Here is a 72,089-nt window from a genome sequence, read left to right on the forward strand (position 1 = left end):
TTGAACTGCAATCCTCAGATCTCATCCTCCTGAGTACCTAGGATTACAGGTGTGAGTCACCAGAGCCCAGCTGGTTTTTAAATTAGGTACAGTTTCATTCACAATTTACTTAGCACAAATTTATTGAATACATTATATCTGCCAGACATGCTAAATTACAGCCATCAGAGAACAAATCATCTCTAAATGTTGCCCTGATAAATATGGGTTTTTTTTAGTAAAGAAACTGATTCAAAATAATTGAGAGTTTAAATCTTCATATCAATTTTTTTCTAGGAATTCCTCCATTTCTTCCAGGTTCTCAGATTTGTTGGCATAAAGGTTTGCAAAATATTCCCTTATTTTGTTCTGAATCTTGGTTGTTTCTGTGGTGCTGTTACCTGTTTCATCTCTGATCTTGTTTATTTGGGTGTGCAGCCTTCATTTTTTAGTCAGATTTGCTAGGGGTCTGTCTATCTTTTTAATTTTTTCAAAGAACCAACTCTTCATTTCATTGATTCTTTCTATGCTTTTTTTCTTCTAAGTCATTTAATTCTGATGTAATTTAATTATTTGCTTCTGTCTATTGACAGCACAACAATGTTCATCACAGGACAATTTGTCATTGCTAAAATATGGAACCAAACCAGATGTCCCTCAGTAGATGAATGGATCAGGAAAATGTGATACATATACACAGTGGAATTTTATGCCTCTGTCAGAAAGAATGACATGGCCCCATTTGTAAGGAAATGGAAGGTCTTGGAAAAAATTATACTAAGTGAAGTGCGCCAGACCCAAAGAAACATGGACTCTATGGTTTCCCTCATAGGGAATAATTAGTACAGGTTTAGGCTAGTCACAGCAGAGGATCACAGAGCCCTCTAGCTTTGCCCTTATGAACACATAAGATGATGCTAAGTGAAATGAACTCCATGTTACGGAAGCGAGTGTTATATTACTGTTGTAATTATTTTGTGGTTGATGATCCTCTTGTATCCCCTTCCTGAGATTGTCCCTGCACTATCACTGTATCTCATCTAAGTACCCTGGATACTGTATATACTTATATTAGAATTAGGGAAGGGAAAGGAGATATCAAATTTGAGAGCAAAGGATAAAAAGACAAACAACTCCAAAAGCAATACTTAGAAAAACATTTGGTGTAGGCTGGGGATATAGCCTAGTGGCAAGAGTGCCTGCCTCGGATACACGAGGCCCTAGGTTCGATTCCCCAGCACCACATATACAGAAAACGGCCAGAAGCGGCGCTGTGGCTCAAGTGGCAGAGTGCTAGCCTTGAGCGGGAAGAAGCCAGGGACAGTGCTCAGGCCCTGAGTCCAAGGCCCAGGACTGGCCAAAAAAAAAAAAAAAAGAAAGAAAAACATTTGGTGTAAACCAACTGAACGGCTCATGGAGGGGATGGGAAGGGGGTGGGGGAAGGAGAAATGAGGGAGCTGGTAACAAATTGTATAAGAAATGTACCCACTGTCTAACATATGAAACTGCAACCCCTCTGTACATCACTTTGACAATAAATAAATAATTATTCAGAAAAAAGAAATACAAATAGATAGATAAAGAAGTTAAAAAAATTGAATGTCTACCAATAATAATTGTGATAAGTAAGAAAATGTCTACTACAGAAGACCTAACCAAAGGGGAATATGAGAAAGTGACAATATTAGGGTATGAGAGAGAGAGAGAGAGAGAGAGAGAGAGAGAGAGAGAGAGAGAGAGAGAGAGAGAGAGTGAGAGAGAGAGAGAAAGAGAGAGAGAGACAGAGAGACAGAGAGAGACATGGAGACAGAGAGGGAGAGAGAATCACACAGAGAGACTGGAGAATGATAGAGAGAAAATAAAAATAAGTCTTCTGATTGGTTAATTTTATGAGGAGATATTTCTGTTCATTGAGTTTAGGCATCTATAATTCTATACACAGAGAATAGCTCTTCATTTTTTTTCAAATTTTTATTATCAAACTGATGTACAGAGATTACAGTTTCATACGTTAGGCATTGGATCCATTTTTTACAAATACATTTTAACTTGGAAATTTTATTGTAAAGAAAGTTCTTCAAATACCTATGTTTCCTTAATTCATCTAAGGAACTATATCCCCAATTTTTCTACACATTGTTAAGATGAACTATCTAAATTTCACAGCCTAAGACAACAACTAGTATTAATTGAGATTATTTAAGTGCTGGCAAGTTGGGAGACTTTCAGTTGAATCTAAATTTAAATGATTTACATTGTAATTTAAAATTTAGAATTCAGAGACAATTATGCTTTTTGTTGTTGTTGTTGACATTCAATTGGATTTTCACTTAAGGTGATACTAAAACTCTGTCCATACTCTTTTGTAAGTCAAACTGAAGTGTTAAGGAATAAGCAGTTCATTTAATACAAGAAGACCTGAGCATCCCTGTTTTTATGTTTCAAGCTGTGTTGGATACCTCCCTGTTTCTACTTCTTATTCTCTCAAATTCCCCTTGAGTTCGCTAAGGCAGAAAACTTTGCAAAGATTTCAGCTCAACTTGATGCTGTGCTTCCTGTGTTCTGTTGCAGATTCCTCTGAAAATACACCGGGGGTGGGGGGGGTGGATGTCCTAAGAGGTCTGTTCAGCTGTCACACACAAATGATCCAGTACATGCCCAGTGGTGAAGCCCTGCAGCCATGGGAGATGAGAATGGGGGGTAGGCACTCTCATTCCATCACTCAAGAACAGAATTCTAAGTCAGTACTGGGAAGGATTTTTTTTTTCCTCCATAGTAATGACCAACTTGATCATGTGTCCTAGGGTTGGGTTTTAGTGTGTGTAGATTCAGCTCAATAGTATTCAGCTAGCTGGAGTCTTAACAGCCATCAATGACTCTAGTTAGTTTTCCCATGTTGTTTTCCACCGAACCATCCATAGGTAAAAGCATTACAGCAGTAGATGGAACTTACAACCAGTGTATGGTACTAAATATTAGCAAAAATAAACCAGGGATATTCTGACTGATAAAATCACTTCTGTACTAATAATTATATATCTAACCCTCCCTTCATTCAGGCATTTGATGCTACCCAGATCTACTTTACTGCCCAGGTATCTCGCAATGAATTTTTCTCTGTACACTCCTGGATTTAGCTGCATCTTTTCTGCAGTCTTACCCTATGAGTAGTTTGCCTGTACTAGGGCTAGGCTGTTTTGGCACATTTTTCTCTTTTTGATTTCCTCAGAAAAATTTATCCAGATTTTCTTTTTAAAATATTATACCTGTATCCAAGCTCTGTTTTCGGACCCTGCTTTCAGGGGAGACCCTATACTACTGCAATTGCATCTCCAGTGGTCATAACAATCATACCTTCAGTATAGAACATTGTGATAACAACATTTGATGATCACAGATGAAGGCCCTGCAGTGAACATTGTAGTGAAATGACCCTCCAAAGATCTAGGTCTTGAAGCTTGATCCACAAGGTTAGAAAGTACAGTGGACCTTTAGGGGGTAATGATTTATGTGATATTCTTAGGTCATTGTAGCAGTGACTTTGAAGGGTACTGTAGGATGTTGGTCCCTTCTTCCTCTTTTGGTCATTTCTATGAGATAAAGAGTTTGTTCAAGCATGGTCACATTATGGCTACCCAAGTCACTCACCAAAAGCCTAAAGTAATAGGTCCACCTAATCTCGGGTTGTAATTAAAAAAAAAAAGTGAGTCCTAGCAGAAGATCACAATAGCTCAGTAGCTATGTACATATGATCACATAAGATGCTGCTAAGTGAAATGAAGTCCAAGTTATGGAAATAAATGGTTCATTGTTGTTGTTATGTTCAATGTACCATGTGAAATTATGTCATTTTCTTTTGTCTTTCTTTTCCATGGTTTTACCCCTGATGTCACTGTAACTGATTTTGGTATCCCGGGTATTGTATATATGTTTATCAGAAGTAGGGAAGGGAAGGGGAACATCAAAATGAAGACACAAAGGGTAAAGGTGAACCAATGCAACAGTAATACTTACAATACTATATGCTGTAAACCAATTGTACAACTCGGTGGGAGGGGGGATTGGAGAGGGAGGAAGGTGGGAAAAAATGAGGGAGGAGATAACACGTTTGATAAGAAATGTACTCAGTGTCTTACATATGTAACTGTAACCCCTCTGTATATCACTTTGGCAATAAATAACTCAATAAAAAGTGAGCCAAAATAAACTTTTCCTCTTCATAAAGTAATTATCCTATAAGAAGAGTGATCTGCCAACTTTTAGATCATGAATTTTAGCTATAAGTAAAGTATTATTGAGGGAAAGAAATTACAGAAGAAACTAGATCATGAGATTGGAGCCCTCATAAAACAGATTATTGCTCTTGTTAAAAATATATGAGAGTTTAAGTCTCTGCTCCCCAATTATGAGGATGCAGTTTTTACATGACCATCTGTAAACCATGAAGAGAGCCTTCACCAAGAACTGTTACCCAACATAGTACCAGATTCCAGAACTGTGAGAAATAAATCATGGTTATTGAATCCATCCAGGTTTTAGTAACCCAGATTGTCTAAGGTAGGCTCACACTGGGCATATATTGGTAGGTGTTTTTAATGAGCTACCCATGCCCCATTTGCATGCCAATTGCAGCAGAATGTGAATGTAGTGCCTGTTGAAGGAGACCCACTGATATCAATAGAGGATATCTTCATCACATCTAGTATGGGATATTCTCTAAAAAGAACCATCACATGGAAGCCAAGTGTGGTGGCAGACACTTGTGATCCCAGCACTCTGGGAGACTGGGGTAATAGGATCTTGGATTGGAGCCCAGCCTAAGCTATGTAGAAGGAGGTAACAAACAGTACAAGAAATATATTCAATGCCTAACGTATGAAACTGTAACTTCTCTGTACAACACTTTGACAATAAATAAGAAAAAAAAAGAATTTTGAGTGAAATAAGTTGCAATATGTATATGATGATATTATCCTGATCTCATATACATTACACTTATTCTTATATATGTATAACTTAATTCTGAAAATGTATATAAGAAATTAGAAATACTGGCTGCCTTAGGAAAAATAGAACTATGGGAGAAATCGATTGTGAGGAAATACTGTTTTATTGTTATTTTTACTCTATTTGTATATGCAATATATTAACATAAAATTAAAATTACAAAACCTGTGCAGAAAAAAAACAACTAAAACATTTTATTTTACTTTTAGGAAAATATTTTGTTTATGTAATCAAAAGGGCCACAAGAATCTATCATGATATGAAACTGTGAATTGAAGGATATAACAAAAACTTCTTAGAGCAGGCATGAGTAGCATGAGTAGTTGAATGAGAAGACATGAAAAGATCAGGAAAGTTAAAAATTATAATACAAACAAACATAAGCAAAAAGTGATAGTACAAAGCTATACAGCCTTGATGTCAAGCTCTGTGATACCATGGTTCCTCACCTCATCTCTTCAGTGGATGAAATAGAGAGAATGAGAATAGAGAGAACATATGCCTACCTCAGCCTCAGGGAGGATCCAGACACTGAGCAAAAGGAGGCTGAGTAAGGGGAAGCAATGTTTTATAAACAACTGAAATATGGATATTCTCATTCTGTGATTTGATACTATCTATATTAAAAAGGTACTGATGCTCAATTTTGTAACTTCCCCAAGAGTTAGATACTATTTGTATAGATATAGCTTTGATTAGTTAAACTAGTTTTAACTTTACTTGGATCTTTTTAACTTAATAGAACAGAAAATGATTTTTATGATGTCCAATTTTTAGATTATAAAGTGAAACTGTGTTCAAGCATTGTGGTACATGCCTGTGGTACCAACTGGGTGGGATGCATGGGTAGGGAAATATAGTGTGAAACTAGCTCTATGCAAAACTACTACATAGTCACTAGTTGAACAATAAAGAAATGCACTGATCCTCTACTGTGGGCCCAGTACTATGTTGGGTCTTATAGAAACAAAGAACACAGCACTTGGCCTGGGGTCTCGTTGACTGGGGTCTACCTCCTAGGTCTTGCATTGTCATCATGAGACTGGAAACTCAGATGACCAAGGAAAATGTCAAATTTCCTAAACACCTTTTTCCCATAAGTCACAGTGCTAATGCATGTTTCCTTTACATCCATGTATAGGAGTGAAACTCTTCCATGATGGTTTATCCACAGATAGGTTATGTGGATTATTGGCCTTAAGGGAAACAAAATGTATGCCAAGAGACAGTGATAGTGTGAGAAACAGGAAACCACACATTAGTAATTTTGAGACAGAACTATAGAACAATTCCTAACATGAAAACACAGCTCAATTATTAGGAGGTGATGAGGGCTGATATTTTTTCTAATATCTATTTTCTTATTTATTTTGTAAGACAATACCAGAAAGTAAAGATATATAGACTCATAAAAGTTACAGCCAAAGATTTAGCTAGTTACCTATTTTCCCTCTTTTAACATTTTTTGGAAAGAGACATTATAATTATCATCTAAGAAATATTTCTATAATTCTTGGTATATTTGAAAAAATTGTATACAATAATCAATAATGGAATTCACATAGAAGATGTGGTTCACTGACTGTTAAATATCTATTTTTCTTTCTCTATGGATAATGAAACTTTTCTTTAAGCACCAACTTATTGGGGAAGGTCATTCACTTCCTTAATTTAGGGATAATTCGTATTTTTCATGCATCGTTCCTACATTTTTTGTTTTCAGGTTTTGTTCATGTAGATTAAATCAATCATCATTTGTAACATTTTAACCTTTAATTTGCAGCATTTTTGCAAAGGTTAGAAATGGTCATGCTGATAATCTAACTACAAAGTTGTCACGGATTTTTCCTTGATATTATATCAGCACACATAATGATATTAGGTATTTTTAGAAATGAATTGTACTGCAGCATCTGAACTCTTGTCAGGGAACCTTTTGTGTCCTATTTTATTAAATGTCACTGTTCTTCTTTGAGTACCATCCATGTGTTTGTCCCTGGAAAATAGCAATGAACTGAGGTATACAGATCAGCAAAAGCATTAGCATAGCTTATTATATATTTTGAAAGATCCCTGTTAGTAATGTGATAACTACTACGCCCATCTCCTCAGAAAGATTTTAAAGGATGGACACCGTCAAGCTCAGGTTGCTAAACACAAATTTTCTAAAATTCGAATTTTCCCATGAGAGTTCCAACTGTATTGTTATTGACAAGTGTGCTCAGTTGTTTTTCTTGAGGTGACAAACTCACTTTATTTTTTGACATTTACCAACTTTCCAAATCTGAATTCCTTGAGTTTTCCTGTCAGTCATTTTTTAAAAAATAAAAACTGAGTTCCATGGAAAATTGACTAGTTCAGTATACTGCATACTCCATAAGTGCTTTCTGTTGAGACAACCATGGTGCTTCACTCTGTAGCACAGAGAGGTTGTGCCTATTTCCCACTCCACACATTCTTTTTTGTTTCCCATTTGCAGGAATATATATATATATATATATTCAAACTGAATTACAGAGAGGCTACAGTTTCATACATTAGGCACTGGATACATTTCTTGTACTGTTTGTTACCTCGTCCCTCATTCCTTTCCCTCCCCCCCCCCCCATGAGTTGTTCAGTTCATTTACACCAAACAGTTTTGCAAGTATTGCTTTTGTAGTTCTTTTGTAGTTGTCTTTTTTTTTTTACCCTGTGTCTCTCGATTTTGGTATTCCCTTTCAATTTCCTAGTTCTAATACCAGTATACCTGGTTTGCAATACACTCAGATAAGATACAGAGAAAATGTAGGAACAAACACAGGGTGGTGATACAAGAAGATCATCAATAACAGAGGCTACAGTTACATATGTCATGTTGAAAGTAGTTGCAACTGTGATATAACAATCATTGTCATAACATAGAGTTCATTTCACTTAGCATTATCTTATGTGTTCGTAAGGGTATAGCTATTGGGCTCCTGTGATCCTCTGCTGTGACCTGTGCTAATTATTCCCTATAAAGGAGACCATAGAGTCCATGTTTCTTTGGGTCTGGCTCATTTCACTTAGTATAACTTTTTCCAAGTCCTTCCATTTCCTTAAAAATGGGGCAATGTCATTCTTTCTGATAGAGGCAATAAATTCCATTGTGCATATGTACCACATTTTCCTGATCCATTCATCTACTGAGGGGCATGTGGGTTGGTTCCACATTCTCGCTATGACAAATTGTGCTGCGATGAACATTGTTGTGCTGGTGGCATTACTGTGATTTTGTTTGTGGGCTTTTGGATAGATACCCAAAAGTGGGGCTGCTGGGTCATAGGGGAATTCTCTGTTTAGCCTTCTGAGGAATCTCCATACCACTTGCCAGAGTGGCTGAACCAGTTTACATTCCCACCAACAAGGAAGTAGGGTTCCCTTTTGGCCACATCCCCTCGCACAGTTGTTATTGTTAGTTTTCTTGATATAGGACATTGTTACTGGGGTGAGATGGAATCTCAATGTTGTTTTGATTTGCATTTCTTTTATGGCCAGTGATGTACAGCACATTTTCTTTTGTCTCTTGGCCATTCTCATTTTCTCATCAGAGAAGTCTCTTTTTAAGTCTCTAGCTCACTTGATGAGGGGGCTATTGGTTCTTTGCGGTTTTGTTTTGAAGGAAGGTATTTTTTTTTTTTTAGTTCTGCATATATTTCAGATAGGATTCCTTTTTCCTTTGAATGGCCAGTAAAGATCTTCTCCCAATCTGTGGGCTTTCTGTTTATCTTGCAAGCTATGTCCTTTGCCCTGAAGAAGCTCTGCAGTTTGATGCAGTCCCATTTGTCTAACCTTTCTTTGATCTGTAGCCTTTCTGGGTCTTTGTCAAGAAAGTTCCGTCCTGGGCCAAGGAGTCCAAGTGTTTCTCCTACTCCTTTGATTAGTGTTTTCATGGTGTCTGTTTTGATTTCTAGGTCTTTGATCCATTTGGAATTGATTTTGGTGCAGGGTGATTTATAAGGATCTAGTTTTAGTTTGTTGCAGGTGTTGAACCAGCTTTGCCAGCACCATTTGTTAAAGAGGCTATCTTTTTTCCAGACTACTGTTTTAGCTCCTTTATCAAAGATTAAGTAGGTTTAGTTCTGTGGGTTCATTTCTGGGTCTTCAATTCTGTTCCATTGGTCTTCAGGCCTGTTCCGGTGCCAATACCAAGCTGTTTTTATTACTATAGCTTTATAATACAGCTTGAAGTTGGGTATTGTAATTCCTCGAGCACCGTTCTTTCTGCTTAGGATTGTTTTTGCTATTCTGGGTCTTTTATTGTTCCATATGAATTTCTGGATTGCTTCCTCTATTTCATTAAAGAATGGTGTTGGTGTATTAATGGGTATTGCATTGAATTTGTAGATAGCCTTTGGCAATATTGCCATTTTGATTATATTAATCCTCCCAATCCAGGAGCATGGGAGGTTTTTCCATTTTCTTAGTTCTGACTTAATTTCATTTTCCAAGCTTTTAAAGTTCTCATCAAAGAGGTCTTTCACTTCTTTGGTTAAGGTTATTCCTAGGTATTTTATGTTTTTGGGGGCTATTGCAAAAGGAGTTGCTTTCCTGATTTCAGCCTCTGTCTTTGGGTCGTTAGCATAGAGAAAGGCCGTTGATTTTTGAGGGTTTATTTTATATCCTGCAACTTTGCCAAAGTTTTGGATCAGCTCTAGTAGCTTGGGGGTAGAGTCTATGGGGTTCTTTCGGTATAGGATCATGTCATCTGCGAAGAGAGAAAGTTTAACTTCATCTTTTCCTATTTGGATCCCCTTTATATTTTCTTCTTGCCTAATTGCTCTAGCTATGAAATCTAGTACTATGTTGAAGAGAAGGGGAGAGAGTGGACATCCCTGTCTTGTTCCTGATTTTAAAGGGAATGGCTTTAGTTTTTCCCCATTTAGAGTTATGCTTGCTGTTGGTTTGTCATAAACTGCCTTGATTATATTCAGGAATGTTCCCTGGAATCCCAATTTTTCCAGGGCTTTTAGCATAACTGGGGGCTGAATTTTATTGAATGCTTTCTCCGCATTGAGTGATATAACCATGTGGTTCTCTACCTTGCTCTGGTTGATGTGGTGTATTGCATTAATTGACTTGCATATATTGAACCAACTTTGCATCCCTGGGATGAATCCAGTTTGATCGTGGTGTATGATTTTTTTGATGACCTGCTGAAGTCGATAGACAGAATTTTGTTGAGAATTTTTGAATCTATGTTCATCAGGGAAATCAGTCTATAGTCCTCTTTCCATGATGAGTCCCTGCCTGGTTTTGGGATAAGGATTTTACTGTCTTCATAGAAAGTGTCTGGTAGTGAACGTTCTTTTTCAATTTCATTGAAGAGTTTGAGAAATATTGGTGTGAGTTCTGTTTTGAAGGCCTTGTAGAATTCTGATGTGAATCCATCTGGACCTTGGCTTTTCTTGGATGGGAGATCACTTATTGCTGTTTCTATTTCATTACTGGATATGGGTCTGTTTAGAAGTTTTAAATCTTCATGGTTGAGTTTGGGGATATGAATTTTTTCTAGGAAATCATCCATTTCTTCCCAGTTCTCGAATTTGTTGGCATAAAGGTTTGCAAAATAGTCCCTTATTATGGTCTGAATTTTGGTTGTTTCCGTGGGGATGTTACCTGTTTCATCTCTTATCTTGTTTATTTGAGTCTGCTGCCTTCGTTTTTGGTCAGGTTTGCCAGGGGTCTGTCTATCTTGTTGATTTTTTCAAAGAACCAACTCTTTGTTTTGTTGATTCTTTCGATGGTTTTTTTCATCTCTAATTGATTTAATTTTAATTATTTGCTTTCATCTATTGACTTGGGGTTTGGCTTGTTCTTCTTTTTCAAGTAAATTAAGGTGCTTCCTTAAATGGTTGAGTTGCTGTTTCTCCAGTTTGTTGGTGTATGCATTCAGAGATATAAATTTTCCTCTGAGTACTGCCTTTGCTGTGCCCCAAAGGAGTTGGTACTTTGTGTCCTCAACTTGGTTGAGTTCCATAAACATTTGAATTTCCGTTTTAATTTTTTCAATGAGCCACTGATGTTTCAGCAGTGTGTTGTTTATTCTCCATAAACTGTAGGATTTTCTGTGGTGGCTGTTTGAGTTGAGCTCTAATTTTATTCCATCGTGGTCTGAGAGAATGCAGGGAATGGTTTTTTTTTTGTTGTTGTTGTTGTTGTTGTTTTTTTTTGGCCAGTCCTGGGCCTTGGACTCAGGGCTTGAGCACCGTCCCTGGCTTCTTCCTGCTCAATGCTAGCACTCTGCCACCTGAGCCACAGTGCCCCTTCTGGCCATTTTTCATATATGTGGTGCTGGGGAATCGAACTGATAGCTTCATGTGTAGGAGGCAAGCACTCTTGCCACTAGGCCATATTCCCAGCCCCAGGGAATGGTTTTGATACTTCTGAATTTGTGCAGACTTTCTTTGTGCCCTAAGATGTGATCTATTTTGGAGAATGTTCCATGTGCCACTGAGAAGAATGTGTATTCTGTTGTCTCAGGGTGCAATATTCTGTAGATGTCGATTAAGTCTAGTTGGTGTAAGCAGTTGTTTAGTTCTGTGGTTTCTTTGTTCAGTTTTTGGCGTGTTGATCTATCCAGAGGTGATAGTGGAGTGTTAAATTCCCCAACTATCAATGTGTTTGGGTCTCTGAGTGTTTTTAGAGTCAGTAGTGATTGTTTGATGAAGTTGGGTGCTCCTGTATTTGGTGTGTCGATATTTAGGATGGTTATATCTTCCTGTTGGAGAGATCCTTTTACTAGTATGTAGTAACCTTCTTTGTCTCTTTACCTTTTTTAATTTGATGTCGATTTTGTCTGATATTAGGATTGTTACTCCGGCCTGCTTATGGGGGCCATTTGCTTGATAGATTTGATTCCAGCCTTTCACTTTTAGAAGATGTTTACTTTTGCTGAATAGATGTGTCTCTTGGAGGCAGCAGAAAGGTGGGTCTTGATTTTTGATCCAACTTACAAGCCTATGTCGTTTGATTGGTGAATTAAGTCCATTAATGTTGAGAGTTAGGATTGAGAGCTGATCATTTGTTCCTTTCATTATCCCTATCTTGTTAAAGGCTGAGTCTTCCCATTTGTTGATCTGATATTCTGGTTTACTATTTAGGGTTCATTTCTCTGTCTGCATTGGGATCTTGATTATTTTCCCCGTATAGTACATCTTTGAGGATTTTTTGTAAAGCTGGTTTGGTGGAGATATATTGTTTCAGTTTTTCCTTACTCTGGAAGACTTTTATTTGACCTTCGGCTAAGAATGAGAGTTTAGCTGGGTACACTATTCTTGGATGGTAGTTATTTATTTATTTTTTTATAGGGTTTGGCATACCTCATTCCAGGCTCTCCTTGCTTTCATGGTTTCTGCCGAGAAGTCTTGGGTAATTCTGATTGCTTTTCCTTTATATGTGATAGTTTTTTCTCCCTAACAGCTTTAAGGATTCTTTCCTTGGACTCTACTGATCCTGTTTTGATCACAATGTGTCGGTGGGATGTCCTATTCTGGTCTGGTCGGTTTGGGGTTCTAAATACTTCTTGTATCTGTATAGGCCTATCCTTCTGGATATTTGGGAAGTTCTCGGCTAATATTCTGTTAAATAGGTTGCCTATTCCATTAACTTCCTTCTCTAGGTTTTCCTCAACACCTATTATCCTTAAATTGGGCTTTCTGATTGTATCTTGAATCTCCTGGAGTGATCTGTTTTGTCGATTGGATTGGTTTTGTATTGCTTTTTGATCTTTCTCCATAGATTCTAGGAAATCTTCAGCTCCTGAGATTCGATCCTCTGCTTCAGTTAGTCGGTACTGTAGGCTAGCTACTTGATTTCGAATCTCTTTTCCTTCTGACTGGTCTTTTCTGATGATTTCCATGTCCTTGCTATAATTATCTCTTAGGTCCTGCATGGACTTCTTTACTTCATTAACTTCATTAATTTGGTTTTGAGTGCTGTCTCTCAAATCTTTTAGCTGTGTAGTTATCTTTTCATTTGACTCTTGAAGTTCATTTATCTTTCTATTTGTGGAGGCCATGAAATTCTCCATTAATTTTTGCTTTGCCTCCACACGTTCTAGAATAATTAACTGAAGAGATTCAAACTTTTCATTTATCATGATTATTAGTAAACTTTGTAGAGCATTTTGAGGGTTTTCTTCTATGTCTTTGATTAACTGCTCTGCTTTCTGCTTGTTTTGAATGGGAGATAAGACTCCATTGTTTGCTATCTTACTTGTGTTTCTTCTGCCCATTTGGATTGGGAATGCCAATCTACTAGCACCTGTGAGCACCATTTAAGACCCAAAGCAGACCTTACCAAGCACTGTTGTCTAAATCTTAGAAGTTCACAATTATATATGGATACCTTTTATACCTGTGTATAAAATTATATTTGGTGTTCCTAAAGAATACAATTTCAGTATAACAAACAATCCTGAGCCCTTTATTCAGTAGTTACCTATTTACTGTTACAACCCTATGAGCAATTCTTGTTCTTATATTACGTTCTTTTTGGACTGGCTTTCTCTATGAACCCCTTTGATTCACTCGGAACAAGCAAGAGGGTACTGGATACCCTCTATCTAGTAACCAGGAGTCAATGGAATCTGGAGGTCCTAGAAGTAAGTCAGGAGGGTAAGTTAGAGGTAGTAAAGAGAATAAAGTAAAATATATGGGGGGGTGGGGTGATGATTTTGGTTTAGTTTCAGTGACCTGGAAATGTGGAGGAGAGTAGAATCAGTAGAAAGAACAAGATTAAAATCATAGACAATGGAGAGTTAGCAATAATGAGTGGAGGTGTTATTCATAGGAAAGTAATTTTTAAAGAAAGAGAATGCAAAGAGAGAAATAAAGAAAAAATACTGGAAGATGGATGCACCTAACAGAAAAAAATTATTTAAAATAAAATAAAATAAAAAGGGAAAGGAAAAAAAATCAGGAAAAAACAAACAACAAGAAACAAACAAAAAAGAACTTGATAGAACCAACGGGTAAAAATGGAAAACAAAAAAACAAACCAATGACGTTTCAGAAATGAAAATATATATATAAAAAAGAAAGCTTAAGAAACATTTGAGAAAAAATAAAAAAAAATAAAAAGGAGTCTTCCTTGTTTTGGTGGGCTTTCACCAGTTTCTGGTTTCCTTGAGGTGGTCTGCAGTCTATTATGCTGCTTGGCTGGTTTGACTTGCTTTCAGTTCGCAGGGGGTGGGTCTGCTCTGACCTTCTTCCCCTGTCAGTGAAATCCTGGGGCTCTGTGGTTCACACAGCTGGCAGGTAGGCCTTGGGCTTCCTCTGTAGGTGGGGGACTTGAACAGTCTTGGGAACCGTGGCCCCTCTGTCTGCTGTAGGGTCACTGCCTTTAAAACCTGGCTTTGAACAGGCTGTGGACTCAGCAGGGCGGGGCCCCTCTGGCCTGGTTTACCCAGCCGAGAGTTGCTTGCCTGGGGGAGGGTCCTCCCTCCTGGGCAGAGCGGCCTTCCAGGCAGAGCTGGCTATGGAATTCAGCTCTGTTTTGGTCTGGGAATTGGGCTTCCTCTGTGATGGGACCATTTATCTGTCTCAGGAACTTTATGTTCTCCCATCTGGTTGTTCCGTGCTGCCAGTAGCTACTCACCGCTTTCACTTTTTATTTAGGAATTCCGGCTGGCAGGGCGGTGCACCTCTAGTTGTGCTGTGGCCCAGGACGAGCCTCCTGCCTGGGCAGGGGGCATTCTTCCGGGCGAAGCCGGCTCTCACTGGTTGGTCCCTTGTGCCCTTCTCAAAGATGGCCGCTTTGTCCTCGCTTTCCCCAGGCGGGCTTTAGCTCCAGTCTGGTCTGACCCTATGCCAGTGTCAAAGATGGCGCTTTGCTCTGGCGGTGGGGGAGGAGCTGCTCTGTGGGTGCGAGTGAGAGTGTCTTTCATGGGGGTACTCACACTTTCTCTGTGATTTCGCCCCATCCATGCTCAGCCTTTGATCCCTCTGTATGCCGCTGTCTGGAGGATATCACCCCAGTCTCCATTGAGAGCTTTAGCTGTGCAGAGTGAGGGGCACTGTGCTGGCGCCGGCACTGGCATTGTGGCAGATGCCACCTGGAGTTCAAATCTGTGTTTTCAGACCAGCAAAGTTGATTTTTCCTTTCTGGCAAGAATCCCTGTACTGTTAGAACTTACTCTGGTTGTCTTTCTAGGGGTAAAAGTGTCTCTGGGATGGGAAAACTATGATGTCAGAGGGAGCTCAGCTAGGGCTCTGCTGCTCCTTCACCGTCTTCCCAAAACCCCCTCTCCATAATTATTTTATACAGTATTCAATCTTTTGGCCAGAGGTCTGAGATTTAACAAAACAGATACTTTTCCTAATTCATCAAGGACATTGTTAAGTGACAATTTTCTCCCTCATATTTTTGAAGTGTACGGTAGTTGAGACTATGATAATATGATGATATGGTACTATTCTCTTGATCTGTGTTGAGGATCTGCCAAGTTCATGTATTATTTCTGCTTTATCAGTGAATATGGCAAGGAGGGAAACACTGCTTTAGTATTACAATGGAAAAGCTTTTGACTTTGTTATTTTATTTATTTATTTATTTATTTATTTATTTATTTATTTATTGCCAGTCCTGGGGCTTAGACTCAGGGCCTGAGAACTGTCCCTGGATTCTTTTTGCTCAAGGATAGTACTCTACCACTTGAGCCTCAGCACCACTTCTGGCTTTTTCTGTTTATGTGGTGTGGAGGAATCAAACCCTGGGCTTCATGCATGCAAGGCAAGCACTCTACCACTAAGCCACATTCCCAGCCCCATGACTTTGTAATTTAAGAGATTAATGGGTGCCGGGAGTCATACTGGTCCAGAGGTTTATTTTTCTATGGTATGAAGGAAACATATTGTCCAATTCTAACTGGTGAGCCATGGAAGAATGGAAACACATGGAAATACACATATCTTCTGCTAGATATTGTTTTCCCTGTGTTTTTATCTGTCAGGATTTGATGCTGAAAATGACTTCAACTAGCTGGTAACAATCACCAAGGTCAAAGTAAGGGCTGCCACTAAGGCAATGACAAACTTAAATGAAAAAATATATAAAATATGTATATCCTTGAAGGTGTCATTGAGATTTTTCTGAATTAAACACTAAGCTTCTTAAAATTAAACCAATATTATATGAAATGATCATTTATATTCTTATTTAAATAGAGTTGACTTATATTTTCTGCTACTTTCAGTTAAGGGCATGTCTAGGAGTAAGTTCCATTTTCTTTTTATACAAGGAATGAACAAGTAATCATTACACTGCTATAAGAGAAATTCTCCCTTGGCATCCTTTGTATAAGGAGTAACCATACAACCATAGGAAAGCCCCTGTGAATAAGGTAGGGAGTTATGTTAGGTTGCTACTGATATAGTGTATACTGAGAGGCTGTATAGAATTCTTAAATGTTAAATGATCCAAGAATTAGGTTTGTTTCAAAACTGTGAGAAGGAACAAACTAATTTCAAGTTTGCATACCTTTAGATATGAATTAAGAGAAATTAGAAATCTCCACAAATAAGAAAAACTGACATGTTTAAGAGCTTTAGTATTCATTCATTTACCATCTTCTTTCTCAATCATAAGAGCTTGACACGAACAAAGAACCTTCATGTGAAGAAAAACACCCCCAAATCTATTCTAAATAAGGTAGATTCCATTTATTATAAAGTTTATCTGTGTAAAAGCACTAATTCTAATTATCACTCATGGCACTTTTGTATCTTAATGAATATCCAATGAGATGATGATGACATTTTTTTTAAATAGGAAGGAAAAAGAAAAAATATCCACATTGTCATAATCTTTTGGCCTACCCACATAGGGAAGTTACTGAACACCAGCATTTTTAGTAATGTTGTATGTTAAACAAGCTCATTAAACGTTGCATAAAATGACAAACCAATTTGCATATTTTCTTCTTCCAAACAATAGATCACAAGATAAAAGTCCTGTGATCATAGGGAACACCTTGCTAGTTTCTACCTCACAGTACAAGGAAGGAGCTCACAGGTTCAAGAGAGCAAGGGTAATTCTTAGAGGAAATGTGCTGATCCTCTTGTCTGGTGTAACATGGTATTTAGCAGCATTGACTAATGATACCAGAACTTCCTCGTTAATTATCTGAAGTGATTTTAAGTAGCTTGCCTTAGATAATTAGTTTTCACAAATAATGTACAGCATCTTCTTCTGAATGTGCTTCAGAAAGTTAGAACATTCAGATAACAAATATTGTATTTACCTTTTAAGGATTATTTTCTGTTGTTTCCTAAAGTTGCTGTCCTGTTATTTCTATCTGAGCCAAATCTACCTAGGATGCAATATGATATCCACTATCTTCAGCCCATAATCATAGTCACCAAGTTCTCCTATACTTCTCTGAACTTCAAATCTTGGGTTTTAGTTCCACATAGCTGTGAAAACACAAATCCAAATAGGTAGAAATTTTTCTTTGATATCCTCTTGAAAACTAAAATCAAACATTTATAAGCAGGATGTTCTTATGGGACTTGAGAAGGTTATAATATATGATTCTCTGAAAAGTATACTTGTACAATTCTGTAAAGTAAGAGATAAGAATAAACTGGCAACATACACAGTTTTTAGTCTGAGATTACATATAATTTACTAGCAAGAATATTTTAGAGAGTCAGAACATAGTGTCTGTTACTGAGTTCTATACTTTTTAGTCATTATTTATTTATTGTTCAAGTTTTTGTTTTGTGATTTTTTTCAAACAAGAGAAACTAATCTGTCTGGCTTAAATAACAATTGATTTATAGAGGATCTAAGTATCCCAAAATAATTGAGAAGGTAGAAGACTGTAGACTTAGCTTCCAAGAAGAAAGTGTTTTTTTTTTTTTGTAATTTTTTATTGTCAAAATGTGATATAGGGGTTACAGATTCATATGGAAGGCAGTGAATAAATTTCCTGTTCTACTTGTTACCTCCTCCCTCATTTCTCCCCCTTCCCTGTCCCCTTTTTTTCCCCCCAAGAGTTGTGCAGTTGGTTTATACCAAATGTTCTAAGTGTTGCTTTTTGAATGGTTTGTCTTTTTGTTCTTTGTCTCTCGATTTTGGTATTCCCTCTCCCTTCCCCAGTTCTATTACCCGTATCAGACAATATCCAGGTCTCGGATGTAGTACAGTGGTAGCGAGGGTACAGCCACAGGAAGGGACTACAAGAGAAACAAAACTAGACAAAGTACTTAGTCAAAAAAACTGACAAGGAAAAAGAGAAAAGAAATTAGTACAAGTTCACATGGCATGTTGAGAATAATTACAAAGAACGTTTTATCTACATGTTTCTTCTACATGGGGTTGGGTCAGAACCAAATGGTGGCGGTATAGGCTCCAGCAGCATTTATTTCTGCTTCAATTAAGAATCTGCTATAATTGGAAGTAAACTGCATATATGAGACTAGATCAGCTTTCAAATACTGTGTACTATGATGTCGCTATTGACACTTGTTAGTTCCAAGAATTTCTCTGTTTTTTAGGCCTTAGCATATCTACATGAATGACTCTGTCATCTGCAGTTAATGATATTTTGTTTCTTCCTTCTACACTTTCATTGTTTTCAAGATGTTGAACAGGTGAAAAGGTATATCTTTTATTTCTTGAAGTTAAAAAAAGCATAGACCTCTCAAATTATATAGAGTATTAACCATAGTGTTCTGTAGATGTTCTCTATAAATGAAGAAGTCTTTACCCTGAATTGGTATTGAATTTTGACAAATAACTTCTCTGTGTCAACTGATTTATTATTTTTCTATTTTTTTAATCCTTGGTGATGTGGTGAATTATGTTGAAGAATTTTAAATGTTGAAACAACTTTCCATACTTTTTATACCAGTTTGTTGTTATGTACATTTAGATACTTTCTTGTGTTTGATTTGTCAATAATGCTTTGAGAGATTTTGCATAGTTTACTGACAGATATCCATCTATGTTTCTCTTTCTTTCTCTTTTTTGTATTATCTTTATTTGGTTTTGGATGTAAGATGATGGTGGATTCACATAGTGAGCTAGATAGACTACTTTCTTCATGAGATTGCAGAAAACTGGTATGAGCATAAATCTTGAATTGAATTCACCAATGATATTAGATATGCCAATTTTTGTAGGTTGAATTTCCTTGCGTTTCTGTTAGAAAATCACATCATTTTGTGATTACTCTCTGTGCTTTCAACTTCTAGCTGCTCCTTAAGATTTTTTTCTGAGAATTCTCATCTCTCCACATTATATACATGTTCTTGTATTCCTCTACCTTTATTATTAAGGGATTTTGCATATTAATGTTTGCTATTTAAGTCCCTTGTATTATTTAAGTAGTGAAATGTATTCATTTCTAATGATCTTTTTTATTAGGATGAAAAAGTATACCAGTTAAACAGCTAATAAATGAGTATATATGGAACAGAAATTAGCTCTCACCACAAAGTTTGTAATTATATATTGTGATTTAACATGGTGACTCTTCTTCATGAGTTACTTAAATGGCATTGTGAAATGATTGCTACCAATACATCTTCAAGTTTTTAATGGTAGGACTATTTTGTTTGAATGTGCTGGTTCTGAGCCTTGGGAGCTGTCCCTGGGCTTTTGTGCTAGAGGGTAGACCTCTACAATTTGAGCCACAGCTCCACTTTTGACTTATTTGGTAGTTAATTGAACATAAGTGTCTCACTGACTTTCTTTCTGGGGTTGACTTTGAACCATGATCCTCAGATCTCAGCCTCTTGTGTAGCAAGGGTTACAGGTGTGAGCCACTGGCTCCTAGCTATTAGGACTTTTCTTTTCTTTTAGGTATGTGTTGCAGTTATGGGGCTCTGTCCCTGAGCTCTTGTGCTCAAGGCTAGAATGTTACATCTGGAGTCTTACTTCCAGCTATGTTTTGGTGGTTAATTAGATATGACTGTCACAAACTGTTCTGTTGGGGCTGGCTTTCAAATATGATGCCAGATCTCAGCTTCCTGAGTAGCTACCATCATGAGTATGAGCTACCACTGCTTAGCTTTGTTTTTAATAATGTGTTTTAACAAATGAAGATGAATACCATCATATTCAGATCATAGAATGAAACCAACAAAGGAATGATCTAGTCATAGTTCCATGTCCAATTCTTTCTATTAGCGTCAAAATGCCAGAAATGTGACACATATTTCATAGAAATTTCATATGAAATTTGCAGACTTAATAGAGTAGAGCTAATATCAGACTGTCTTTCTCCATTTTCCTTGTACAACTGTACAACTGTACAACTAACTCATGGGGAGGGAGGGAAATGGGGAGGCAGGAAGGGGGGAGGGGGCTGAGGGAGGAGGCAACAAGTTGGATAAGAAATATACACAATGCCTTATGTATGAAACTCTATCCCCTCTGTATATCACTTTCACAATAAAGAAATAAGTTTAATAAAAAATTTTCAAAATTCCATTTGATATCATTGTGGTTATAAGTAAGGAATATATTAGATTGTTTTACTTTTCCTTTGAACATAAAATGATTATGTAAGGCATATATAAAATACTTTTCATAGCTGGGCACTGGTGGCTCACACCTGTAATCCTAGCTGCTCAGAAAGGCTGAAATCTGAGCATTGCAGTTCACTCATATCACTAATTAACCAATTAACTACCAAAAAGCAAGAAATGGAGCTGTGGTTCAAGTGGTATAGTACTAGACTTGAGCATAAAAGCTTAGGGTCAGTGCCCTGGTTCCAAGTTCAAGCCCCAGGACTGGCTTACACACACACACACACACACACACACACACACACACACACTCACACACACACATTCTTCATAACAGGTACTATGTAAAATTTGTAATGTCTTTGAAATTAATACATGTGGTATTAATTTTCATGTTTACTAACAAAACAAGATCAGAGAGACAGAAAAGATTATAATAATTATAAAACTGTAAAATTGTAAGGTCCACCACTTGGAGGGCTCCATGAATTCACCCCCCACCGGTTTACCTCTGTGCCCAGTACCTGAGTTACACGCAGGCAACCGGCTCACCTGGAGGCAGTTATCTCCCCATTCTCTGAAGTCACATCCAATCTACCTGGCCACACCTCCACCTTTCCCTACATAATCCAGCTCAACACAGTCCCTGCTTTTTCCTTTTCTTTGTTACACTCTCTGGCTCTTTCTCTCTTTTTCCCTTCTTCCTTCCCCTCTGTCTCCCCATGCCTCCATCTTGTGTAGGCTGGCAGTTTGCTTTCCCCCCAATAAACTCCTTTCTGCCTGCACCATGTGGCAGGTTTCCTTTCCTCCTAACCTTACCAAAAGTTTTTTTTTTTTTTTTCTATATATGTGACACTGAGGAATCGAACCTAGAGCTTCATGTATATAAGACAAGCACTCCCTCCACTAGGTCATATTTCCAGCCCCAACAAGTTTTTTTTTTTTTTTTTTTTTTTTTTGGCCATTCCTGGGCTTTGGACTCAGGGCCTGAACACTGTCCCTGGCTTCTTCCCGCTCAAGGCTAGCACTCCGCTACTTGAGCCACAAGGCCGCTTCTGGCCGTTTTCTGTATATGTGGTGCTGGGGAATCGAACCTAGGGCCTCGTGTATCCGAAGCAGGCACTCTTGCCACTAGGCTATATTCCCAGCCCTTTTCTCAGGTCTTAATACACTGACATTATATTAAGTTCTCACACAAATCCTTTTTTGTCTGTGCTGTCCAAAATACCTATCACAAATTCCACGTTGGTGTAAGCAAAGTGTTGTGGTGGAAGAAATACTTTACTACAAATATTCCAAATGGGAAAATGTGTAGTGAATTCATTATTACTTTCCATGATAGGAAATGTATCTAAAACTACACCCATAAAAAGAAACTACCACAGTACTTTTTCTCTCCTTATCCAGCTCAATGACAATATCATTGTGCTTTTTCCATCTTCAGCCAGCAACTGCCTTCAAGCCATTGAAAGTACCTGGTTCCCTCTGTTTGGAAAGCAGGAAGAGACAATCAACATAGTAAGTTAAGAAAACAACAACAAGCTCCTGTCTCAAAGTTTGGTTTAAATTATAAAACTTTATTGCCTATAATTTTCTAGGGTATAATTGTATTTAAAAATGACTTACAGATGATTGCCTGAATACATATTTTTAGGTCTCATAATTAACAATGGCATTTTAATGAGTTCAACTAATTTGAAATTTCTACTTTGCACAAAATAAATGGAAAACATCAGGGCACAACCAGGTGATGGAAGACTGTTCCATATTTATTCTTTATCCTTATGTTAGCATTTGAATTTGAGATGGTTAAATATTTCTGAGAATATTGCACACACGAAAATGACTCTTCTAGAGTAAACTAACCAGGTTAGTTGTAGCTCAGGGGAGAGTTTGCAAAACAATATTACTATTGCTGCTCTGTGCTTCCTATTTGCAATTTTATTTTTATATAGTTGAAAGTACATTCTACACTAGAGCTTTATAAAAAAAAAGCATCATGCTCCTAGCAAAAGTACACTTTGTGTACCTTAGCATTAAGCAAAATATTCTACCAATAAAATCTAATGTGTTCAGCTGTTAAAAGGACTTGAATTTCAGAGAGTGCACTAGAAAATGCATGAGTCAAATCAGGAAACCCTAAACTTCATCCATATTAAACCCTTCCAGTTCATCTCCACATACTAATATCTACTGATTAATATGTCAAATAAAAGTGGATTTGATTCACAGATTGATATGCTATTCCAACATATATTGTATAGTAAATTCTTACACATTTACTATTTATATTTTGACTAATTTTCATTTAAATCACTTATTTTAAATATAAATGTATATATTTACTTAACATACATATATGCAAATTACATATACATGTATGTGTATATATACTCTGTATATACATACAAAATCAAAACATATGTACATATATTGTACATATACAGTATATAAAATATAGATATATAAACACACACGCATGTGTGTGTGTGTGTGTGTGTGTGTGTGTGTATGTAGCCTTCTATAAAGGCCCAATGTAGTCATATTTATCCTTTGAAACTCATTTTCTGAATGAATCTACCTTTTGAAGTTCTAAATGTGAGGGCTTAAATATATGAATTCAGACAGTACAAAACTCAACAGATTACCACTGAAGACTGAATTTTCTGCATTGCATTTGTAAAAGATCATTATATAACCTGAAAAAAAGTATTTGTTAAAGGAATAAGGGTAAAGGCATACTTGAGTAATCAATTTATTAGCAAATTTATGCTAAATCTATAAATTATACTTTAATGAGTATTTATAAAGGATGCTTATAGAACTAATTACCAGAGAAATGTGAATTCAAACCATAATGATATTTTACCTCACATATACAGTATAACTATAGAGTAACTATATAATGATAGAAACCACCTTGGCCTCTTTTTGTAAGTTGCTTACACTATGAACACATTTATGCATATGTTTGTTTACTTGGATTTCTACTTCATACCAAATTACGACCAGGAAATTGTAAAAGGGAAAGAAGTATGATAAATATTCCTTGGAAAATTGATAGCAACTTGATTTTTTTGGATTCTAAAGAAAGTAAAAGCAAGAAAAAATTGTTTCCAAGATGGAACAGCACATTCCAATCTTCATCTCTCTATGAAAAATAAAGAGAATGCTCCACCATGCTAAAAAATGTCTGATGAAATCAGATGCCAAGGCATGTCTGGGCACCCAATGGGAAAGCTTAGAAGGTTGTTCTAAGTCTGAGTAGAATAACAGGAACCATTGCTGTCCCAGGTATCCTGGTCTGCAGAGAATACCAACATCCTGCTCAAACCTGGTGAGTTGCCTCAGGAAAGGAGACACTCAATCCTGGACTTATCATACTGCCTGATTTAAGAATGTACCACAGGCTTACACCTGTAACTGTAGCTACTCAAGAATTTGAGAACCACAGTTTAAAGAAAAGTCTGTGAGACTCTACCTTCCTATTAACCACCCAAAAGCCAGAAATGGAACTGTGGCTCAAGTACTAGAGTGCTAGTCTTAAGGACAAAAGTTCAGGGACAGCCCCAGGATGGGTACACACAAAAAATGTACTATAAAACTACAATAATCATAGTAGGTTGGAAATGGCATAAAGCAGACATAGAGACCAATTGAACAGAATAGAGAGCACCCAAAATACACATACTCCTTATGATTTTTGACAAATATTTCAAGAACACATAAAAAGGGAAAAATATTAATAAATGGTACTGGAAAAACTGGCATATCCATTCAGAAGAGTGAACACAGTAGACCTTCCCCCCATACATGAAAAACTAGCACAAGATACAAGTCCTCCAGGTAAAACTTGACACTATAAAAATAATAGTAAAAATACAACAATGGAAAGAATCAGTATAGTGACAGAATTTACAGCTTAAGAGGACTGTCTTTGGAAAAATTTCTGCTGCTTCTGACGAGCACTAAAGGCTGTATTTATCTGCAAGTATTTTCATCTTGCATCTGTTCTCAAAAGGGTGAGTTTTAGAAGCCCTGTTCCATGTGGTCAGACTAATACATACAGCTGATCTCCACATTTTAAAGAATATTTTAATTGTGACTTGGATTCCATTATTAAGATGTCTAATTCCCACTTTTCTCTGTCTTTTCCCTAGGGCTGCTTTAAATCATCCTTATGTCTTTGTGTTCTGCCATTTCAGTAGCATATAAAACACTGAATTTCTCTTTATCTCTCCTATTGATAGTTGATGTGAGGATTCATCAGTCTTGAATGAATTTCACCGGTTGCCTTTTCATTCTAATGATCTATTCCATACACCTAATTTGCATCTATTGTGAGTGCCAATTGGATTTTTTTATTATATTTTTCATTTCATTTTTTGAATCTTATAACTCCTTTGTATTTCTCATATCCTTACTAAATGTTACATTCTAGATAATTCCTTGAAGTTTACCTTTGACTTTACTCATTTTTTCTAGTCAGCTGCATAAATCATCCATTTTTAAAATTTTAATACATTTACATTTCAGTTCTAACTGGTTTTTCCTCATATTTTCTTGGATATTTTATGATAGATCCTCACTGTAAAATTAACGTTTAGTCAATGTTTCACTTTTAAATTATTTTATGGTAAGTTATATTGCAATCTCTTTTAGAGTAGCATTATTGCAGGGTTTGTAAACACATTGTTTGTTCTTTCTGTTGGCTGTCACTTATGATTTTACTTGTATGTAAGACTTTACAATTTAAGTTACATCCCACAGTATTTTGAAGACCTCCAGGAAGGACCTGTGAATCGGAGTCCATCAAAACTAGGTTACTACAATCTTCCATGTGTGTTACCCTAATAAATTAACCCTCAGTTTCATTTGAGGTTCTCATTTGTGGGGTTCCACAACTGAGAAATTGAGAGTCTCAAGGGTGAGCAACTCAATCTTTGCAGTGCTATTACTCATATTTTGCCCACAGAGTTATTCTATCTCAGTGGCTTCCTTACTCTATTCTTTGTTTACCAGTTATATATTTCCTCTCTGGATTCAACTGCTGAGGGAGTTTCTATTTACCTATGAGATAGGTCAGAGGAATTTAGAATACTAATAAGCTAAGTGATGAAAAATATGTTTGTTGAATTTTATCAAAGATACAAAGGTTTGGAGAATTTTTCAAATTATCTTATCCCCAATCTTGTCATCCAAAAATATTGCCATTCAGGATTGTTACAAAGCAAAATTTAAAATGAAGACAATAAATATGGGGTGTTTGAATCATAAAAATATTCCATGTAAATTATTTCTAGTAATTTTTAGTAATTATTGATGATTGGTATCTCTTTTTGAAGGGATATCATATATTGTGCTTTTACTGGTCATTTAATTTGATCAATAAACATGTAATAAACAGCTTTGTGATTGAAACAGAGGCAATGAGGCTAGATGTACACAAAAGTCAGACAATGGCTACTGTATTCTTTATCTAGTTATTTAAACACCCTGAATTTCAAATCTTTTTCTTTGCTTTTCTTTTTATTGTCAGAGACGCACAGGTGGCTTAGAGTTTCATATGTAAAGCAAGTAAATTTCTTACCCTACTTGTTAACTCCTCTCTCATTTTTCCCCATCTCCCCCTCTTCTCTGCCCCCAGCCCCCCCCCCCCCATGAGTGGTAGGGTTGGTTTACACCAATTGGTTTTGTAAGTATTAATATTGCAATGGTTTGTCTTTTTATCCTTTGTCTCTTGATTTTGGTATTCCCTTTCCCTCTCTAGTTCCAATACACGTGTATACAGTCATTTGAAAGTGTTCATGATAAAAACATTGTAACTAACTGCTATTTAAAATATCTGTTGATATGCTAAATCTGAAGCATGGCATATTTAAAATGCTTAAAATAATTATTCCTATTTGATCAACATCTATTGGATACATATGTGCTGGGTATTACTTTGTTGTTACCACAGGCAGAGTATGATTTCACAGGATTATGGATTTTTAAGCATTTGGAGTTTTATTGTGAAGACAGTATTACTCAGATTGTTTTATTAATCAAAAAGATAATAACAAAAAGGTCTCTTTTTGTTTTGGCTGCAGTAGGGTTAGACTCAGGACCTCATACTTGCTGGGCATTCTATCAATGTGTCAAATCTATAGCTCTTCTTTTGTAGGCTAGTTATTTTCTGAGAAAGGGACTCACTCCCTTCCCAAGGACACGTCACCTGCCTATATTAGTCTTTCCATGGTAGCTGGAATGACATGTGAAAGTCACTATGCTCAGCTTCTTCAGTTGAGATGGGGTCTCTTGGAATTTCCTGTCCAGGTTGATATTACCTGTGACCCTCCCAATCTCTAGTCTCCCCTCAAAGCTAGGATTACATGTGTGAGCCAGTTCAAGAAGATTTTATTTTGAGTGATTAAGAAATGAAGACAGTTTAGCACTTGTGGCTCAGACCTATAATCCTAGCTACGCAGAAGTCTGAGATTTGAAGTTTACAGTTTGATCCCCTCCTGGGCAGGACAGTCCATGAGTCTCTTATCTCCAATAATCTATCTCCAAAACTGAAAGTGGACCTGTAGCTCAAGTGGTAGAGCATTAAAGAAAAAAGAAGAGGAAAAGAAACATTCGGATTGTAATTACAATAGAAGGAGGCAAGGCATTAATCAAACTTGTCTTTTATTGATCTCTATCCCTGACATGGTTGGACAGTTCTATCTTCTTTATCACTTGTTCTCAGGGAGTAGTAGATGCTAGGAACACATCTTAAGGTAAGGGAAGGACTAACTGGGACAGTCTGGGCTCTGCTCCATGTCTGCCCTGGAAACAGCATGATCCTCCACAGTTTAACCCAGTGAGACCTAATTTCCTGGGAGGGCTAATTTAACAGTCCCTTAGCTGCTGCAAGTGGAGCATGCTCAGAAGAGCTGCCATCTGCTTTGAGGAGCTTTTGTGAGCTTAGGGACCATCTCCCAGTGAACCCTAGGCTTCTGCTGCTGCTCATTCTTACCTCTCCGAGGGCAGAAAGCTGGTTTTCAGTACACAATGAGTCTGCTACAGCGCAAAAATATTTTTAGGATTCTATATTCACAAATTTAAAGGTTAGAAACTCAATTGTTCTGCTCTATTTCCTATGGAAAGAATTGCAAAAACATGTTCACACTAGGATTGGCATAAATTATATTTTATGGAAGAGAGTAAAAGCAAGTCCACTATACCAAATATTCTGTCCCTAGTAGAGATTTAAATGAAATAACTGTAGGTTAATTTAGTAACTCATACTATTTTTTCACCAAAGTTAAAATTCATGACCTACAAAAACTTAAATCTACTTTCATTTCATTTAAACTGATGTAAGCAAATGAGCTTTGTTTAGTGCACTTTACTTAATTCTCAAAAATTACTCCAGGCAAAATTTCCAGTGGAAAGTGAGATATGAGGTAGAAAGCATTAATGAATCAACAAAACCTTCCACCAAAATAAAGAGAACCTATGAGGTTTCTTTCATTTCTGTTATAAAATATAAATATATTCTATCAGGTAAGTAATATCAAAATTTTAAAGCAGGGAAATGAGATGTTTTCTGGGAAGTGAAGTGGGAGATATTAATTTGGGTTTTTACTGGAATAAAAAGAATTTAAATTTTCACATTGCACATTAACTGTTATCTTTCCGTTTGAGGGTATTTCATCCTCACAAGAGAGAGGAATATAACCTAATTTCATATACTCTCAAAAGATGCTGAATCCATTAGCCTCTTACAACCTGAAAATCTTTTATGAATTCTTAAAAAGATGCACATAAATGTTTTAGTTATATATCCAATAATTGATGGGCGATCTTCTTTTGGATAACATCAGTAAAGGCATGAATGCTGGTGATAGGATAAGGAGTAGAGGTATGTATGAAATTATCTCTTTTGAGAAGAAGAAATTATCTTATGTAATTAAACCTGGAATTGCCTCAAATGTTATGTCTTTACTTATGAAGATATTTCTTCATGCATTTCCTTTTCAGAGAACCAATGCTGGGCCTGTTCATATAAGTGGATATTCAAACATGTTATTTGTTGGAAACAAGATTCATGGATGAAAGCAAAGTGCCCAAAACAAATACATAATGATTGAGGGAAAGAAGTTTTATAATGTGTCAATACAAAACAGAGCTAGACAAGTTGCTAAGAACATAGTCTTCTTTGTAGTCCAACTAGTATCACACTCATGATCCGCCTGCCTCAGCTCTTACAGAGTTAGTATTTACAAGTATGTATGACTATACCCAACTTTCGGATCTTTTATTTTTAAGCTAAAATTGTTGAGATGTAATTTATGAACTGTAAAAGTTACCTATTTTTAGATGTCTGTCAGTATATTTTCAGAGTAGTACAATGAACATCATATTTGAATTTTATCAGATTGGGCATCCTGTGAATCTTTGTTGTTGTTGTTCTCTTATTTACATGGAGATCTGGAAAGTTTTCAAGGTCTATCCGGAGCTGATTTTTCAATACCTGTACAGTGACATTCTTAGAGAGAAAAGAGAGGATTCCAGTAAACATATGAGGTTGCCCTGCCTGGGAGGATGTTGTTTAAAGAAATCTTGTGATTAGGAATGAGGTTTTAGGAAAAGAGAAAGGGAGGATTCAAAAGGAGATGCAGCCTTCTGTGGAGAAAGAAAAGAAAGGAGACCTCTTCACAGGGGAGCCTGCTTAGGAATTAGAATAGGCTATCAAAGGTTTAACAGTTATTCAGAATTCTTTCTTAGACTTTGCTAATGATACATAGCTGCATACACACACACACACACACACACACACATACACACACACATTCTATTGTGGTAACAGAAACAATGTCAGTAAGGGATTCAAGTTTTCAGGTCATAGGGAACCAGGTGTATTTCTAGTAGGAGTAGGAAAAATTCTTCACTTAGAGAGTAGATAATTGTAGACTTAGTGGCATTATTGATCTAACTGAGACCAACACTCCAATCAATTCCCCCATCATGTATCTGTAGAAGACCATTCTGGAAAGGGAAGAATGTACATATTCCTAGGCTTGATAATATCAAGCAATTCTCAGTCATTCTGTTTTTAAATATCAGACAATTTACCACGATCAAGTTTCCTTGTTTCCAGTGACATATTCTCCAAATTATTTTCCTCAGACAGAGGAGAGGACCAAAATTATAACTTCTTGAAAACAGGCTTCACAGTCTCAATACCCATGATTTAAAACTTCTTCAGTGGCTGATAATGACCTTTGGGATAACATCCAAATATTTTGTGATATTTGGGGATTTTAAGCATCCTAATGATTCCCATTCTCTCATCTCTTCTCCTTCAGGCAATGTTTTCTTTCAGTCCAAATCTGAGCCATCTTCTTGGAATACTGTACCTAATTACCTTCAACAGCACATATACTTGATTACCCTTGTTATTTTTTTTTCTCTCTTCTACTTGTCTGTAGGAAAGTAGTTTTTCCTCCCATCTCTTAACTCACAATGTTTGGCTCTAAGGTAAACATAAAGTAATTAACAAGCAGTAGTTGTTGGGTATGTTAGCATGAAGTCCTGAAATCTGTGTTCCCCTACTGTTAGTAATAAAGCACCTTCATCAGTGTTCTATAGGTGCCTATTAGACATACAGGATCAGGTGATATTCTCAGTCTCCCTTTTAAGACAAGTGTGTTCATACAAAGATGTTCTTATTGGTAGGAGGTAAATGGGAGCTTTGGGCACAATTATAGAGTGAAATTAAGCGTTTTGAAAATGAAAACAATTGGGCTGGGGATATAGCCTAGTGGCAAGAGTGCCTGCCTCGTATACACGAGGCCCTAGGTTCGATTCCCCAGCACCACATATACAGAAAACGGCCAGAAGTGGCGCTGTGGCTCAAGTGGCAGAGTGCTAGCCTTGAGCGGGAAGAAGCCAGGGACAGTGCTCAGGCCCTGAGTCCAAGGCCCAGGACTGGCCAAAAAAAAAAAAAAAAGAAAATGAAAACAATTCCCTTTTCTGCTGCTTCTCCTCACACACTTAGAAAGCAGACATAGAAAGGATGAGCCGGGTTTATGTTTAAAAATCCAACATTTGGCAAAGGAAGAACAGAAGGAGTTTATATGCATGGAAAGGAATCCGGGAGCACTCTCCTCCTACTCTTCTCAGACTACTTATCCATTTGTGTATACAAACTAGGCATTTTTTAGCTCAGCCTGTCTTCTTACTATCATACCTGGAAGGGTACTAGCTATCATGTATATGTTGCTTTTTTCGTGTGTGATCTCCCAGAAGTATATGACATTTGCTGAAGTTATTTGTTGATCCACCTAGACCCTTCTATCAAGCAACATCTACAGGATTGAGCTTTAAAATGTAGAAGGCCTAAATTCTGGAGATAAGTGGAAAATATTACTCTTGGACATAGTTGTCCCAACTCTTACATTTCCAACATTAAATGAGGAAACAGTATTCAGTGAGTAACTAGTATTGGATTGTTCCCCACTTCTTTCTATTCATAACTTAAACATACTGTTTTCAGTATGTACAAAAGTACATCAAATGATGTTTTAGAATATGCCTTCACAAGAGGTGGGGCACTTAGACACACACCTGTAATCCCATCTACTCAAGAGGATGTGTAGGATATAATGTAACCACAGTGAAGATCTCTTATCTTCACACTCCAGGCTACTGGCTCGTTGAATTCATAAACATTCCCATTTTATTTTTCTGTGAGTGAGATGACAAAGTTCTATGGCTACTGTCTGGAACACTAGATGATTCCAACATCACCTTTTGTGTATGCATAAGAAGAGTCACTTTACTTCGCTTAATGTTGAACATAGGTAGAAAATGTTACTGTCTTTGGAACAAAACCCTTCATGATGAGGCTACACAAAACCCTTGTTAAAAATACTGACTCTGTGTAAGATATCACAAGAAATGTACTCACTGCCCTATTATGTAACTGTACCCCTTTTGCACATTTATTTATTAATTTATTAATTAATTTATTAATTTATTTATGCATTTATTTATTAATAAATATTTTTTTTTAAAAACCAGGTTTGGCTCAAGTGGTAGCTAAGAGAGAGATGAAGGCCCCTGAGTTCAAGCCCCACTTTGGGCATGCATGTGTGTGCATACATGCACACATACACACACTCAAGGAAATGGAGGTATTACTTCCCCTATTAATATACTGCTAAGTAATAGAATTATGTTTCCTGTCAATTCTATCTGATCATCTTGCTCCTTCCCACCCACTCTGACCAGATCAGTTTAAGCCTACCTAAACCCCACTTTACATAATCTCTGCAGAGATTATCTTCACTGCCAGTCAAGAATGGTAGGAGAGGGTCTAGATTAATTGGATGAAAGTACCTCCAAAGAATCCCCAGCCATGAAAGGGGAAGAGGAAAAAAAAATACTGACTCTGAAGTCACACTGTCAGTTTTGAAATACTAGACTGTCGTGTGCTGGCATCATGGTCTTAAGTAAGTTACTTCTCTATTTGGTTGTCTTTATTTTTTAAATAAAGAATAACTATTTGTTAAATGGCGATATTAATAGTAATGATATCCTTGCATTCTTGAGGAATTTTTCGTGTTGTCATGATGAAATCTTGTAGAATAAATTGCATAATATTGACTATGGAAAATTGCCAAAAGGAGCACTCAACACATGTTAACTAATTGTAATCGTGTAAATTGGCTATCTATGGTATAAACAGATAAACTATGGTTATGTAAGAATTTGTTGTATCTATGAAATTAAATTGAATGCTTGGAAATCGTTCCAAAGAGATAAGTCACCCAAATATGCATCTATATCCATCTATAACTATACATAACGAAGTATGTCTAATCAAGGAATTAGAAGTTTGGGGAAGAAAATCTCTGATAGTCTGTGACAACTATGCATTCAAACTGTCTTATAGAAATCTGGCATGGTGGTACCTCCTTTCAATCCCAGCAGAATGCAGAATCAAGAACATCCCAAGTGTGAGACTAGCACAGCTACTAAGAGAGAGAATTGCAGCCTAGAGTATGTCTCATGCAACAGATAGAAGCAACAGAAACAACAATAAAAATGGCTTTATGATTTACCACAAACAAAACTGAAGCAATATTCTATTAGTGGTTTTTTTTTTTGGCCAGTCCTGGCCCTTGAACTCAGGGCCTGAGCACTGTCCCTGGCTTCCTTTTGCTCAAGGCTAGCACTCTGCCACTTGAGCCACAGCGCCACTTCTGGCCGTTTTCTGTATATGTGGTGCTGGGGAATTGAACCCAGGGCCTCATGTATATGAGGCAAGCTCTCTTGTCTATTAGTGTTTTATAAAAACAAAAAAAAATATGTAAAATCCTACCTTTCTAGGGATCAACATGCCAGGGAGAGGCCTAAGGTCCTTACTACAAAAGTAAATCACTTTCTGAGTGAATTGCAGTGTGCTTTACATTATAGTAAAAGTTTAAGGGGTATTTCTTTTAAGAGAATTACCTATCACATCACTATTGAGCTGGCGACTGAGTTAAGAAAATAATATAATTAGTATTGTAGGTATAATTTGAATTTCTCAGCTATGCATATTGCCTGGATGAACAATATCATCAGTTTCTAGTTAAATATTGTTTCCAATCTATTTAATCTCTGTTCTGATAAAAATGAAAAAAAAATATTGCCAGAGATAAATTGCATTTTAAGTTTTCTAACAAATATGTGAATAAGCATACTGTTTTTGTATAGCACATTATTTTAAATATTTTCCCATTTATTTAATGTAGCAATATTCGGAAAGGAATTGTCTTTCCTTTTAAGACCAAAGAAAAAAATGTTAAAATTGCTTACCAAAATAGTATTGTCATTTGGGACCAATCCTGTAACATATGAACTAGTGGAAGACATTTCATATTCAAACTACATTAGCTTTAATTTTTAGTGCTTTAGACTGCTTACATTTCACGAGTATTACTTTATTGTGAAAATTCATAAGCTTTAGTGGCAAAGTTTCCTTGGCAATAGCTTTAAAAGGTCCCCAATTGATTTTGATGATTTCCAGAGTTAGTACCTAAAAAATGATTTTCGATTCCACAGGGTTGACGCACACTCAGCAATGTTCACTTCCCATGTGTTTTAGATGATAAAGGCACCCAAGCAGGCAATCAGTTTCTAAGGAGGAATGATCGCTTTGACATCTGCTCTAGCTTTCTGGAGTTTTGCTTGTCTACTTTCAGTTAGAAATTACAGCTAAAACCTCTCTAAGCATGAAATAAATGTACTTCTAATTAGCTGTTTTCTATTGCTTCAATAGAGAGCATTTTTTTATTATCTTTTATAGTTGTTTGTAGTCTTGGTTTAAGACAGTAGGCTGCATCCTTTGGTTTCCAGTTTAACTGTTATGTAATAGCTAACAAAAGTGTAAAAAGGTTGGAGTTAATATTTGATTTGTAAAATGATAGAGGTCATAATGCTTCGCTTCCAAATTTTACCTCATACTATTTTTAAGAAGAAAATGTCTTGGTGGGAAAGTGGGAGAAAAATGAGAGAAGGGATAACAAGTTTGACAAGAAATGTACTCACTACCTTATGTAGTGTAACTGTAACCCCTCTGTATGTCACCTTGACAATAAAATTAAAATTAAAAAAAGAAAAAATATCTTTGAAATTTAAATTTTACATTTCATGTTTAGTAACTTTTGGACTGTGTGTGTGTGAGAGAGAGAGTTATTCAGAGATGATAGTTGTAAAGTTTTAAAAATATGCTAAAATTTATTTGTAAATATTTTGTTTAATTAAATGTTAATTGATCTAGGTAAGTGGCTAATTAATTCTAAAATATGTATTTAAAACAAATGAGTGTGAGTGTAGTAGACAAAATTCACCAGATTGTTGACAAAACCAAAATAGAAAAATCAAGACAATTTTATCTAGAAGGAAAGAGATTTATTTATGAATTGCATTTTATTACTTTAAACTTTCTCAGCACAATTAGAGATGTTAAATTTGTATAAGCACAACTGTCTTTCTTTCCTTTACTGTGACAGGACTCAAAGTCTACTACAGTGAATTTGAAAGTAATACTCAGAAGGATTTTATATTTTATGGGAAGTCTGTGAACTTCATTATACTGTCTGAAATAACCTATTTTCTTGTGATTAGAGTAAATTTTTTAAATTAAAATTTCCACCAGAATATTGAGAGTCAAAGAGCAATTATTATTAAAGTTTATTGATGATTTTATCAGTAGGAGTTGAATATAATTTCAATCAAGGTTTTTAAAATACATACTCAAATAGAAACCTATTATGTGATCTATGTAAAATATCGCAGCCACATTGATGACTTTTAATTCTATTATTATATTTAAATACTTGTGCAAAGGAGTCGCCATTTAACAAAGCCATTTATGAATATGATGCTTCTTGATCAGTGCCACCACTTAGAACATTTTCACCCCTCCTTTCCTAATTTTGTGGTATATAAATAAAAAGAATTCTTGACTGCATTCTTCCTCCTTATCCCATTTAGTCCCTCTATCTCTTTCCCCTTGGCCTTAACTCCTCTTGCAAGTCCCCATTTCCTAGTGCTCATTTTGTTGTGCTTTGACTTCTTAACTGTCTTTCTAAGGAAGTTCATTATTCCTGTTTTCCCTAGAGACTACCATATTTCAGTCAGTACATTTGTAACTATGTGCATACCACCCAACGTGCATACATATAGAGTTACAGTGAAAAATGTATCTTGAAGGAATAAATAGACAAAATAAAAAATATTTCATTTTTTTAACTTACAAAAGAGAGAACATCACCATCGTATTACTGAAAGCATATCGAGTAATCAAAGACCATAGAGAAGTTAGATGAATTGATTGTAAGTCATGAAGTTGAGTTATAATTGATACCTTAGGAGAAAATAGAGAAAATGGAATTATATGGGATTATATAAAATAGAATTATAAAAAATGCTTTATTAAATCTTGAAAAGACAGAAAAGGGGAATAAAAGAAATAAGCAAGTGCAGTGAATGGTAAAGTTGGAAGTACAGTGAACATTAATCCAACTGTATCATAGTCATTTTAATATAAGTGGACCAAATTGAGTGTATAAATGGCATAGGTTGTCACCATAGATGTAGGTAATACTGACAAATAGACAACAGAGAAGAAGCTGATTTTTAACAAAATGTCTTAGGTTAAAAGTAAAGGATGAGATAAGATATAGCACATTATATCTGGTGATAGATATTAACCAAAAGAAAGTTGGAATGGCTGTACTAATATTAGTTAGAGCAAAGTTCCAAACAGAAAACTGTTTAGGAACAAAGGCGTTAATTTCTTAAAAATAAGAGTCAGTTCTCAAATGAGGACTATTTTCAGGTTTAAAGTTGTCTTTTTTATTTGTAGACCTCGAGAAGCTTTTATTACTACTGTTAAATTTTCTCTAATGATTTTTCATTTAGCTTATTATCTGCTAAATGGATATGATTGATCTCCTTTATTTTCTTGATGTGATGGATCACATCAATTGGTTCTTAAATGTTAATATAATTTTCTAATGTTTGGTGTAAACTACACTTAATTATAATATGTTTTCTAATTCCATATGTGTCAAATTGCCTGATACTTTGCATGGTAACTGGCTATCTAATTATTTGATCTCTCTCTCTCTCGCTCTCTCTCTCTCTCTCACTCTATCTCCACTTAGTTAGAATAAAATAGGTGATTATTGATCAGCCTTTAAGTTGAGCATTTCTGCAGAAGTTTTCATTATATTGTTAGGCTTCCTTTGCATTGCAGATCATAGACTTAATATATTTTTAGTGTTTTTTCCTTCCTGAGATTTCCCATCTGTTGATCCATACTTTCTGTTACTATAAATTCTTGTACTTATTTAGAATAGTTATTTTTAATATTTGTGTTATACTTCCAATATCTAGATCATCTCTGTGTTGGAGTCTTTTGGTTTTCCTTCTTGATTGTAGAACTCATTATGTGTTTGGCTTCTTCATATTGCACCTCATTGTTTTACAGAATACCCAGTTTATGTGTGTAGGAAAATCAGGAAATAATGTTCGAGTGCATTAGTATTCTCTTTTGTTTTCCTGAAGTCTGAAATCTTTTTCTTCTGATAGAAGGAGGAAAAATAATTTGTTGTATTTTACCAGTAATTCCATTGAAGGACAGGCATTAACTGAGTTGTGGTTGTAAGAGTGAAGTCATTTCTGGTTATTGCAATTTTCAATTCTGTAGCCTTAGCTTGTTTATTGCTGTCACTATTCTCTTTCTCTATCTCTTTTATCAGACTTGAATATGAAATTAGGAGAATGTTAATATTATCATCTTTGTATTTATTGTCTCCTGCTGCCATTAGAATGGGTGGCAGTGGTTTCCCATTAGTGTATGTTGTTTCTGTTTGTAACCCAACGTTGTTACTTTTACCTCAGCAAGTGCTGAGAAGTGAGATCATGAAAATTGTTATGCCAATAAAAATGTTTACTGTTCTTGAGTTCTCTCTCTTGCCTACACAATAGTTGGCAATATCTTTTCTAGAGTCTTTTCAGCTGAACATAGGCTCTGTCTCTTCTGAATATTTGTTTGGGCCCAGACATACTGTTATTCAGAGATGTGGAAAGAACTTGAGTGCTTGTACAGTTGCTGTGGAAATCAGCTCATCAAGGGTCTTTTTCTGCTGTTATTCTTTAATGTTATAGATGAGTATTACAGCTTTTATCTATTCTGATACTTTTGGTGTCATCATAAAAGTAAAGAACTTTACCATCTTGCACCAAAACATGAAGTATACATATTCGAGTTTTATAATAATGTTTCATCTATATTTTCTGGACAGTTTTAAGACCCTCTGTATTAAGAATGAATAGATCTACTTATACTTTCAGAGTAAATGCCCATACTATATTTACATAGCTAGAACAATATATGATATATGAGGTTAGTTCTACTATGGGACAATCCAGACATTCTACGGTAAAAGAACAAACCAGATCCATTAACAAATGGTGGTACAGCAGATAGAAACAAACAAACAATCAAAAAACTGTTTATGAACATGGTGGAAAGAAGTTGTAATGAAGAGGAGAGAAAAAAATCTAGCTCTGGACCAAGGGAAATTTTTTAATCAATTAATTTAAAAATTCTTTATTGTCAAACTGAAGTACAGAGGAGTTACAGTTTCATATGTAAGGCAGGGAGTACATTACTTATCCAACTATTTTTTTTAAGCAGTCAATACTTATACTTTTTTTTTGATGGTATCCTTTTTTTTTCTTATTTATTGTCAAAGTGATGTATGAGAGGTTACACTTTCATACATTTCTTGTACTGTTTGTTTTTTAAAGGAGTCAAAACTTTAAAAGGAGTTGATAATTAGAGGCACAATATTATTGTTTATCTCTGAAACAAAGGGGTAAAAGATGAGAGGTTTGGAGATATATGAAAGGAATTATACCCATATTTTTGAGATTAAATAAAAAAGCAAGGTGCTGGTGTTATCTGTAATGTTATGTCGAAGTGCTTGATATGCAGGTAGTGTAGGTAAGCTGAAGATGTGTGGTACATTACCAGATAATATTTCTAGGGTTTAACAAAGACCAAATATTTTAAAGACTACAGCTATAATTTGTATTTGTGATAACAAGTAGCATTAAATAGGAAAAGTTAGCACAAAATTTCATTGATGCCAAAATAAAATTGGAGGTATTTAATGTTAGTAACTCTGTGGGTTCTCTGGACACATATATAACTAGTGGGTTTTCTGCAGAGAAATTTGAGCTATGTAACTTGCAGTGTTACATCACAGAATATACATGTCCTACAAAATCTTACATGTACTTCAGACCTAGGTAAAAGTGATTCATGGCTTCCAGTGGGAACGGATCTGACTCCCGGTCATAACGTCACCCATTTTATCAACACACATCTTCTCAATGTCTTCATTATCCAGCTCGACAACTTCACGGTATTCATGTGTACTTTGCTGCATGAAGTTAAACCTTCTATAAGAATAAGCCCTCAAACTATTTAAATAGGCAGTATATACAAATGTGCTAACTTTTTTTATACTTATGTTTAAGTTGTACAAAGGAGTTGTCATTTAGCAGAGCATTTGTGAATACAATATATCTTGATCAATGTTACCCCTATTAACATTCTCACCCATCCCAACCTTTTCATTTTAATATTTTCTTATTTCACAATAAAAGATGAATTTAAAATGTTGTCAAAATTACGCAAGAAGCATACATTACCTGTTCAAAGCCCTTCAGAAGAACTATTACCATGATTTATTTTTATAATAGCCCCATCACAGATTTATTTTAGTATTCTCCTAATTTATGTTATCATTTTGTGTGTCTATTTACAGCAATAAACAGGATTGTGATAAACATTCTTACTTATGTATTTTTAAATATTAGCATTTTTATTTCCGTGGGATAAAATTCTGATAGTGGATTTGGTTTTGATGCATGAAGTATTTATAATATGTGATGCTAGATGCATTTTTCAAAAAAGCCATAACAATTTGTATTTCAAATTAAGTGTGAGTTGTCTTTCATCCTGACCATCAATAGATATTTTCAATCTTGTCTAAACTTTTTGTCATTTAGGCACATGCAAATGACTGTTCATAGCTATTTTATTGTGGATTTTTCTGAATTATTAATTTACAAAATTTTATTCTTCTTATACTGCAGTCATTTTTGCCTGACTTTTAGGTGTCTATATTTTACTATAGCTAACAGAAATTTACTTAAAATAAAATCAATAATTATAATTATTAACAGCTCTTAATTTTGATCAAGATAATGTACAAATTGTGTATGAATGTATAGTTTATAAAACATCAAAGAAATATTATTATAAAAGAAGTAATATTTGAAGAGTATTTGATACACATCTATGAGAGTATGTGAAGAATCTTAAGATTTTTAAACCAGAAGAAAGAAATGTCTTGCATATAAATACAATAACTTTAATATACATATGTACAAATATATCTTTGTTTATAAATGTAGTCCCAAGCCCTCATGTATTACACATATATGTTTATGTCCTTTCTTTTTTCATTAGTGGTCTTATACACTACAAGAACAGAACTTCACTATACATAAAACATATGATGACAGATTTGAGATTCAAGCAAGAGAAAAGGCACTTGATTTCAACTGAACCACATTGGGGGAATTGAGTTCTTTATTTCACATTATCATTTTTATTTTTAAAATTTCAAGGAGCTTGTATTGATCTTAGAATTAAGACCCAAGGAAATCTAGCTGTCATCTTACTCTGTATTTTACAACATGACTGGAATGATGGAATAAGCTTTGAAAATGGCCTGTAGAGTAAGTGGCTAGAATTGCGGCTATGGGTCCAGCTGACCTTTGATCCTTCCCAGGTTCCTGTCTGCATGGCTCTGGGAACAGTGCTAGGCTGCTTTAAGCCTTAACTTTCTTGTGTATGAAATGGTATTTTTAAGTTTTAAAGAAGGCACGGGCCAGGTGAGATGGCTCACATCTGTAATACCAAGATAGTACTGAAAACTGGGACCAAAAAAGGAAAAGAAATGAATAATTTTTATGGGTTAGAAAAAGTCGACACCCATGGAAGACAGAGGGTCCTATATTACCTATCATGTCCCTGAAGAAGCAAACCAAACCTTTGAAAGTAAACACTAGATCATGTGTTTCAATGAGGATTTCTATGAATAGAAATAAGCAAACAAGAGGTGCTCATTAAGTCCTGTACATAGGTTTTTATTTCTTTCATTTTCACTTTTATTTTCTTTCATCTCTCTTAATTGTCTGTACTTTGTGTCTTGTATATAAGATTATTTGACCAGGGGAAGGGAAAGAGAATCACAGAAACAGCAGGTCAAAGAACGAACTCATGCAGAAATGACTCTCACTTGACACTAGGATGGAAATCAACCTTAGAGCTTGGGGGGAGGGGAGCGGGGGTAAGCAGGAGAAAATGAGGACCAGGGTACCATTGTTTAAAAACAAACGTAATCATCATTTTACTTATGTAACTGTAACCCCACTGCTCATCACTTTATCAATGAAGATAAAATAAAATAAAACACCTTACTTTCTTTTCTTTCTTCCCTTCTTTCTTTCTTTCTTTCTTTCTTTCTTTCTTTCTTTCTTTCTTTCTTTCTTTCTTTCTTTCTCTCTCTATCTCTATCTCTCTATCTCTCTCCCCTCCCTTTCTCCCTCCCTCCATCTCTCCCCCTCTCTCTCTTAATTTCTTTCTTTTTGCGGTGTTGGGGTTTGAACGCAGGGCTTAGGTGCTCTACCTGAGTTTCTTTGTGGTCAAGGCTAGAGCTTGACCACTTGAATCAGAGTGCCACTTTTGGCTTTTTCTAAATAGTCTACTGGAGTGGAGAGTCTCACAGATTTTATTGCCTGAGTTGGCTTCAAACCACAATCCTCATATCTCATCCTCCTGAGTAACTAGGATTACAGGTGTGAGTCACCAGTGCCAGGCTGTAAGAAGTTTTAATAGTAATCATACACAGTCAACTTCTAAAAGTACAGGAGCAATGAAGTAGCCAAGGGTAAAATAAACAAAACTGTGTAAGTGGTACCCTTTTTTCCCCCTCTTGTATTCCCTTTCCATGGTTTTACCCCTGCTATCACTGTATCTAATCTTAGTACCTTGGATACTGTGTGTACATGTATTAGAACTAGGGAAGGGAAAGGGAATACACAAATCGAGAGAAAAAGGCTAAAAAAACCATTCCAGAAGCAATACTTACAAATCCATTTGATGTAAACCAACTGTACAACTCATGGTGGGGGGGTGGGGAGGGAAATGAGAAGGGGGGTGGTGGGGGAAAATGAGGGAGGAGGCAACAAGTTTGATAAGAAATGTACTCATTGCCTTACATATAAAACTGTAACCCCTCTGTACTTCACTTTGACAATAAAGAAAAACAAATAAAACAAAAACAAAGAAACTGTGTAAGAAACATGAAAAGAAAACCCCAATTTAGCTTTCATTGACATAAGACAGAATGATTAGACATGTATAAATGAATTTCACATTAACCTATGAAAGGTAATCCAATCCATATAAAAACTAAATTTTCAAAATATACTATAAATACTGGACAGTGATGGCTCATGCCTGTAAGCCTAGCTACTCAGGAAGCTGAGATCTGAGGATCATGGTTCAAAGCTAGCTTAGGCAGGAAAGTCCATATAACTCGTATCTCCAATTAACCACCAGAAAACCGTAAGTGGCATTGTGGCTCAAGTGGTAGATTGCTAGCCTTGAGCTGAAGAGCATAATGACAATGCCCAGGCCCAGAGTTTAATACCCACAGCTGACTATATATGTGTGTGTATGTATTATATGTGTGTACACACATATATACACACATATATACACATATACATATGTACATATATACTATAGATATAAATATATTTAAATCAATGGTACTGAAAAATATAAAAGATTCATAGAGAAGAAAAATTGAGGGGAGAACAGGTCTATAAATGTACCAAAACCATGTAGGAGTTTATTGTATTAGGAAGGTAGCTATTTTTTCTTATTTTTCAACTCCCTCTCCAAAAAATAGATAATATTGATATCATCTAGGACATTAATTTGTGTATGGCTCATGATTTATAAAAAAAGAATGAAATTTCCCCAAATGACTTCTGAGTTCCACAAATGATAGGACATGGAAATGAAATACATATTAGCTGAGAATAGTTAGTTGAGTTTGGCTTAGAAGGCTATAGGAAATTTGAAGGAAGGGTCTACAATGAGATCAGCTTATTTACCACTTATTTCTTTCTAAGGATTTCTTTCTGCTTCACTAACCATCTTTATTTTTGTCTTACTTTTATATTTTGGCTATAAGCAGCTTATAAAGATAATACCAGCTTTTATCTTACATTTCCCTGAGTTATTTATATTTTCATATGTTTGTAAGGTTTATAAACTTGTCAGGCTACCTCTTCTAAACACTGGATAATATATTTGTCTATTTTTCTGTTGTTTATCTTTTGTATTGATTTCTGGAGATCATTAAATAGTCTAAGTCATAATTTGTTGCTGTTTTATGTAAACATATGCCCGAGTTTTCCTAGTTTATATCTTTTGAAGGCACAGAATTTTGAATCAAGGGTTTTATGATTACTAGGCAGGCCACATACCATTTGTGTCATACCTCACTCAGGCCCTTTTATTGCTGGAATTGAAATAGCACAGTGGGTTATGCATTGTTTATACAGATTGTCCTGGACCATGATGTAGATAAGATGATGGGTACACATCACCATACCAAGAACTGTATTGATTGAGATAAGAGTCTCATTAATTCTTTATCTTGCCTGGCCATGAACCACCAAACCAAACCAAACCAAACAAAGCACCAAAATCAAAGGAAAACAACCACCAAAAACAAAGCAAAACCAAACCAAAGGAAAAAAACCTCTAAAAACAATAACAATAAAAACATTTCTCTTTTGATTATCTTTCAATAGTTGTACAAAGGAAGTGCTACTTAAGAAAGCAGTTTATGAATACAATCATCTTGATCAATATCACCCTTTTTAACATTCTGACACATCCCTGTCAACTGACTGCTTTCCTTACTTCTGTCAATTTTACAGGATACATATTGAATGCTTCCCTGTTCTCCTTTCTCTTTATTCATCTCCCCTTCTCCCCATCACCCCACCCCTCTCTCTTCAAATACCAGATTCTTGGTGTTCATTTTGTTGAACTTTTGGCTTTGCCTTTCTAAGAATCTCCAGGATTTGAATTCTCCCTTGAATCTATCATCTTTCATTTGTATACACTTGCATACCACCTACTGTATTTACTTGTTAGATTTTAAGCTAAATCTAGCTTTCTGAATATTGAATGTTACTAATTATAACCATCATAACCTTGTGTTTTCTTTCCTATATTAACAGTGTTCTTTCAAGAGTTCATTCTTCTGTCTGTTCTACTGGATATCCACATTAAACAACCATTGGTTTCTTAACATTTTATAGGTTCTTGACTGTTTGGTCATGTTTATAAAGGAGATCCTAAAATAAGTAGCATTGACAGTTGGAATAGATATCATCAACATAAATAACATTTCTTTCTAACTTAATAAATTATGATTATGATCATTATCATCTTGATTCAGATGATTAAACAGGGAATATAGTTGCATGGTGCTTTATAGTAATGAGTTTTCTTTTTGAAATGCTGAGGTGATTTGTTTAGTGGATGGTAAAGGCTATATGTATTTACTTTGTGGTGTTCACAATTTTTGGAACAGTCCTAAATTTGTTTTCCAGACTGAGTAAGTTGTTTTGTAAACTTCAATGTCCAATTGCTCTCTGTTCTATGAGGTGGTGTTCAAAGGGATTTTTTTTTTTCAGTGCCTTACTTTTTTTTTTTTTTTTTTTTTGCCAGTCCAGGGGCTTGAGGATTCAGGGTCAGAGCATTGTCCCTGGCTTCTTTTTGCTCTACCTCTTGAGCCACAGCACCACTTCTGGATTTTTCTGTTTATGTGGTGCTGAGGAATCAAACCCAGGGTTTCATGCATGCTAGGCAAGCACTCTACTACTAAGCTACATTCCCAGCCCATGCCTTACTTTTAAAGAACTCTTTTGGCTCACTCACTGGTTTTGAGTTTGTAATTTTTCATATGTCTATTTTTGTTTTATTATATTTACATTATATATCCCAAAACTGTTCACTGTTTTTCCCACTACTGATTTTCACCCCAGCTGTGGCTATGGATGGGTGTGTATTTTCATATTCTTTCTTACATGTCTTGGATTATAAATTCTGACCATTGGCCGTGTATTTGTTTCATCATTCTCTCAAGATTACCTTGTTTTATTTTTAACTTTATTTTCACCAATGCATAAAAATTATGTATATTTACGGAGTTCTATGTGAAGTTCCAATATATGTACATACTACATAATGTTCAAAGGCATATAGGAGCTTAGCTCTTCGAATATTTATCATATCTTTGTGATGACCGTATTTAAATAGCTTTAAGCTTTCTGAAATATGCAGTACACTGTTGTTATCTGCAGTCACCATAGTGTACAACAGAATTTGATTTCCTCTAAGTATAGCATAATAAATGTGACCAATTTTTCTCATCCCTCCTTTCCTCATACTCTTTCCCGCCTCTGGGAACCAATGCTCTTTTCTCATCTACTGTGAGGTCAGATGATAAACTTTGATTTTACATAAGAGTGCTGTTATGTGGTCTTTTCTGTGCCTAATTTATTTCACTTAATATTATGACCTCCATTCACAAATGTCAACATTTCACTCCTTTTTATGAATGAATAGTATTTCATATATCACATTTTCTATACCTCCATCAGTCATTGGATACTTCAGTTGTTCAATTTGTTGGCTAATGAGATTAGTGCTGCAGTAGATATGGGAGTATAAATGTGTATTCTTATAGTGACTTTAATTCTTTTGTTTGTATACCCAATAGTGGGAATGTTGGATTTGAAAACTTCATAATGTCTAAATTAATGTGCGATACTGCCAATAGGGAGCATGGATTTCCTTTTCACAAATTCTAGTAGCAGTCATTATCCTTTGTCCGGTACTAATAGTATTTCTAGGCAAAGTGATATCACATTTTTATTTTAATTTGCATTTTCCAGGTATTTAGAGATTTTTAGAAGTTTTTCATAAATCAGTTGACTATTCCTATGTCTTCTTTTGGTGAATTTCTACCTAGTTCTATTTTTGTTGTTGTTGTTGTTCTGGTCCTGGGACTTAAACTAAGAGCCTAGATTCTGTCTAGGGCTTTTGTTCTCAAGGCTAGCATTCTACCACTTGAGCCACAGTTCCACTTAAGGCTGTTGTGGTGGTTAACTGGAGTTAAGAGTCTCCTAAACTTTCTTGGTCAGACTGGCTTTGAATTGAGATCCTCAGATCGCAGCTATTGTTTAGCTAGGATAGCAGGAATGAGCCTTGTTGTTCATTTTTAAATTATTTACTTTATTTTTAATAATTATTTTTGGTATTAGATGTCTGGAGTTCCTTCTGCTTTCTGGATATTAGCCTTTGTTAGATGTATACTTTGGAAATCTTTTGAGCTTGATATAATTACATTTTCTAGTTTTGGTGAGATAGCCCTATTTCTAGGCTCAGCATCTCTCAATTGGACTCAAATTCTTGAAGGAATATTTCACTTTAAAATTATGATACTGATTCTGTTAAGGGATTATTGGAGTGATAATTTCTCGTCATTAAAAAATAGAAGCTGCAATACAGGGGAAAACAGCAATTATAGAATAAGTATCTATGGTCACAATGGAATTTGTAAAGATTAAAGTAGAGTAAAGCATTTAGAAATGTAACACTTTTAAACATACTTTAATAAAATGAATAACTCTCCAGTGAGTAAATGGAAAGAAAAATCTTCTATATTTAATTTTCTAATTATTCAATATGATTCATTATATTAAATATTCAAATAATTTTTTATATAATTGGCTTTAGTTGCTTCGTGGTGACAATTATTTTCCATAAGGTGTTTTTCACTCATAATGTCTTCCACAGCATTTTATAAAAATCTTTGATTCATACTCAATAGGTGAGTGATGTATTTGCAATTTGGATTGCTGTATTTATAGGTTGTAAATTAAGTTTTGATTTTCAAACTATCAATGCAATTTCTCAGAACTAATTTTTGCTTTCTAGCAACCATAATTTCTTTGCTTAATAATCTTTCAAATTTAAATTACTTGAATATAAAAGAAAATCAAAGCGATTGGGATGTCTCTCAGTGACATCACACCAGCCCAGCAAGTTCTAGGCCTGAGTTCAAATGTCTAGTATTGCAAAAGAAAAGCAAACCAAATAGTGAAAAGAAGTTAGTGGAATTACCAGTAATTTCCACTAGTGATATACTTTTACATTTCATGTCATACGTATAAATGATAAATTTGACTGTCCCTTACTTTAATACAAAATTATGATAATAATTTTAAGAGATGTAGCTATTATTGAGGAGAGAATTATATAATAACTTGTTTACTTATTTTTAATTTTTATTGTCAAACTGATGTACAGAGAGGTTACAGTTTCAAATGTTAGGCATTGGATACATTTCTTGTACTATTACCTCCTCCCTCATTCCCCCCTCCTTTTCCCCTTTCCTCCCATGATTGTTCAGTTGATTTACACCAAACAGTTTTGCATGTACTGCTTTAGTAGTCATTTGTCTTTTCACCCTGTGTCTCTCGATTTTGGTATTCCCTTTCAGTTTCCTAGTTCTAATACCAGTATACACGGTTTCCAATGTACTCAGATAAGATATAGAGATAGTGCAGGTACAACCACAGAAAGGGGATACAGGAGGATCATCAATAACAGAAGCTACGGTTTCACATGGCATGTTGAAAGTAATTACAACAGTGATATAACAGTCGTTTCCATAACATGGAGTTCATTTCACTTAGCATCATTTTATGTGTTCATAAGGGCATAGCTGTTGGGCTCTTGTGCTCCTCTGCTGTGACTTGCCTAAACCTGTGCTATTAATTCCCTATGAGGGAGACCACAGAGTCCATGTTTCTTTGGGTCTGGCTCACTTAACTTAGCATAAATTTTTTCCAAGTCCTTCCATTTCCTTATGAATGGGGCAATGCCATTCTTTCTGATAGAGGCATAAAATTCCATTGTATATATGTACCACATTTTCCTGATCCATTTGTCTACTGAGGGGCATCTGGGTTGGTTTCATATTATAGCTATTACAAATTGTGCTGCGATGAACATTGTTGTGCTGGTGGCTTTAGTGTGTTCTTGTTTGTGGTCTTTTGGGTAGATGCCCAAGAGTGGGGCTGCTGGGTCATAGGGGAGCTCTATGTTTAGCCTTCTGAGGAATCTCCATACTGCTTTCCACAGTGGCTGAACCAGATTACATTCCCACCAACAATGAAGTAGGGTTCCCTTTTGGCCACATCCCCTCAAACATTTGTTATTGTTAGTTTTCTTGATATAGGACATTCTTACTTGGGTGTGATGGAATCTCAGTGTTGTTTTAATTTGCATTTCTTTTATGGCCAGTGATGAGGAGCACTTTTGCATATGTCTCTTGGCCATTCTCATTTCCTCATCAGAGAAGTCTCTTTTTAAGTCTTTAGCCCACTTGTTGAGGGGGCTATTGGTTCTTTGAGGATTTGTTTCGGAGTTTTTTAGTTTTGCTTATATTTTAGATATGAGGCCTTTGTTCGTTGTGTGGCCAGTAAAGATCTTTTCCCAATCTGTGGGCTTTTTATATAATAATTTAACCAGAACAAAATTTTGCACTATTTTTGTGATTCTCTTGCTTTTATATTTAAACCTTTTCGCTTAGTGTGTGTGTGTGTGTGTGTGTGTGTGTGTGTGTGTGTGTGTTCCAGAGCTTGCATTCAGGACCTGTGCACTGTCCCTGAATTTTTTTTTAAATCAAAGCTTTTAAGGAAACAAGTAATTTATTTTTAAGTTGCTGTTTGTGTTTTGTTTTCCGTTTGTCTTGTTTGCTAGTTTGTTTATATTTGAGAGGATAAGGAGGCACAGAAAAGGTGGAACAAAGGCTGAACAAATACAACAGTGGTACTCACTAGACACTACGTGGCAAATGAACTGTATATCTCGTGGGTAGAGACAAGAGGGAAGAACTTGGAGAGAGTGAGGGAAGAGGAGTCATGGTTCAAAAAGAATTGTACTCATTACCTGACTCATATAACTGTAATTTCTTTGTATATTATCTCAACAATAACAATTAAAAAAATTTCATGGATTTTCCTGCCCTGGCTAACTTCAAAACATGAATCTCAAATCTCAGACTCCTGAGAAGCTAGGGTTACAGACATGAGCCACCATTCTGGGCCTTCATTTACCTTTAAATATGTATTCAGTGGTAAAAGTAAGTGAATATTGAGAAAAAGGATAGTAAGTTAAAAAGCTTTTCTTTTAAAGGTAAATTAGTACTGCTATTATGTAGTGAAACACTGCATGTAGTAATAAATTAGCCAAGCAAATCTAGTTTATATCATATACTACAAATGAAAAAAATTAATACTGGAGAAATAAGGACTATAAATGAGATGGATGACCTACTAAACTTGTTAGATATGTTCATATAATAAAATAGCTTAATACTAAATTTCCTCTACCTCTTGTATCTCTTACTTTTCTATTATTTTGGTTTTATTTTGGGGGGGGGGCTCCCTGATTGGGAATATTATCTTGTTTTAAACTTTTTTTTTCAGAGTAGCAATATCATTCTCTAAGTACATTGTGACTGAAAGAATATTACTTGAAACATTTTTAAATCATATAAGGAGATTGTTTTCTCTTTGTAATCAAGGAATAAATTTAGTTTATTACATTGTCAGTCGTGGGTATGTAAGTTTTAAGTAGTTATCAACCAAATAAGTAGCTTAATAATTTATTTAAGAAGGAAACTATTGTGAAAATATACAAAGCTTTAGAAAATTAAAGGTCATTAGTACTTCTAGATTATACCACACTTTTTCTTGCTGTTTTTGCTACATTCTCAGTGTTTCTATCTTTTTTTCTCTCTCCTGATGTTTTTTCTTGGAGAGAAATAGATTCTCACCACTGCTCATGGTGCAAAAATGTTTTACTTTTCCTGGGAAGATTGGCTTTTCTAAAATCCTCTTGTAAAAAGGCAGATTTATTATAGAGACAACCATGACAGTAATTGCAGAAGAAAAGACTGAATACACACCAGCTAGGATCTGTTGAAAGCTGTCAAGGACTGAAAGTAAGGTGGAGTGGAGGCAGAGGTGGGGGGGAGAAAGAGAGAAAGAAGAGAGAGAGAGAGAGAGAACTAAATTAACCTATATCACAAATGAAGATAAGCTATTATTACTAATCTCATAGAAATTAACACAAAAAGAAGAAAGAATTATCTGATAATGGATAAAAATACTTTTTTTTTCTTTGTTGGTGCAGTCCTTGGACTTGTGCTCAGGGTCCAGGTGCTGTCCCTGAGTTTTTTCCTCAAGGTTAGCACTTTAATACATGAGCCACAGCTCCACTTTTGGCTTTTTACTGGTTAATTAGAGATCATGTCAGACTTTCCTGTGCAGGTGTGCTTCAGACCATAATCCTCCAATCTCAAACTCTTGAGTAGCTAAAACTGCAGGACTGCACCACCAGTGCCTGGTTAAAATGGATCGATTTTTTAAATGACCAAAAAATTCTCACAAAGAGAAATCGTTTGAATTATCTAATTCATATTAAAATCTTTGAATCAATAATGCTTTTCAAAAAGTGAAGTCCAAAGATCAAATGAAATCATTGGGGAATTCCACCAGACATGTAAGAAAAATGATAGAAATTATCTTTTCAGAAAAATAGGAAACAGGGCAAATTCATTCATTCTACCAGTCTGACATTACCCAACAACCAAAACAAGCTAAAAAAATATGACAAGAAGGAAAAGAGTTATATTTCTCATGAACATGGATGCAAAGGCCAACATCATCCAATTGAATCTAACACTGTATAAAAAGAATGTCCTTTTCCCTCTCCAAATTAAACTGTATATTCAATGTGGTCTCTAACAAAATCTGAGCATACTTTTTTGTACCTCTCACTGACAGAAGTGTCAGGAAATCCTTGTTAAAAAAACAGAAAATTTCTCTTTTTGACTTAAAAGTACAATGCCATCAGTGTCAAACTGAGAGGCAAAAATAGAGTTGTGTATTGGAGCAAAATGACACAAGCAGAACAATGGCACAAAAGTAGAAATACATATACAGAATTTTAAGAGAAAAATAGCATTTTGAGTAAGTGGAGACAAGTGACTTTGGAATGGTCATTATCTAGCAAGAGGATGGATAGAGTTAAAACCACCACCAAATTTTCAGAAAACCAAACTACTGATGGACTAAGGAGTAGGTGTGAAAAAGAAACCTGCATTTATTATATCCAGTAAACACATGGTCAGCTTCACTAGGGGACAGAATGTCAGTGAGGAATGATTGAAAACAGCACATTCAGTTTGGTGAAATAAAATGTTAGTAATATCTTGGGTGGGTTAAGATAAAGAGAAATACATTGTTTGGGATATCATACTTTTTGAAGCATCTTCGGAAGGGACTTGGACAATAATACCAATAATATTTCCCAAACAGCAGTTCTTGGAAAAGCACTTCCACTTCAAAAATACAACAGGAGGATATTCACAGAGATATATACACCAACGTTCCATGTGTCATTGTTGGTAACAGAGAAAAGTTGGATAATCTTATGGCGGGGAGAGAATAAGTCCCCTGGCATGGTGGTGGCTAAGTCCTATGGAATCTTTTAAGTCATCCATGAGATCAGAAGACACAGACAAAATCGTTTTGTCATACAGTGGCCATAATGTTAACAACTGGTTCATCATATATTTACCCATGTTTACAAGTTTGATGGGTTAGAGAATAAAACCAAATTTGAAGTAGAAATATATGCAGTAATATGAACAGACAATGAAGGTCGTGATTGCAATGAGTAATGAAGATTGTACTGCATAATCTTACTCACACACAGACAGACATGAGTACAGAAATCCATGTACAATTATAGAAAGAAAACGGACAGATGTCCACTAAATTGCTCATGTGTAGTGGTCAATCCAAGACAGAACAACAGAAATTGAGAGGGTAAAGTAGCCACATTCTTCTCTCGCTCTCCCATACTTTGTTTTTATTGGATTAATTTAAAAAACTGGTTTCCATCTATTATCTGTTTACCTTAAATATTAAAAATTGTACACATATGAGAAGACATATAAAGGGTCTTATGCATGTAGACAAACTAATTAGCTAAAGTATGGCATACTCAGGGGAGGATTCCAATGGTGTAAATTCTCTGAACAACTAAAACAAGTAACAAAAAGAATGCCAGGGAGCTGAAAGATGCGTTGTTCAGTGAAGGTGATGCTGGGGCAAGGAGAAGCTACGAGAGAAGAAAGGTGAGCAAGTACACTCATTACATTCAGTTTACATATGTAAAAATGGAACCAAATAAGTTGAGGGTCTGGTGTGGGTAGGAGAGATGGGGGAGGATAATGGAAAGAGTGACACCGATCAGGAAGCATTGTACTTATAAGCTGATATGTTGAATTGAAATCCCTTTAAATACTTAAAGATAATAACCAGAAGTGAAAATTACCCAACAGCCTTGGTGTACATGACTATGGGGAAAGATTGGTCCAGAGTTTTGCTGCTCATATGGATAATCAACATTACTGTTACTGCTGCTAAAATGGAAAGACTTTCAAGGTGACGTGTGGAAATGGATACTAGTGTTCTAAGGAAGTTTCCAAGGCTGTTAGAAGTGGTGAAGACAGTGAGAGTGAAAATAAAAGGAATTCTTCATGATTTCCACATTACTATAGTCAGAATAACTCATTAAAAATAAAAATCTGCTGTCTCCCAGTGCTTATGTTTGTAATCCTAATTACACAGGAGGTTGAGATTTTAAGATTTTCCTTTCTTGGCAGTTTTGGATCATCACATCAGATTTGTTTGTACTCTTATAAATGAGAGTTGTGTGCACAAAAACAAGCTGTTTCAACATATACAATAAAATAAAATATGTATGCAATTATTTAAATGATTTAGAAGATTAAATTTCTTATAAATGTGGTTAGTATATCCTTTAGAAATATGTAGGATAGACATAGATAAACTGGTTATTTTAATGCAGAGTATCTCTTTTTCAGAATTTCAGTAATTAAGTAGATAGATATATCTTTTAATTATGGAATTCTTTCTTAATGTTTCTGTCTAACTGTGGTTCTAAATACAGAGAAACATGATGAATAACTAACCAAATATGTTTGTTGATCTCCCCCAATCCATTTAAGGTTCACCTGTAGCCCACAGCATATGTTTATCAAGTCTTCTTGCCTTCCCTCTCCCAGTGTTCGGCAGAACTGAGCTTGTTAGTGTATCTCAGTAGTGTCCACTCTAATCTCCCTACTCAAACATCACTCACTGAGCTCCTAGCTTTTCAGTCTATGTTCTGTGATCTACATTCACTCTGTTATTTGTCATACATATATCTATCTATCTATCTATTGTGTTATACACATTAATTTCTTTAACCTCTTTAGTTTAAAATTTTATTTTTGTTGTTTTGTTTTGTTTTTTGGGCCAGTCCTGGGTCTTGGACTCAGGGCCTGAGCACTGTCCCTGGCTTCTTTTTGCTCAAGGCTAGCACTCTGCCACTTGAGCCACAGCGCCACTTCTGGCCGTTTTTTTCTGTATATGTGGTGCTGGGGAATTGAACCCAGGGCCTCATGTATACGAGGCAAGCACTCTTGCCACTAGGCCATATCCCCAGCCCCTAAAATTTTATTTTTATTATCCTTAGTTTGACAGTTTCAATTTAACACATCTGTTTGTGATCATGATCATGCATCTTGATACACTTTTCATCATTCTCTACCATCTTTCCCAACTCCACCCACTTCTTCAATTTACCAGGCTCTACTTTCACATAGGTACATAGAATACAACATTTGTATATCAATCAAGTCTTCAACTCATTCTCTTTGATCCCTGCCAACAAATGATCCAGCTTCCTGGTATTCATTTTTTAAAGAATAAATTAATTGTTCAAAGGAATTACTGTACACCATTGGAATCCTCCCCTCAATATACTAAAATTTAGATGTTTGTGTACATATATACATATGACACTTTATATATTTACATATATTTATAATTTTTGTATCTTTAGTATCTTTGATATTGTTTGGACATTAGAGGTAAATGGAGATTTCTTTCATACCCTTTGTTTGAATGAATTTCTCTCAGTTCCAGCAGTTGGGAAAGGAAGGCAACTTCCAGGGTGAGGAGAGGGGCAAAGGCAGGCTCCATTTACACCCTTAGTAGCTGAAGTTTGCAGTTTATCCATGTCCACAAATGCATCAGCTTTGCTTAGCGATGTACTTACCAGTACTGGGTGATTTGCCAAATTCAACAAACTCTACAGCCTCACTTGACAATCAAGTGGAAAAACTCATTAGGTCCTTTGGGTAGCTTATTAAATCACGAGCTAGGATACAGGCACACCCATTTAAGTCAGGAATATTTTTTTTTTTTTACCACAATAGCCCACAGTGAAATAACTATTCTGTGTTCTTTTCCAATATGACAACTTGCTGAAATGTTGAGATTCCCACCAACTTCACTCTTTGGAAGTATATATAGTCTTTCCTTAAAGTATCTAGGTCATTTGATGACAAAAATGCCGACAAGATTTGTCTTTTCTGCTCAGTACTCTCCCAGCATTCCATGAAGAGCCTCTGGCAATTGAGCTCATGCATGATATTATCTTGGCTTTGGTTGGTTGGTTGGATGCAGACCTCCTCAGGCAGCAGCCTGGTGGTCAAAGGCCTCTTTGTGAGGGATAGAAGTGACCTTTTGGAGTTTGGGGAAGACAGTGGAGGAGCTGCAGAGCACTAGCTGTGCAATTGCATAGACCAACTAGACTTAATCGACATCTACAGAATATTCCACCCAGCAAGGACAGAATACACATTCTTTTCGGCAGCACATGGAACATTCTCCAAAATAGATCACATCTTAGGGCACAAAGAAAATCTGTACAAATTCAGAAGTATCAAAATCATTCCCTGCATTCTCTCAGACCACAATGGAATAAAATTAGAGCTCAACTCATTCAGCCACCACAGAAAATCCCACAATTCTTGGAGACTAAAGAACACACTGCTGAACCATCAGTGGATCATTGAAGAAATTAAAACAGAAATTCAAATGTTTATGGACTTCAACCAAGTTGAGGACACAAAGTACCAGCTCCTTTGGGACACAGCAAAGGCAGTACTCAGAGGAAAATTTATATCTCTGAGTGCATACTTCAACAAGCTGGAGAAACAGCAACTCAATAATTTAAAGAAGCACCTTAATTTCCTTGAGAGAGAACAACAAGCCAAACCCCATGTCAATAGACGGAAGCCAATAATTGAAATCAAATCAGAATTAAATCAATTAGAGAGGAAACAAACCATTGACAGAATCAACAAAACAAAGAGTTGGTTCTTTGAAAAAATCAACAAGATAGACAGACCCCTGGCAATCCTGACCAAGAAATGAAGGCAGCACACTCAAATAAACAAGATAAGAGATGAAACAGGTAACATCACCACAGAAATAACCAAAATTCAGAAAATAATAAGGGACTATTTTGCAAACCTTTATGCCAACAAATTCGAGAACTTGGAAGAAATGGATGATTTCCTAGAAAAAATTCATATCCCCAAACTGAACCATGAAGATTTAAACCTTCTAAACAGACCCATATCCAGTATTGAAATAGAAATGGCAATAAATGATCTGCCATCCAAGAAAAGCCCAGGTCCAGACGGATTCACTGAAGAATTCTACAAGGCCTTCAAAACAGAACTCACACCAGTATTTCTCAAACTCTTCAATGAAATTGAAAGAGAACGTTCACTACCAGACTCATTCTATGAAGCCAGTATAACCCTAATCCCCAAACCAGGCAGGGACTCATCACGGAAAGAGGACTACAGACCAATCTCCCTGATGAACATAGACGCAAAATTCTCAAAAAAATTCTGGCCAATCAACTTCAACAGGTCATCAAAAAAATCATACACCACGATCAAACTGGTTTCATTCCAGGGATCCAAAGTTGGTTTAATATCGCAAGTCAATTAATGTAATCCACCACATCAACCAGAGCAAGGTAAAGAACCACATGGTTTTATCTCTGGATGCGGAAAAAGCGTTCGATAAAATCCAGTACCCATTTATGCTTAAAGCCCTGGAAAAACTGGGATTCCAGGGAACATTCCTGCATATAATCAAGGCAGTTTATGACAAACCAACAGCAAGCATAACTATAAATGGTGAGAAACTAAAGCCATTCCCTTTAGAATCAGAAACAAGGCAGGGATGTCCACTCTCTCCCCTGCTCTTCAACATAGTACTAGAATTCCTAGCCAGAGCAATTAGGCAAGAAGAAAATATAAAGGGGATCCAAATAGGAAAAGATGAAGTTAAACTTTCTCTCTTCGCAGATGACATGATCCTATACCTAAAGAATCCCATAGACTCTACCCCCAAACTATTAGAGCTGATCCAAAACTTTGGCAAAGTTGCAGTACATAAAATAAACCTTCAAAAATCAACGGCTTTTCTCTATGCTAACGACCCGAAGACCGAGGCTGAAATCAGGAAAGCAACTCCTTTTGCAGTAGCCCCCAAAAACATAAAATACCTAGGCATAACCCTAAACAAAGAAGTGAAAGACCTCTTTGAGGAGAACTTTAAAACTTTGAAAAACAAAATTAAGTCAGAACTAAGGAAATGGAAAAACCTCCCATACTCCTGGATTGGGAGGATTAATATAATCAAAATGGCAATATTGCCAAAGGCTATCTACAAATTCAATGCAATACCCATTAATATCCCAACACCATTTTTTAATGAAATAGAGGAAGCAATCCAGAAATTCTTATGGAACAATAAAAGACCTAGAATAGCAAAAACAATCCTAAGCAGAAAGAACAGTGCTGGAGGAATTACAATACCCAACTTCAAGCTGTATGATAAAGCTATAGTAATAAAAACAGCTGTTATTGGCACCGGAACAGGCCTGAAGACCAATGGAACAGAATTGAAGACCCAGAAATGAACCCACAGAACTCTGCCTACTTAATCTTTGATAAAGGAGCTAAAACAATAGTATGGAAGAAAGATAGCCTCTTTAACAAATGGTGCTCGCAAAACTGGCTCAACACATGCAACAAACTAAAACTAGATCCTTATATATCACCCTGCACCAAAATCAGTTCCAAATGGATTAAAGACCTCGAAATCAAAACAGACACCCTGAAAACACTAAAGGAAGGAGTAGGAGAAACACTTGGGCTCCTTGGCACAGGACGGAGCTTCCTTAACAAAGACCCAGAAAGGCTACAAATCAAAGAAAGGTTGGACAAATGGGACTGCATCAAACTGCATAGCTTCTGCACGGCAAAGGACATAGCTCGCAAGATAAACAGAAAGCCCACAGACTGGGAGAAGATCTTTACCGGCCATTCAATGGACAAAGGCCTCATATCTAAAATATATGCAGAACTAAAAAAATTACCCTCTTCCAAAACAAAACCGCAAAGAACCAATAGCACCCTCATCAAGTGGGCTAAAGACTTACAAAGAGACTTTTCTGATGAGGAAATGAGAATGCCCAGGAGACATATGAAAAAGTGCTCTACATCACTGGCCATAAAAGAAATGCAAATCAAAACAACATTGAGATTCCATCTCACCCCAGTAAGAATGTCCTATATCAAGAAAACTAACAATAACAATTGTTGGAGGGGATGTGGCCAAAAGGGAACCCTACTTCATTGTTGGTGGGAATGTAAACTGGTTCAGCCACTCTGGCAAGCAGTATGGAGAGTCCTCAGAAGGCTAAATATAGAACTCCCCTATGACCCAGCAGCCCCACTTTTGGGTATCTATCCAAAAGACCACAAACAAACTCACAGTAATGCCACCAGCACAACAATGTTCATCGCAGTACAATTTGTCATAGCGAGAATCTGGAACCAACCCAGATGCCCCTCAGTAGATGAATGGGTCAGTAAAATATGGTACATATACACAATGGAATTTTATGCCTCTATCAGAAAGAATGACATTGTACCATTTGTAAGGAAATGGAAGGACTTGGAAAAAATTATACTAAGTGAAGTGAGCCAGACCCAAAGAAACACGGACTTTATGGCCTCCCTTATTGGGAATAATTAGTACACGTTTAGGCACGTCATAGCAGAGGATCACAGGAGCCCAATAGCTATACCCTTATGAACACCTAAGATGATGCTAAGTGAAATGAACTCCATGTTATGGAGACAATTGTTGTAACACAGTTGTAACTACTTTCAACGTCCCAGGTGTATCTGTAGCTTCTATTATTGATGATGTTCTTGTATCACCTTCCTGTGGTTGTACCTACACTATCTCTGTAATCTTATCTGAGTATATTGGAAACCGTGTATACTGGTATTGGAAGTAGGAAATTGAAAGGGAATACCAAAATTGAGAGACACAGGGTAAAAAAAGAAAAACAACTACAAAAGCAATACTTGCAAAACTGTTTGGTGTAAGTGAACTGAACACCTCAGGGGGGGAATGGGTAAGGGGGAGGGGGGAGGGGGGTATGCGGGACAAGGTAACAAACAATACAAGAAATGTATCCAATGCCTACCATATGAAACTGTAACCTCTCTGTACATCATTTTGATAATAAAAATTTGAATAAAATTGCCGACAAATATGTAAAAAGTGCAAAAATTTTTAAAGTGATATATGAGATGACTACGTGGAAATTTGGCTACTTTCTGTTCTCTGATTACTAGAAGTAAAGTCTATCATCTGTTTTTGCCTGACCTAGACCATTTTAGAAAGTTTCTATATGATAAATGCTCTTAATCTCAGAATGGTTTATATTTTTATTACCTTAAGTAGTTGTACAAATGAGTTGCCACTTAACAAACCAATTCATGAATGAATATGGTGCATTTTAGTCAGAAACATTACATTGATGTCACAAATTCTTTGTTTGCAAACAGTACCTTTTAATTGAAATGCATATCAAATAATTATTTTTGCATAGCATTAAACATCTATATGTTGGGATTTATTATAGTAAATTCAAAGATAAACAACTAATAATACTTACTGGCATCTGTACAATTAATTCAACCAGGCATAGGAAGATGGAGGTGGTGTTTCCTTTTTGAAGAACTTTCAACTACAAATTCACAGATTGGCAAATTATTCTACAGCAAAATTTCATATGTTGGACACATAATTTTCTCTAATATGTATTCCTGGCAACTGGGCTTACAGCAGTTCTTGTTTCTCTGGTACATGCATATAAATAATCATAAAAAGAAAAAGAGTAGGTACTTGTCCAGGACAGTGAAACATTCCTAGTTAATAATTGAAAGACATAGAAATCTGATAGTATAGAAATCAGTTCAACAACAGTACTAGAAAAATGGAACTGCACAAATCTAAAGTCAGTATTTTGATTGATTCTAATTATTCTAGGTAATCTATGATTATAAAAAGTTATTCACAGAAATTAGTAGTTATGCAGAAGAGCAATTTACAACTATTTTTTCCATAATTATCACTGACTATGATGTAGATGTATAGGTTGTGGATAAGTTCTTACATTACCACAATGTTTATACTGCATTCCAATTCTGTGTCCTGGAATTGTCTTTGCTATTACCTTTTAAAGCTTAATGGTCCTCCTCTGCCTCTAAGAAGTACAGATTCCTCATCCTTAGCTCTTGTACATTTGTGTCTACATAGCTATGAATTTATAAAATTAAGAACTGACACTTTTTGGCTCTATCAGAGTCCAATTTTTCTTAGGGACAAGTGTTTTCTTTATTATAAAATTGTATTTATATAGTTATATATTGTAGAATTAAAACTCTTTCCTCCACCAGAATAAGAGTTAGTTTATTTTGCTCCAGATGTGAGTGGCTATGGCTCAGGATTCAAGTTGTCCTGTTCTGCCATGGAAAAGGTTAGATCAATTTCTATAGTTGCAGAACCAAAGTAAGCCATAGCTGACTGCATTTTATCAAGTACATTCTTTGAGGGCATCAGGTAAGCAACTTACAGCAGAATAGGGGAAATCTCTCATACGCTTCTGATAGTCCAAAAGTCTTTGAGGTTGGTGGAAGTGAGCTGTCTGTAAAGCTTACCTCTACTACTAGTCACAAGCCTTAACTCCTTCAATGCAGTACTGGTGTGTGTAATACAGACATTTCACGCATATGTGCTTGCAATGTGTTTGGCTATATTTTAAAACATTATTTCAACAAGTTCGTGTGTGTGTGTGTGTGTGTGTGTGTGTGTGTGTGTGTGTGTTTTAAACTGAAGTTCTCTGAGGCCACCTGATTCTAGAACAATTTGCAGACTGGAACGCCATGACTGTGGAGAGATCGAGTGTCACATATCAGTCCGAATTAGATCGGTCTCTCTTTAGTCACATTGATAGTCATTTACTGTTAAGCTCTGCACCTGGATCTCTTCTATGAGATGAATTCTAAACAATGGGAGACAGAGTGAACCTGAAAGCAGATAGAGGATCTGTCCCCACTACTTTCTATAGAAGGAATTCTACAAAAAAGGATTTACTTGCTTTAATTCTGTCTGTCTCTTGTGTGTGTGTGTGTGTGTGTGTGTGTGTGTGTGTGTGTACTGGTACTTGGGGCTTGCACACCTGCTTGGTTTTTCTGTCCAGTGCTGGCCCAATTCCCACTGGAGCCACACTCCCACTTTTTTTTTTTTTTTGGTGGTTAATTGGAAATGACATTCCCACAGGTTTTTCTTCCTAGACTGGCTTTAAACTTGGACCCTCAGGTCTCAGTCTCTTGAATAGGTAGGCTTACAGATGTGAGTCACCAGCACCTGACATTACTTTACTCTTCATCACAATGTCAGGCTTTGTAAATCCTATAACTTAGCAAGTCTGGACTGGGTTTTATCACTTTACATTTATGATATTTAGAATGCATTGTTTACATTAAGGCAGATTTCTCAACTTTGATGCCATAGAGATTTTGGAATAGAAAATTATTTTATTTATTGGCTTCAATGAGTTACACTGGAGGAAGGAGGGGTCATTGTCCTATCTCCAAACCTGTTTACACTCCATTCCAGTCAGTTTCACTCTTTCTACCGTATTCTCTTCATCCTTGTGTCTAAAACATAGGCTAGAAATGGCCTGGAAATTGTTTTATTATAGGAAGAAGTACCGTGCATTGAAAGAGGTTCAATGTCATTGGTGGGAGCTGCCCTCCAGAGGCTGGGGTCGCTCAGTAGTGACAGCAAACAGGACAGGATTCCAGGACTCTACCAAAGGTACTTGGGCATAGTCATCCCCAGTTGAGAACCATTGTATTAGAAGAAGAGGACAATGCAAAATCCGTTGTCATTATTAATATAGGATTTTATTAGTAATAAGGTCCATTTTGGATGTAGATATTTCACACTGGATATCAGTGCAGTTCATTTGTTTCCATTGACTAGACAGGTCCTGATTTCAGTGAATTTTGGAAAGGTAAATAAATAGAAAAATCTGGATCCCAACTAAATAATATTATTCACTTTCAGGTTAAAATTGTGAGGGCATTTAGATTCTGCTTTCTGTTTGGTGCTTTTCTTCCTCCCTCTTAGTCTCTGTCAGTCTCCCCCCACCTGTTTTTTCCTTATGTTAAGCTGGGATGAAACCATATGATTATTGTTTCTACACAGTTCACTGATGACAGCTGCTACTTTGCCCTCAGCACCTCACAGAAATTTCAAGGCAAATTAATGACCAGATGGCTTCACCTGTATGAAAAAAAGCTTTTCTGGATACACAGCCTATTTTAGCAGAGTACCTTATGTCCTAAAGGAAAAGCCAAAAGTAATTTAATGCCATTAGTTGGACTAAAACTTAGAAAACATGGTTAACTTATTCTTTCAAATTCTCTTCTAGTTTTGTATGGTCCTGATGCTGCTCAGCACTGACTGCTGTGAATATTATATTTTTTCCTCATTACTTTGTTTCTTGTAAAGTAGCATCCATTCTAGCAAATTTCTAAGTCAATTTGGCTCTACAAAAAGGAATATATATTTATATATATATTTCATCTTTATGAAGCAGCTATATGAAAGTCTATCTTTACTAAACCTAAATTTAAAATGTGGTATGGCTATGCCAATGAATATTTTTGCAGTAATATTTCATATATATTTCTAGTAACATATATCCATTTTATAAAAATGATTAAATACAGTACACTTAAAGAAGACATTAAAAAATCATATGAAAATCAGTTTGAAGTAAATGGCTGTTAACTCCAAATATAAGTCCTCACTATAAAAAATAAAATGTGCATGCACACCCACACACGCACACACACAATCAGTACTAAAGGCTGCATATGTAAAACATACTAGTAAGTCCTAGAAACAGTATATTTCAATAATCTATGGTTTTTGGAATGGCTCCCCCAAAAGATACCCAAACATCATTAAAAATTGCTTAAGGAAACGCAAACTTCTCTTTTTCTGTTACATTTCCAAAGAAGCTAGTAGTGAATCGTATTTAGAGTCCAACTGCTACCTTAGAGTCTTTTCTGATCCGATATTTAGATTTGTGAAAATTGAAATAAGTGTCATTATGAATAAATAACTAAAAGCATAAACAAGCCATGACTGATACACACACACACACACACACACACACACACACACTCTTCATACAGAAACTTCTTGGATTTATTATTATTTGTTTTTGTTTTGGTTTGCTAACTCAAAATGGCAATATCTATGTTCGTTTGCTGATTATTTCCTGTGGGGCATGCCCGGATGCCTTGCCTCAGAGGTGGTCCTAGTTGGCCCCGACTGTTTCCCAGCCTCAGGGTCACATGTGGCTATTACACTGGAAAGGTGGTTCTAGCTGGCCCTGCTTCCCAGCCTTGGGACCACATGTGGCCAAGATGGGGCCTGGTGGTGAACCCCGAAGCGGTCCTGTGGGCTGTAAGGTAAAATAAGGCCGCCTCTTAGGATTGGTCCCTCGGCCCTCCACCCTTGACAGACAGTTCAGGCTGCCCCTCACAGTCCCTAGATAGGTGCACATACACCCCTCCCCTTCCTGCCTATCTTTGACCTGATTGGCTCATGTGCCTTATTTAATAGAAGGATCTACCTCAATAAATGAGCCTTTGCAATGACTTAAGCTCCTGGGCTGTCTGTCCTCCGGTGGGGGAGGGCTGGGTGTGGGCAGTCTGTCCACCCTTTCCTCCTCTTGGCTCGCCAGGTTGGGGCGTGTTTCCCCACCTCTCCTGCAGGTCAGGAGAGCGTGGGAGGCTGGAGACGCTGACAATTTCCAACACTTACTAAAAAAAAGAAAACTTACCTGGGGAACTGGTGACTTTATGAGTTGTTAATCAGGAGTCCTCAGAAGAAAGCTTTTATTTTTCTGTCACATTCAGGATGACTTGTGAGTTTCTGAACAGTGTATGCTCCAGGAGAAGTTTTGTGCTGCCTGGTGTGACTGAGTTATGGCAGGAACCATTTATAAAGCAAGGGTGCTACAGGTACTGGGGTATAATCCATGTGTGATGTCTTTATACCTTCAATGACTTGTCCCCTGTGACACCCTTACTCTCCTACCACTGTGCAATTTCATGCTCATAAAGCCAATTTCTTTGACTACTACTTGAGTTGATTTTGCCTTTCGTATAATAATACAATTTTTAAAACTCTGCTTTCAATTTTAAGTTACCAAGCATCGTTTGGTTTACCAAATATGCAGCCCTCACTGTTGCGGTGATAGATGAAATGCTTTACCTAAACATGTTGTGTTAAAGCTTATTTAAATAGCATATGGAGGGAAGTTTTGCACCCCTTGGACACTAATTCAATTTTAACAGTGAGATGGGAGTGCATTGTGATATACTACAATTCTAGGTTATTAAACTACAAAGAGAAAATTGCTACCTGTAGGAAACTTGATGACAAATGTGGTTTTCATGAAATGGTTGATAAACCTCAAAAAAGAACTGTTGCCTGCTGGGTATGTAACTGTAGCATATATTTTTCAATTTTTCAAGTCAATTCACATTTAACTATAATTGTAGGATCTTTATAAAACTAAATTTGCATTTGATGGAATGAACCAATATAGCTATATCTGCTCAATCTTTATGTAATTGTGATAGAAAAATGGCAACTGATAGTTACAAGTTAGAATGATTTTATAAATTTTTTGATGTCTTGCAGACATATGGAAAAGTAATATTGGTGAGAAATTGGAAAATATGAAAATATAAATGAAAGTGAAGCTAACTTAGGTTAATATTTGACATCTTTTTATCCCATAGGTCTGTTTTGTAAAATAAAAGTCATATCATTTTATTCTGTGACGTAGTATGGGTTCATGGATGCTAGAACCAGACTTCTCAAGTTCCTTCCAGGTATGTGACTTGGGAATGGTTATTGAGTCTTTGGTTCTCAACTCCTTGATGTATGAAATGGGAATAAGTACAGTATCTAACTCAGGAGGCTGTGAATGTGATCTGGTGTAGATTGTTTGCCTAGCATACATAAAGCCCTGGGTTTGATTCCTCAGCACCACATATACAGAAGTGGCACTCCGAAGTGGTAGAATGCTAGCCCTGAGCAAAAAGAAGCCAAAGACAATGCTCAGGCTCTGAGTTCAAGCCCTGGGCCTGGGGGGGAAAAAGTATTTAATTCAGAGATATGTTAGAAAAGAAGAGAAAATGTAAATAGAAAATGAAGAAAAATAGATTGTGTGGAGGCATGAAGACATGGTAGAAAAGTACAAACACAATTGGAGCTAAAATAAGAATATTATATTATAGGATATATATTATAGGATATATACTATAGGATATATATATATATATATATATATATATATATGCACCCTATAATGCACCATGAATCTTCAATGGCTTCAATTAGAAAATCTAAATTTTAATATATGGGCTAATAATGAACTCATGTAATACTCCTGGAGCCTCATGAAATTATTTTTATTAACATTTCTGAGATTTTTAATAGGTTCCTGACATTGTATATGAAAATTACAGAGGCCTTGAATAACATTATCATTTACATTGATTTTAAAGATTTGAGTTTCTTGTGGCAGAAGGAAAGATTATGTGGAGATTGCCTTGATCCAGTTGAGAATAGGTTTGAGACTTCCTTGGGATTTGTCTATTTCTTTGTCATTCTTACCTTTCTTGCCTAGTCTTTCCATGGTCTCAAATGAAACTCCAGAGTTTTTAACACATTGTCTCTTCCTGCTGAGCCGTGGATTGCTTTGGTCACCCAGTATCTTGAGACTGTCTATTCTATGCCCAGTTTTAGTCTCCAAAGGCTGCTTTCTCTTTCATTCATTTGTTTTTTGCTTTGGGTATTTTGCTTTTGTTTTAGAGACAGGGTTTGGAGAATATTTACATAAAAATTGAATAAATAAATGGCATTTTCTTCTCTTGATGCTAGTCCCTCAAATCTCAGCCATCTTGATATTTCTTTCCTGCCCTTGGCCTCCAGAGCCCATCAAACTCCCAAAAGCACTTCGATATTGGGACTTGTCTTCAGTGTATGACAAAGGAAATTTGCAGATATTTGGAAGAAATAGGGGCCATACCTCCAAGCCTTTCTTTTCTCTGTTGGGTTTTAGTCACTCAAATTCCGAAGCTTATTGTTGTTTATAATTAGTTTTTGATTTGTATTTCTTTGAGAGTGTGAGTCTCCCTGTTGACACTAAAGGACCAGTCATTTTTAATAGAATGTTTTCTATGTTCCTATTGTGGCACACAGCAGGGGATTAGCTGCTCAGCCTTATTCAGAACCATTTTTGCCAATACCTTTTTAATGGCAGCCACTGAGTAAACAGTTAAGGTACATATTCTGAGCATCTATAATGAAGGATTGCCACTCATCTAATCATTTCTGCAATGAAAGGTTAAAAAAAAATTTCTTGGTATTAAACTTAAATGTATTTTCATGGAATATATTGCTAGCTCTTTAACTTTCTTTTGATTCTTCAATACAGTAGTGCTGTACTTCCTATTCTATTGTAATTTTGTTTAATTTTTGCATTTCTTGTCCTCTTGCCTTCTTTTTCAGCTATGTCCATACATATTTGTAAGTTGCAATTTACTTTGTACATTGAACCACAGACAACCAAATCTCAACTCAGTTGGAGACGTTAAAGTCTATCCAGAGATTCCGTGTTTTGTCTTGAGGGCTCATTGAATAATGTTTAGAACTATTTCTTTTGAAGAGACAGGATTATGCCTCATGCATGGATAGGTATGAGTTATGTACAAATGTTGTGAGTGGATATTAAAAAGTCAAAATGTGAACCTCAAGAGATATTATTTACTGTATCCATAGTCTAACTTTGTTCCTCACTAATCATACTCTAATGTTGCCATAAACACCTATAACCTCTAAGCATTTGTCTTCTCCAAATACTTCTTTTTTTATTTACTTTTATTTTGTTGTAAAGGTGATGTACAGAGAGGTTATAATTACATAAGTAAGGAAATGAGTACATTTCTTGTTGAACATTTTTACCCTGTCCCTCACTTTTCTCCCTCTATTCTTCCCCCCACCACCTCCCACCACCCATTATAGAGCTCATCTCCAGCCTAGCATCTTGTCAGTACTGCTGTTGCATGGATTCACCCTTTGCCCTTAATTTCACCACTTTGTTATTCCTTTTCCCTTCCCCAAATCAGATAAACATATATACAAGGCAAAGGATACCAGAATCTAACACAGTGACTACCAGGGATAAACCAAACGGGGTGGGTGGGGGTGGGGAGAAAGAACTTCCTACAGTATATTAATAAAAACACAACATCATCAACAAAAACCCTCTTGTTCCTTATCTTGCAGTTCATTTTATCTTTTTTTTTTTTTTGCCAGTACTGGGCCTTGAACTCAGGTCCTGAGCACTGTCCCTGGCTTCCTTTTGCTCAAGGCTAGCATTCTGCCACTTGAGCCACAGCGTCACTTCTGGCCATTTTCTATATATGTGGTCCTGGGGAATCGAACCCAGGGCTTCATGTATATGAGGCAAGCTCTCTTGCCACTAGGCCATATTCCCAGCCCTCTTGCAATTCATTTTGATTAACATAATTTTATATGGTTAAATGAATATACCTATTGAGCTTTTGTGATACTGTTAGGACTATCCTTGACATATACTAATTGTTACAAATGAAGGAAACTATGGAGCCTATGCTTCTTTGGGTCTGACTTACTTTGCTTAATATGATTTTTTCCAAGTCTTTTCATTTCCTTGCAAATGGGACAATGCCATTCTTTCTGATAGAAGCATAGAATTCTATTGTGTATATGTACCACATTTTCTTGATCCATTCATCTACTGAGAGTCATCTGGCTTGGTTCCATATCTTGGCTATATATTGATGCAATGAACATAATTGTGTTAGTAGCTTTAGTGTGGTCTTGTTTGTGATCATTTGTGTAAATACTTAGGGGTGGGATTACTGGATCATAGGGGAGTTCTATGTTTGGTCATTTTAGCAACCTCCATACTGCTCCCCAGAGTGGTTGAACCAGTTTACACTCCCACCAACAGTGTAGGAGGGTTCCCTTTAGGTCACATCCTGCCAGTACCTACTAGTTTTAGTTTTGTTGATAATGGCCATTCTAACTGGGGTGAAGTGGAATCTCAATAGGATTTTGATTTGCATTTCTTTTATGACCAGAGATGTTGAACACTTCTTTTTGTGTGTCTTGGCTATTCTTATTTCTTCTTCAGAGAAGACTATTTCTTTAGCCCACTTTTTAATGGGATGGTTGTTTCTTGGAGGATTTTTTTTATTGGAAGGTTTAATTTTTTGAGCTCTATCTATATTTTTATATAAGGTGCTTGTCTGTTGTGTAGCTAGTGAAAATCTTCTCCCAATCTGTGGGCTTTCTACTTATCTTGCTGGCTATGTCTTGTGCCATGCAGAAGCTCTGCTGTTTAATGCTATCCTATTTATGCTGCCTTTCTTTTAATTCTTATGTTTTTGGACCTTTAGAAAGTTTTAACCTCTGCCAAGGAGTCCTAGCTAATAACCTATCACTTCCTGTAATCTTTTCAAGGTATCTTCTCTTACCTTGAGGTCTTTGATCCACTTGGCGTTGATTCTGGTACATGGTGATATACAAAGATCTAACTTTAGTTTTCTACATGCGTATAACCAGTTCTGCTAGCACCATTTGATGAAGATGCTGTCTTGCTTCCACTTGATAATTTTGGCACCCTTATCAAAAATTGGGCATCCATAAGTCTGTGGAATCATGTGTGTTCTCCAACTGTTTCTATAAATTGAAATGACCATATAAAACTGAGTTCTCCCATGCGACATATATACTATATATCACATATAAATATAAATATAAATATATAAATATATATATATATATAATTAAGCAGCAGTGATTCTAGGAAAGAATACTAAAAGAGAGGAAGAATCAAATAATCAATTCCTTCATACTTTTGCTCATCCTTTATCAGTCTACCTTAAATTGTAATAAAAGAGAGGACTAAGGCAGTGGTCTCTCTATATTTTGAAGGTAACACCCAGATTTTCTTACCCTAAGCCCTAACAGCTATGAGTAGCTGATTCACATCTTACCCACTGCCTCTGCCATTTGTACTATAAAAGTAAAACTCAGAATTGTTTAAAGCACTTTACAGTGAGCTCCTTTCCTCATGGCTAAATTCTACACTACACATCTAAAGACTGTGAGGGAGAAAAGAATGTACAATAGTTTCTTCCCCCTCAAAGCACAAATAAATCTACATTTTATGGAACTGAATGTCAACAAGATATATGTTTGCTTCATTTGTGCTCTAACATTAAGAAAAAATGTTGAAACTAACTCAACTCACTATAAGTTTCACTTTTGGGTTTGGACACACAGCCCAGTATATTTTGTAGAACACGTCTCTAGTTGCTTAACAAATAGCCATTAGAATGAGAGCAGGCAATAGAGCAAAGCAAATGGTTTTTAATGCTATATGTTTCTTTGCAAGATGGATGGTAACTGACCTTTTAAGCAATGCTAAGCCATTAATACTAAGGTCCTAATATATTAGATTGTTTGCTAATATTTGGTCCAATGCTGCTTAAATGTGACATGACAGTCAATTTTCATAGATATCATAGATAGACATAATGACACACACCCATAATACCAACACTCAGGGGACTAAGTCAGAAGGTCATGAATTGGGGGCCAACCTGGGTTACATGGCTGGATCCATTTCAAAAGAAGATCCAGTTACAAAGATCAAAACCAGTAAAGATTTGTTTAATTATATGTTGCATTCCCAGGCTTTTAATTTGTAGTCTCATCTGAGTATCACTTCCACTACTTTCCTCTAGTACTCAATTTGTTTGTCTACTACACAATTATTTGATGTAATGCCTGTGGAAAGCCTCCAGACTCCTAGGAATGCAGGAAGGGATACAGAGACACAGAAGAGTAAGACAAATATAGTGATTAGAGGGAAAAATTGGAGAAGAGACTGGAGAAGAGGAAAGATAATGAGTGTTACTATATTTTTCCTATATTTGTTTTTTGTTTTGTTTTTTAACTGGGTACTGGGTTCATGTCATTGTATATGTAAAGATGATTTAATATTTTAAACAGCCAAATAAAATAGGTAATAATTATGGTAATCATTTTTTAGTAAGAGGAAATCAAGATTTATTAAGATTTTTTTTCAAGTTAAAACAGTCAGCTTGCAGTAATAGAAAATTGGGCTTAATCCAAGATGCTTACTTCAGAAACACCAAATTATTTCCAACCTGTCCTTATACTCTATGACACAGAGGTGGAAGGAATTAGTGTGAGAGTTATGGAGCAGTGATCTTCTTCTTCCATAATCTTCAGTTCATTCTACTGCAGAGTTTCTAGGAATTAATAAGCTTCTGCCCACAAATCTCTATTACTGTCTGATGTTTTGCCATAAGATTTTTCAACCTAAGTAGTGAAATTGAAGGGAAAATTCAAGACTTTAAAAAAAAAAAGAAAGATCTAGATACCTTGAAATTCAGTTCTTTTGTGTGTTCCAATTGTTCTGTAAATTATATGAGTCTCAGATTTATTAAGTTTGAGATTTGGCATGCAGTATACTCCTTGAGATCACTGATTCTGCATTATAATGTCTTCTCCAATAGGTAGAAGGGATTCCTAGAGCTGTTAAAGAAGATAAATCAATTTGTATCACTGTGCCATCTGTAAATCATACTTTTTCTTATAAATAACTTTCCTTATGCCCCAATTCTAGCACTTCCAAACACGTAGAGGTGTACCTTACAGATTCCGCACAGAATCTAGGGCTCCATGTTGCTCTATTGTCATTTATTGCTACTTTCTTTTTCCTACTGTTCAATGACCAACTGACTCTTAGGGTACTTTCAACAATGATTACCACAGTTGCACCTAAAAATGGGTTGTACCAATAAGAACAAGATAGTAGACAGAGCTCTTAAAGATCTCTACTTTCTTTCTGACAATCAAGAAGTTAAATAGATGATCATTGGATACATAGTGATTTACAATTTAGATATCTCCAAGTTGGGCTAAATGGGAAAAACTTAGTATATATCCCAATTCCAGGCTTTGACTAATAGATCCCTTGGAAATATTTCTTGATGACCAGAATGATGTAAGAAGATCCACTGGACTCCATGTTTTCACAATGGCCTATAAAGGAATTTTATGTCATCAATATGCTGGCCAGACCATTGTTGCCAGGATTCTTATGTCTATCTACCAATCCTAATTTGAGCCAAGCAACTCTGAACACAAATGCATTCCAGAGTAGGAGATCTCTTTCATTACTATATTCAGAAGACCTGGTTGTAAGAAAATATCATCAGTATACTTTCTGCATGTAGCATACATTTTTGACCACAAAGTTAATGCTTTGTGAATAAAGGCCATTTCATAATCTTTTGGTTAAAAGATCCATACTACAAAGGATACATATAACTTATCTAATTACCTACAAGACTATCAGTTGAAAGTAAAATGTATTTCTCAGCATGATGAGCTAGTGTTTGGTTTACACCTCGTCTGTCCTTGGTGATGTTTCCTAGAATGCAAAGCCATGCCACATTGAATCAGCTTGATTGGTATTATGACCTTCCCACACCAGTATATTTATAGTGAATTTTAGCAGAGAATGAAAAGACCTAATAGCATGTGGTACCATTTTTCTATATGCATCTTCATAGACAGAGTTAGAAACAACCAAGCTGTGCCCAAAGAAACATGACTATACCACAAGTTTCATCATAGCTAAATACGGAAGACTTGTTGAAAAAAGAATCAGTGTAAGCCTGATCTAGGAGAGTGTTTTGTGTGCATAGAAAGAAGTTCAGCTATGCTGCGGTAGATCAAACTCTGGGTCCTGGTCTGTTCTTCATTTCGCCCATGTGTCTTAACCCTTACCGTTTGCAATATCTGCAGAAATACTTCAGTTGACTTGCTTATGTATAAATAGAATAAATAATATATACTTAAAGCCATTGAGTCTTGGGGCAATAGGCTAAGAGATTTTATTATTGCAATAGCTGATCATTAAACACAGCTGTGACAAGGAAATGAGATATCCTTGCAACAGGAAACTAAATTATGATTTTGATCAAGACTATGGGCTTCCAGAAAAATGCTATAAATGGCCAGGAAAAATAAGGCTAATATTATAATACAGTAGAAAAATTATAACCCATTGTATGTAGTACTCAAGTACCTAGTAAAAATGTTGCTGATGGCTGAACAGTTATATGTCTGATAAATATACAGAAGAAGTATAAAACATGATAGCATCTGAAAATAAATATCCAGCTTGCAAGACATAGTGAGAAGCAATAGAGACAATTTAGAATTCTAGAGTTGCTAAAGGAAACTACTTTCTTACATCCAACTTAAGGCGTGAGAAGTAAGGTACAATCTTAGGGAAAGGTATGATTATAGACTTAACACAAAAAGTCATATTAGAATAAAGGCCTAGTGAAGAATTGTATAGTAAACTTTATGGTTAGACTAAATATACTTCTAATATACTTCCTTAAATAACTAACATATTATTTGAAAGGAGTAATGTGGTGCTCAAATTAACAAAGTAGTATTTTTACCAAAATAATATGCATCCAGATTCCATAAAATGAGGCAGAGTATTATGGATATTGGTTGTGGAAATCAAGTCAATCCTCTAAAATACATGAAAAATCTATAAAGTTGTAAGGTAGATTTGTTTTAGGAAAATAACAAGGCCACCCTGGACTAGAAGAAATTGAGAAATGTTCAAGACATTTTGGTCTCCAAAATTCTATAAATAGTTAATAAGTTTCAGAGAGACTGAGAGACTGAGAGACTGAGACAGAGAGAGAGAGAGGGAGAGAGAGAGAGAGAGAGAGAGAGAGAGAGAGAGAGAGAGAGAGAGAGAGAGAAATTACAGGGAGAAATGGGAGAAATACTCCAATTCTCCAATATTCCTTATTAGTTAACAATGCAAAATGATGAAAAAGGAAACGAACTTCAGAAGACAGGTCTTGAAATACTTCCAGAGATTAAGCTAAGGAATAGTCCCACATAAAGCCAAATATATTTCAGATGTGCTGTGGACTAATAATGACTACTAAGTATCATGAACTCTTTCTTTCCTTCTCCATATGAGAAGTTGCTGAAATGTGTTCCAACATTATATGAGAGATTCTTTTACTTTTTAGTTCATAGGCATTCTGGGCATTTGTGCATAACACTATGGTTTAAAATTACTGACAATGATCTAGACTTCTAACTATATGCTAAGAATGAAATCATAACTTAGTGATTAAAAATACATTGAAACAGGAGCTGTTGGTTCGTACCTGTAATCCTAGCTACTCAGGAGGCTGAGATTTTAGTTTGAAGTCAGCCTGATAGGAAAGTCCAT

The sequence above is a fragment of the Perognathus longimembris genome, chromosome 14, assembly GCF_023159225.1.
Source record: "Perognathus longimembris pacificus isolate PPM17 chromosome 14, ASM2315922v1, whole genome shotgun sequence".
NCBI classification, from domain to species: domain Eukaryota; kingdom Metazoa; phylum Chordata; class Mammalia; order Rodentia; family Heteromyidae; genus Perognathus; species Perognathus longimembris.